Source organism: Phragmites australis, chromosome 2 (assembly GCF_958298935.1).
Source record: "Phragmites australis chromosome 2, lpPhrAust1.1, whole genome shotgun sequence".
NCBI classification, from domain to species: Eukaryota; Viridiplantae; Streptophyta; class Magnoliopsida; order Poales; family Poaceae; genus Phragmites; species Phragmites australis.
In genome coordinates this window covers 17887364-17952695 of record NC_084922.1, presented here as the reverse complement: position 1 = coordinate 17952695, position 65332 = coordinate 17887364, and the positions used below count along the sequence as shown (strand labels likewise).

General features: G+C 43.3%; 3 protein-coding genes across 3 annotated transcripts; 2 read left to right on the top strand and 1 right to left on the bottom strand.

Annotated features, from left to right (window-relative positions):
- The first annotated feature begins 15418 nt into the window (after positions 1-15418).
- LOC133901590 (peroxidase 27-like) lies at positions 15419-20085 on the top strand. The gene is made up of 5 exons (XM_062343005.1): positions 15419-15930; positions 16071-16259; positions 16348-16513; positions 19317-19441; positions 19543-20085. Exons 1-5 carry the CDS (start codon positions 15697-15699, stop codon positions 19843-19845), a joined length of 1017 nt encoding a protein of 338 aa, XP_062198989.1. The 5' UTR covers positions 15419-15696; the 3' UTR covers positions 19846-20085.
- A 240-nt stretch (positions 20086-20325) lies between these two features.
- LOC133901589 (NPL4-like protein) lies at positions 20326-24857 on the bottom strand. The gene is made up of 2 exons (XM_062342991.1): positions 23618-24857; positions 20326-21002 (listed from the first exon to the last, which is right to left on the bottom strand). Exons 1-2 carry the CDS (start codon positions 24614-24616, stop codon positions 20748-20750), a joined length of 1254 nt encoding a protein of 417 aa, XP_062198975.1. The 5' UTR covers positions 24617-24857; the 3' UTR covers positions 20326-20747.
- A 33600-nt stretch (positions 24858-58457) lies between these two features.
- Positions 58458-63163, top strand: LOC133901586 (cyclin-L1-1). The gene is made up of 8 exons (XM_062342973.1): positions 58458-58927; positions 60194-60275; positions 60365-60505; positions 60715-60881; positions 61915-62176; positions 62265-62610; positions 62701-62742; positions 62830-63163. The coding sequence occupies exons 1-8, from the start codon at positions 58776-58778 to the stop codon at positions 62889-62891; spliced, it is 1254 nt and encodes a 417-aa protein (XP_062198957.1). The 5' UTR covers positions 58458-58775; the 3' UTR covers positions 62892-63163.
- Positions 63164-65332: the final 2169 nt, after the last annotated feature.

The window sequence follows — 65332 nt, the reverse complement described above, 5'->3', positions numbered from 1 at the left end:
CCTATGGTGACCGATTTGTAGTTATCATTGGATCCTCCTTGTCATCCAGCCAAATATTAGCAAGATTGTTGTCTTCAACTCACAAAACAATCCAAAAGAAACTACCAACCCGTCATTGACTTGCTACAAAGGTAAAACCCGACCATTTTGTTATTGCTCTTGTAATATGGTAATAATCACACAAATACAGAGTGTACCTACAATACATCAAAAAGAGTGTTAGATATCGTGTCACGTCCCAAATTCTATAATCACATAATTAAGCATAATTATGCTTCTTAAGCATTATGTTTAATTTTGTGTAATTCGTTTGGTGACACTAATGCAATTCGTTTGAAATCATTTGGATGAGAGAAAGAAATCCGGTTGAGAAAGGAATTGAATTCGCAGTCAAACGAACTTCTCTCTCTTGTACATGGGCCCACCGGCTGGCTCCACCATCTCTCCCTCCACTTGGGCAGCAGCCCCACCTACTCTCTCACTCCCACTCATGTGCCTCTCTCCTCTCCCAACCAACCAAAGCAAGGGAGCAGCCCCCTCTCACCCTCTCTCTCTCAAACTCTCTCTTCCTCCCTCAAATTCGAGCTCAAGAGGAGGAATTAAGGTATGCATGTGGTACTCACACGATCATTAGCTCATGAGCTATCCAACCCTCCAATTTATTTTTGTTTTCCCGGAGGATTTGAGCCGAATTTGGTGTCTTTTGGTGTTTAGGGTTGAAATGTGAAGAACACCGGATTTCTTCACCTCTCGATCTTTTCCCTCCATTTCCTCCTTCAATCAGCGGTCCACAATCTCGGTAAAGGCCATTGGGTGAGTCCCCTAAACTCCCATGGCAAGAATCCGCCTTTTGGATGGTTGGATTTCGAATTTTGAGCTAAGGGTTTGAAGTTCATGAGTTCTTGATGAATTAGAAGAAATAGCCAAGTTTTGATCGATTTCAACGTATACATGTTGTCCTACGTGGTAGAGGAAGTCAATATGATGCTCCAGATCCAAGTCCCCACTCCAAATGTCGCCAAAATCGTTGCCGCTGAGCTCCCAAAGTGCCCCCGGCGACTCCCAGCGGTCTGACCGCCACCCCAAGGTCAGTCAGACCGCCAGGGGCCAAAACCCTCTGCATGCGGACAGTTTAATCGCGTTTCCAGCGGTCTGACCACCAGTATACCTGCGGTCTGACCGCTATATACCCAAACAGCACACTTACTGCTTGATGAAACTTGTAAAATTAATAATAAATTCTCTATAGCTCCAACAATTATGACACAAATTTTGTTGGTTTCACAATAACCTACTGTACCTATTAAAAACTATCCCCAGCCATAAATAATGAATTAAATTTCTGAGATTAATTAATTAGGTTAAAGCTTTATTAATTCACCGTTAATTCATCATAAGTCCATAATTGATAAATCCAATTTTGCTAGTTTCCTTATGACTTGTTCTATCTACGAAAAATGTTTTCATCCATTATATAATATTGTGGCATATTGTTGCATTTCATCCATACTCATGGTATTGCGCGCGTTATTCTTTTTAGAGAACGTCGAGCCGGTGATCCAGGAGAGCGAGGGAAATTTTGGGCAGCCACCTGAACAGCAAGGCGAGCATCTATCATATTGAACCCCATCAGTTGAATTGAATAAAGTCTAAATATTGATAAATTATGCTTATGTATAGGTTTGCATGTATAGGAAGTCAATGTCGGGTTTTTATGGGTAGAACCTATGTTGATCGCATTGTCTCTACCTTGAATTATTATTGATCTATATCCTTGTAGCCTGGGTTTATTAATGATAAGGTCTAACTTAAAAGTGATTCGAGGTGCTTAGCAATGCATAGGTCCTCAGTAGAAGTCGAGCGATGGAACGTCCCATTGTTCGTGAGCTATAGGTTAAATTACTTTCACAATGGTTATCATGTTGGGTTGTTGGTGTTTGTTGGTCGAGTAGTGAGTATGAGACGAGATGTGGGCGGTGTTAGGGGTGTCATCTGCCCTCAAGGAAAGTTCGGGGGTTATTCGGGAAGGGAACCCGGACACCGTAGGCCGCTTGCATCATTTAAGGCCGATCGTCGGGGTAGTTGGCTTTAGCACTTACCTTACTCACCACATGCCGATCTAGTGGTAAGGCGAGGTGAATACCTTCACAGCTGTGGCTTTGTGAGCGTAGACATCGACGGTGTGAGCGGACGGGCTTGTAAGCGGTACTCATTTGCTCCGGGAGTAGTTCTAGTATCGCCGTGCTGAGCAATGCATGCCCCACACGGTTGGGTCTGGTTGGGAAAGGTTGTCACGAGTACCCCCTTGTGTGCACTTTGGCCAATGGCACAAGCCGTATGGTCCTCGTGTCGTGTGGGTCCAGGAGTATCCCTCTGCAGGGTGTATAAACAATTTGAACTGCCGCACTCTTGATTGTGGGCATGCTATTGTTTCATTTGCACCCAGTCGTAGAGTTCTCGTGGTTGGTTCGGTTTTATGGTTTGGATATGTGGTTTGTGGTTCGAATATGTGGGATGTGGTCGAGATGGCACTTGTTATACATTGATACTAATGTGGCTTCAGTTTCATATGATCAGTTGGTAGTTGCAGGGTAATTTCATATATATTGGTTAAGTTAGTTGCTCACACATATGTCTAGGTTACTTACCGCATATGTTTTACTTAATCTTGTGGCCTACTCTTGCTAACAGCTCAATGCATAATCCTTGGAGTCGGGATATTAGATACCCATATTGTGTAAGACTTGCGAGTACCTTCGTACTCAGGGTGCTACCCTTAGGTTGATGCAGGTTCACAGGTCGGCGAGCAGGGGCGGTGTTTGGCTACTTTGTGCCTGCAGATCAGGGTGGCGGGCAGGAGTAGCACACTCTACTCCGAACTCAGTGTTCTGGTATGGAGCCTAAGGGTATGTGGCTCTATATCCTTTTGTTGTATAGCTTTTAGTCTTCTGCTGCTTAGTTTTTTTGCTGGTTAGGAGTTGAGCAAGTTTTAGTCTCCTCCTAGCTCTCTTTTACTATAAATTATGATAACTTGTTGCATGCTTAAGAACTTGTAATATAATGTTAATTACTCACTCTTTCTTAAGCTTTGTTGTGATGTACATGTTGGAAAGGCATGTGTTCCGATCTTGGGCACAAAACACGTGCCGAGACTACCGGGATGATATTCTGGTTATTCATCGAGGTTATGATTATGAATAATGATCCTCCTGGTGACTAATTAGAATATTATCTGGACGGTTCCTCACACACTGGCCATTCGCGAAAGAATGGATTATCTAACATGACTTTCCTTGTAGGAAGCAAGGCCCGGGCAATTTATGTAGTTTTTATGTAATGGAATTCATGCACGAATTCAACGGATACGCATCATAACATGTGGTTGATGTTGAGGTATGCGACATACATCTTGATGACTAATTTTTAGGTCTTACACGTGTTCATAAGGATTGATTTCTTCAATTCTTGAAATTGCAGCTCCTCGTGCTATCCAGAGATCGATCATGATCCTTGAAATCAATGCACTTCAAGAACAACTTGTCGGGTTCATCAATGACCAAGTCATCAGTCCAACCGGTGAGTTCCATGAATTTGGCTCCTCTCTCTTGTTACCTTCATCCAACAAGAAAAAGCAGAGTTCAGAACCTTCGATTAGCAAGAAACCTTAAACTCTTTTTCATTGTTGTAATGAAATCTCACATGTATGCGGTGTATATATACTGTGATGAAACTTGATGTTTTAGAAATAAAATTTATATGTGCTTGTGTATATATGCTATGTATAAAACTTGACGTCTCGTAAATTAAATTTATATGTGCGTGTCTATAAATATATCATATAATTTTGCTGGCAACGGCTAAAATTTGAAAATACCACGGTATTGGCGACAACCGCCACATTTTGAAAAGGGCGGGAAATATCTATCAATGCCGGTTGGTAAAATCAAATCAGCGCTGATAATGATTTTCAATGCTGGTTCCACACCCGGCACTGATGACAATTTTGAACTGACACTGATGAAGGTATCTGTAGTAGTGATTGATAAGAATTTGATGGACCTCTTCAATAGCTTTATTTGAAAATTTCACTTAAGAGAAGTGAAAGATCTATAGCCAAAATATACCTGAACTAATAAACAACTCTCTCCAATAATTGTGCATCTTGATAGGTTTATTATGTCTAGTGACTGTGAGCAACATTTCTCCTTATGTCATGCATGGAGCCTGACTAGGGTTGGCTCAGAACACAATCCTATTGGTTGGCTCAGAACACAATCCTGTTATATAGAGGAGCAAATATTTCACCTTTGAGAGACAGTGGCTCTTAGATGACAATTTCAAGGATCTTGTTCAGCAAAGGTGGCTGAAGAACAAAGCAAGAAGGCTTGATAATGGCTACTCTATGAACAAATGGCATGGTAGCCTATGTGATATCAGGCAATTTATGAGAGGTTGGTATAGACAACATATGGGGGGGGGGGGAGATAAAAAAACAAAAATGAGATGCTGGGATAGCTTGATAGGCTTGATGGTAAGGCAAACTCAGAGGGACTAGCTATGGAGGAATGGGAGCTTAGATACAATTCAGAAAAATGCATTGAGACAATTCTTTCCATGGAGGAAATTCAGTGGAAGCATAAAGGTGAAAAGACCTTGATCAAAGAGGGTGACAATGACACAAGATTCTTTCATCTGCTAGCTAATGGGAGAAAGAGAAAGAATCTTATCCTATCTATGGAAAGTGAGCAAGGTCATATTTGCTCTTAGGATGAAATTAGGGTTCACATCTATGACTTCTACAAGAAACTCTTTGGTTTTGATACTAGAGAGGGGCTAAGGTTGCATGAATCTTTCTGGGACAACCATAACAGACTGACAACTGAGGCCACAGACATCTTAGTTTAGCCCTTCTCTACTCAAGAAATTGAGGAGGCCTTCAAGAGCATGAAAGAGGACTCTGTCCCTAGCCCAAATGGTTTTGCTGCTACCTTCTTTAAGGTCTTCTGGGACTAGATCAAGGATGGCATCTTTGACTTGTTCAATGACCTTCATGCAGGAAGGTTGGATCTGAAAAGAATCAATTATGGTGTTATAACTCTAATCCATAAGGTCAAGGTGGCCAACACCAACAAGCGATAGACCTATATATCTAATCAATATAGACTACAAGGGTTTCACCAAGGTCCTCAATAATAGATTGACACTAGTAGCCAAGTAGGTTACTAGCCCAAGCCAAACTACCTTCATTAAGGGGAGGAACATTTTGGAGGGAGTGGTGATCCTACATGAAGTTATACATGAATTAAGGAGAACAAGGCAGCAAGGGATGTTGCTGAAAATTGACTTCAAAAAGGCCTATGACAAGGTAAAGTGAGATTTTCTGGATGAAGTCATGAAAAGAAAAGGGTTTCCTCCCAGGTGGATGGATTAGGTCATGCAATCTATCAAGGGGGGGGGGGGGCAGAATCTGCATTAATATCAGGGGCAAGAGGGGAGCATACTTTAGAACTTACAAGGGTTTGAGACAGGGGGACCCCCTGTCACCTTTGCTTTTCAACATTGCAGGTGATGTCTTGGATGCTCTAATAAACAAAGCTTCAGCCAAGGGCCTGGTCAAAAGGGTTGTTGACCATCTGATTCCAGGTGGGTTCACCCACATCCAATATGCTGATGACATAATCTTGATGATTGATAGTTCTGACAGCTCTATTCTGAATCTTAAAATCATCTTTTACTGCTTTGAATGGATCTTTGGGTTTAAGATTAATTTCCACAAAAGCAAGGTTTTTGCTTTTGGAATGAATCAGGATGAGTAGGAAAGAGTGTCAAACATGCTCAATTGCAAGCAAGGTCAGCTCCCTTTGAAATACTTAGGTATTCCCATCTCAGACCACCATTTAGGAGCTACTGCCTCAAATGAGATTCTAACAAAGATGATCAAAAGACTAGTCCCATGGAAGGGCAAAAAACTGACCTATGGAGGCAGGTTAACCTTGACAAACTCTTTCCTAACTAGTTTACCTATGTACACCATGGGATTTTATCTCCTTCCTAAGGGGGTACACAGGAAAATGGACACAGTTAGGCCAAAAATTTTCTAGAGAGGGGCAGAAGATGTGAACAGATATCATATGGCAAAAAGGGTAGCCATATCTAGACCTGAAAAGTATGGGGGGTTTGGTATCCTAAAATAATCAAATAATGAATGAATGTCTGCTAGTCAAATGGATCTGGAAGTTTGTTTTTACTTTGAGGACATCTAGTACAAGCTACTCAAGGCCAAATATATGCCAAATAGCAACTATTTCATATTGAGACAGAGAGGTGTTTCTCAATTTTGGAAAAGCCTGCATAAGGTCAAACACCTATTTCAATAGGGTGATGCTTATATACACTACGTGAAAAAACCTCAAGGGTGACGAGTCATAACGGACATGGGTGATGGGTCTCACACCTATCACCCCAAACGTGTTACTGATGACTAGTCATTGGTGATGAGTAAGGACCCGTCACCAATAAGATCATCGGTGATGGGTCATAACCATGACCCATCATCTATAAGCATCTCCCATGTGTTGGGTTGACAGACACAAGTGACGTGTAACCTCTTCTCCTATCACTTATATCCTAACATAAATGACAGGTGACTAGGTTACCCGTCACTTATATCTATCACCCATGTGCTGGGAGGAATATATAAGTGATGGGTATCCTAGTTACCTATCACTTATTTGTAGGTTATCTTGCTGGATTGACCTGCTTCCTGGCTGCATCCTAGAGCATAGCCAGGATTTGGCAACCATCTTCTCCCTGCAAACAACATCAACGCATCCAAATCCATATCGACAAACACTAGCTAGAATAGTATTGATCATAGAATAGCAAAGGTTACAAAATTCCAATCAAGTCATTACAAAAAAAAGTTACAAAGTTCTGATCAACTCGTATTACATAAGACCTCATAACCTAGGGGTTCTATAGTGGAACTCACCGTGTGGGCTGATGACTTCAGACACCAAGAACTCGGTGATCCGTCATCGAATCTCTGGGAGTACACCGTCTTCGGAAAAAAAAGCGTTAAATTTTTGCATAATTTTACGTGTAACACATGTCATGTTATCATGAAATTAAACTAATTACTAAAATTAGTTATGAAAAATCTCATATTGACCTTACATCGGAGGATTTGATATCCTTCATGCGGAGCGTGAGGAGTATATTCCATGCAACATAGAATTCGCAGGCATTGCCCGGTGGTTGTTGGTGGCACTGCTAGAAAGAAAATTTAGTGTTAGATCAAAAGGAAAAAACAAAAACATAGAGCATTTAGTAATATGTTTGATAGCACTTACCGCGAAGCTGGTCTTGTGTGTCAGTCTGCGGTCGTCTTTCTCATTGTAGTCAAGTTGAGCTCGAAGGTACTTGTCAAAAGCCCTACATAAAGATGGATTGATTAGGGAGCATTTGAATGTTAGAAAGGTTAAATATGTAAACTAAGTTAGGTAGAACTTACACGTTGAGGATTCCTTTTACAGCGCTATAATCACACTGTCTAAGTTTGCCTTTTGGTCCTACTGGTCTTGATGAGTCGAGGTAGAACACCAAGTCCCACTTGAGGCAAATGACCAGTAAGATCCAATGGCCACCAGTGTTGTGGCTGCCCATCAGGTACTACATTTTGGATTATTGTTGCACTGCCCTAGCTACATGGTCCACAGTGTAGTCGGGGTGAAGTTGGATGACCGATATTGTAATGACCTAAGGGTCAAGACATGCGATGGAATCTTTATTCTTCCTTGTGTCTTTCATCAAGTGTCTATAGATAAGAACATAGTTAGATTCAAGACTTAGCGGTATTAATTCGTGAATATTTAGTTTTAAGGGACTTACAATGTGAAGATCCATAATAACGAAACGTCTAGGCCATGAAGGTTGAAGATGGCGTATAAGTCATTAAACCCATAATGAAGTAGCTTTCTTCATTACTTAAGAGGTGTCGTCGTTTGTACTATACGACTATGGATGTGGCATTGTTGTCTCTAGAAACTTACATGTAGTAATTTTATAGGTCGACACATGCTTTTCCCGCCCTTGCTAGGCCATCTACTGTTATCATGGGTTTCCCATATTAGAATTTTAGGTTGGCACTAGTCCACACTGCTCCAATGTCCATGGACTTCTTTGCCGGTACAATGACCTTCGACATCTTCAGTAGGTGCTTCTTAGAGCCTTTCTTCTCGGTCTCCTTTTTTTTCTTCTTTGGACTCTCTGGGGGAGACGGAATTAGATCTGGAAGCGAGGCTGCCGAATGCAGAGGAGAAGGCAGTGAACCTGCCTTCTCTGGAAGTGGGGGCGTGACGGCGGTGCACTTAGAGCTTGTCTTGACTGGGATGCACTGGAGACCATGATGTCATCCCTCTTCCATTGGATCCTTTGATGAAGAGCTTCACCCAAACTTGTGACTTCATCATTGGGGGGAGCTCCAACATGTGATCGGTGGCATTGCTATGTACTATGTCCACCGTAACCATGGTATAGCCTGCACGTATCGAGATAGTATATAAGATATGAATGCCTGGAAGCACCTGGCCCATTGCAACCTCGATGTGATACCCACCAAGCCTAATTACAAGGTTGCAAGGCATGATCCCTTCTAGCAAGTCAATCATATTTGGCTCAGTCACGGCAGTAGCTTCTTGTTGGTTGACCCCCTTAGAGGCACAACTACTCTTCCCTGTAGCTCCGGGGCTAGCTTCTGTTGGCATGAATATTTGTATTCCCTTTGATGCAAGTTTCTCCATGACGTTTGCGTAAACTTTTCGGGTGATGTCCTATGTCAATGCTTGTGTCAATGCATCCACGTCCACTGTAGACCTCTTTCTCTTCTTGTATATCTCGAGGTCTTCAGGAAAGCCGTATTTCGAGCCCTAGGAACTTGATACACTTTGCACTCGACCTAGGTGCTCCGGGTTTCCCAGCGCTGCTGAGAAAACATTATGTTCCCTGACCTTGGTGAAAGAACCTTGGCTAGCTTCGACTACCTTTTCTTTTACTTTTTCTATGACTGACTAGGTTTCGCTATTTCTGAATGTGATTTCCTTGCTTTCGGACAGCTCACCCCTTTCACACAAATATGACCGTGATAGTCCCGAGAATTACAACTAAGGATTCTCGTGGCCTTCTCTGGCTAACTTTTCATCCTCTACCTACCATTTTAGCCTTTTCCCAGTGTACCCGGTTACGCCGGTCCTATGGTTGTGCTTGTTTCTAGCCTGAAGCTGCTTCTTCTCCTCACTCTCCTTTTTGAATTGCTCTGAGTTCTTAATCTGCAGAAAAGCATCCCAATCTTCCTCTTTCAAGTGTCTGTAGCTCTCGAAGGGTGCCACCACTTTAGCCAAGTATCGATTCACAAGCTTGCTCTTAAAACTTCGGTGAAGTTTTTCATTGCTACATTGACCGCGGTTATCGTTTGACTCTCACTCATACTTCCAGGGTACTCCATATACTCCTTGATGACATTTATTGAACAAGTCTCTCTTAGCTTCATCACTGAGTCCTTTAAACTTAGTCATTATCGGCATCGTCTCCCGAGCAATAAGCCATGCGACCCTCCAGAATCTATACAGGGCCTTTTCATCCATAGGTAGCCCATCAGCATTGATTCCCGTGACGGTAACCTTGTCCGTCGATCACTGTATTTGTGACCTTGCATTTCAAACTCGTGCGCCACTACTAGCTGTCTGTCTTGGAGAATGTGCTACCGCCATCTAGAGATGAAACCAAGGGGAGTTGACATAAACAAAAAATATTTCTCCATTCAACAACGATAAAATGCATTGACTTATATCAACCTCTTCAGCGGGATTGTATTCTTCGTCACTTGCCCGATGTCGGCTCTCCCGTATCAGTGACGGGTCAGGGCTCAGGCTGTGATACTGGCTTTTATTGCTGCTAGAGGAGAACGACGTGTGCAGGCTTAGGCTCCTATCTGCCCCCATCTTGTCCTGGGGCGGCCTCTAGTGCTAGCACCCTTTGTGCTTTTGGTTTCTTAAGGGTGACAGTCCCCTTCTGCCCCATGAAAATCAAGTGTAGTATATTCTGTTCTCAATAGAGTAAAGAAAAGGAATCAAGGTTACTACAAACTGCTCATATTACTACAAACTTACACCTTAGGATGTCATCGCTCAAAAGAGGTGGTGGAAAAACACAAACAGATAAACCAAATTCTCACACTTCTATTAACATCGTATTAGCAAGAACTAAGATTACGAACTACACGCATTCACTATCTCACGCTTCTACTAACAACGTACTAGCAAGAACCAACTGACTGCAACAACATCATCACAAGAATGCTAACATATTGAAGAACTCTAAGCATACCCATTAAGATATTAACATACATAGTACCCCTCTTCTACCCCATGGTTTCTTAGAGGAAAGAAAAATAATCAAGGTTAAGAACATGGTAAAAGACAAATATTAGTAGCCAAATCATAGGGATGGATGTATTGAATTGGAAAATACCGAATCATATTATGGAGATAATTATATGCAAGGGCAAGCTTGATTGGGAAAGTGAAAAGATGTGCAAGGTGCATGTGTAATAACCATCTCAATCGAGCTTTGCACTCATATGTATGGTAAATAGTTATCTCCTTTCATCATTTGTAGGATGGTTTCAAAAGAATAGGTATTTGTCATCATGTTTAAAGCATCCAAGGAACTACACATGGCTACTGTAAGTATAACTGCTTTCGAAAAATGACAAACAATAAGAACATGGATCTCATCTTACATAAACATAGATAAAGAAATAATATAATGAACAAAATATAGATGACCTTTGAAAGATATGACATCAAAGCACAAAAATCAGAATTCAAAATCATGTATACAGAGTGTTCCAGATAGCAGATATATATTATGCATAATAGTGCTCCCAAAAAATAAATAACAATTGGCCTCAGGACTAACAAGGTCCTGCCCCCTAATTGTCCTATTGAAAACATCATTCACTGGACAATTTAGCAAGTTCTCAACTAGTTTTTTAGACCCTAGACCGAGTTCTGAATAATTAAATAATATCATCAGAAGCTGTGCTGCTATGTTAGAATAGAAATAGCTCATATACTAAACAGAACTATATGATAGCTGTTGAGTTAGCAATTAAAAGGACAGTAAGATTCAAATCAAGTACTGACAATAGCAAAACAAGATGAACTAGCTTCATTATCTAGAATCAAAATTGGTAAGCTATCTCTGGACTAACAGCAGCAGCACACAAACTATTCATCAGAACTACAATAGATAGCCCACTGGAATATCAACACATGAAATGTGTCTCAGTACTCAAAATCAGAAGGCAGAGCCACTAAAGTAAATCACCAAGGGCTATCACACAAATCACAAAACTAGTGTATCACAGGTCTAACTAATGTACTTAATAAATTGCCTAGTCTCAAATTGTCAACTCATCATCAAGCAACTAGAGTATGTAACAGTGCTGTCCAGAACAGAAAGAGGGGAAAGCTCATAAAGTAAGAGCTTATTCAGATAACACATGCTATGAAATTATGAATGGTCATATTTCAAAGTACCTAAAATTATGAATGGTCATATTTCAGATAACACATGCTATGAAATTATGAATGGCCATATTTCAAAGTACCCAAATTTATGAATGGCCATATTTCAAATAACACATGCGATGAAATTATGAATGGCCATATTTCAGATAACACATGCTATGAACTTATGAATGGTCATATTTCAAAGTACCCAAATTATGAATGGCCATATTTCAAATATAACATGCTATGAAATTATGAATGGCCATATTTCAAAGTACCCAAAATTATGAATGGTCATATTTCAGATAACACATGCTTTGAAATTATAAATGGCTATATTTCAGATAACACATGCTATGAAATTATGAATGGCCATATTTCAATGTACCCAAAATTATGAATGGTCATATTTCAAATAACATATGCTATGAAATTATGAATGACCATATTTCAATGTACCCAAAATTATGAATGGCCATATTTCCGATAACACATGCTTGTGGCAAATGCTCCACAACAAGCTCCCAGTAACCACGGCCCTTAAGAGGTTGGAAAGGAGCCACAAATTGATGCCTGTGTAATATGCCAGAAGATATCACCCACATCTTCTTTCATTGTGTGTTGACACAATTTTCTTGGAGTGCCTTGAGAGACATCTTTGGTTGGGATGGGTTTCCTACTTCGGTAGCTAACTTATGCGCAAGCTGGCTTCCGAAGAATTTTAAAATCTCTCAAAAACTAGGCTCTTTCTTTTTACATAGATTGCTTGGGCTTTGTGGCGGACAAAAAACACAATGACGATCGAGAAGAACTCCCCCAATAGGCCTGCAGATGTGCTAACCCTCACTGTATCATTCGTACAAAAATGGAGTATCCTACTCAACGAAGATGACAGGGTTAAGATGTGCAATGCCTCATATTAGGTCCAAGATTGGCTGCGGAGGTTCACTCCGACTGAGGGCCTAGCTTTTGATGTCTGCGAGTTCTGACTTAGAGCATTCGTTTTCAATCTGTAATAAGTCGGCATGTATATTTGCTACTAGGGTTCCTTTAGAACGTGGCTATCTGGTCTGCTGGCGCCCCCAGCTATAATCTGGTTCGTGTTTGTTTTTTTCCTTTTGTTGTTGTTGTGAACCCGTTATTTGGCTTTTAATATAAGCCAAGTTAGTCATGGCTAAAAAAAGCGCACATGGTCTGGAAAATGACACACATTCTCACGGAAAAAGATAATGAAAGTGACTCCATCGAAGTTGATCAAGGGTATGTATCAGTGCATGACAAAATAAATTACACAAACTATGAAGACATTTATTTTCAGATATTATATACTTCGAGAGCAAAAAAGATGTTAAAGTAAATAATTGATTAGATTTTGTTAGAAATTGTTTATTTAGAATTCCAAAATATAAATTAGTTGTCATTGCTGTCTATGCACAATCTGAAGTTAAAAAACAAATTATGAAGACCAAAACTAGTTAGTATTTGTATTTTTTAGCATGAGTGCTTAGTAATAAATACATGTAAGGCTTAGTGATAAAGCGTTTGTTACTTTCCTGATGTTTCCAAACACTTTCAATAAAATCTGTCCGTACTAAAAACATATAGCACGTGCATTCAGGTACACCGGTTTACCGGTCGGCACACCTATATAATAGGGTATAATTAGTTGTCCGTGTAGGGTTTTATCTGTATGGATCATATATGTATGTTGAGTGAAATTATATTTGTTGAAAAAAAATTATTTTATTGATTGTATCTGTCTGGACAGACTAAACTAAGTTTCTGTTTAGTTGATCGAATTTGAGGTCGTATGATTGATTATGATTGATTGCTGAAAAGCACTACTACAGAAACTATTTTTCGAGACACTCAATGTGCCTTTCTACAGGTGAGACATATAGCAAACCACCTAAGTGATTTTCAGAGGAGAGCAACACAAGAAATCGCCTGTGTAAAGGTCATTTCCACATGCAGTTCCTTATGTGAACTGCCTGTGGAAATCATACCATTTTCACAAGCAGTTCATATAAGAAACCACCTATGAAAATGGTACGCTTTCCACAGGTGATTCATATAAGAAACCGCTTGTGAAAATATTTTCACAAGCGATTCCTTATGTAAACTGCCTGTGGAAATGGACTGATTAATACACGGTTCACATAAGGAACTGCATGTGTTAATGATCATTTTCACAGGTGGTTCCTTATATGAATCGTCAGTGAAAATAGAATGTCATTTTCAAAGACGGTTCACATAAGGAATAGCCTATAAAAATAGATAGCAGCTTATCTTAAAAAATTCATAACTTTTTATATGAACACGGATGGAGACAAATTTTATATGAAAATTGTAGCCCTCGATGAGATCTACAAGTTTGTAGTTGAAAACTTTTTTATTTAAGATAATTTATGTATCAAAATAATCCGTTGGTTTTACACATAAGTTTCGATCACACATATGCTATTGTTACCATAAATCCTATTAATACAAGTAAACTCAGAGAAGAAAAAAGAATACTACCAACTTTAACATCTCTAGCAAGAATGCAAGATCAACTAGAAGAAAATCAAAGATCCTCACTATCAATAACAAGACTCTGCTTACAAAAGTACTAGTACTAACAATTGCATCAAGTATCATCAAACGTCGGCACGGCTATAAATATTATTTATTTTTATTTTATTTTTCTCTCATTTTTTTCTCACGTAAATAGTACTATAATAGGAACCATAGTATATTTCCGGCTATGTACACAAACGCGTATTCTGAAAATAGTGCAGAAACTTCTGAAGATGAGAACTCAATCTTCCAAGCCATTTTTGGCCTGTAAAAAATCGTTGAACCCAACAAGATCGGGGAGAAACGGATGTAACTTTTCCTGTAGATATTCGTAGAGTCAAAAAAGTCTAAATCAGAATTCACATGTAAAAGTTATGATCATTTTACTGAAGGCGGTTCACAGCAATTATCATAGGCAGTTCACTTAAGGAACTACCTATAAAAATCGGTTTCCACAGGCAGTTCCTAAAAAGAACCTCTTGTGAAAACCTTCGGTGTAAAAGGTTAAAAGGATAAAATATCATGTTCCAATCCCAACTACTTGATAGGTAAGGTGGTAAGACGGTTTGCGCACAAGTGTAGAGGGGAGAGAAGTCGCGGGTTCGATTCCCATGAAACGCAAAAAACTGAAAACAGTGCGAAAATATAATGTGGCCGTAGACTTGCAATAGCGTGCCGCGGGGATTCCTCGGGTAAAAAAAGTTTCTTTTCCATTTCCAATGGCAGTTTCTTAAGAGAACCGCATGTGAAAACCATTTCTATAGGCGGTTCAATTAAGGAACCGTATGTGGAAACTGATTTTCATATGCGGTTTCTTAAGTGAACCACCTGTTGAAATGAATTTTCACAGACGGTCTATTTTGTACCTGTAGAAATCGTCTATTTTTACAGGCCTTCGATCATAGACGAGTGCACTAAACGTCTGTGAAAACAGGTTACGAACCGCCTCTAAAAATAGTTTCTATAGTAATGAAATTAACTCATCTACATGAACGGATACAGAAGCATGCATCTACTGAACCAGATTGCGAACATATATTTACATTCATCGAACCAAACTGAAACAGTGTACGCAGACAATAAAACATTTTCCTCTCTACGACTATATACATCCACCGAAACAAGTTCCTCCCGTGCCAACAACCAACCACCCCCTAGTCGAGCTAAAAAGCTGATCTGATGCATCATGCATGTATAGGAGACGTTGAGATGTTCACGTCAAATCACGATCCCCCAATTATAGCCCCGACGGTTGCGAACCCATTCAAGATCGTAGCATATTTTGAGCATACATGATTGCACGTGAGGTCTAACTGAGCATGGGAGCGTTTCACGCCATTGTCATGGGATTAATATCAGCATACAGCTAGCTCGATCACATCGGGCAACAAACACATTTATGATCCTCACCAGCACACTGGCTAGCTTCACATCTCGATCTCTTCATATATAGTGCTAGATAGTTATATATATCTATGTATACATGTACTACGAATCATAGAGCTATGAGCTCATCTTGATAGTAATTGGTGCTTGTGCGGGCTTGTAAGAGTGTGTGGTCAAGATGGCGAAGGGGTTCATGGCGGTGAGCAGCATGGTGGTGGTGGCACTGCTGGTGTTCTCCATCGGCGTCGGCATTGCGGCGGCTCAGGCGGCGGGGTTGAAGAAGGGGTTCTACAAGAAGAGCTGCCCGCAGGCGGAGGCGATTGCGCAGAAGGTGGTGTGGGGGCGCGTCGCTGGCAACCGTGAGTTGGCCGCAAAGTTCCTCCGCATGTTCTTCCACGACTGCTTCGTCAGGGTACGTGCGTGCGTGCGCTTATTGAGATCAACTATTATTATCGTTAAATCTTGGACCGTGCTCAAATGTGGTCAAATGAATGAGTTTGGTTTTATCTGGAATAGAGGTGCATCGATGCAATTCATGTTTAATCTTTGCAGGGCTGTGATGGGTCGGTGCTGCTGGACTCTCCGACCAACACGGCGGAGAAGAACGCGGTGCCAAACCTGTCGCTGGCCGGGTTCGAGGTGATCGACGAGGTGAAGGCGGCGCTGGAGCAGGCGTGCCCTGGGATCGTCTCCTGCGCCGACATCGTCGCGCTCGCCGCAAGGGACTCGGTCTCGTTCCAGGTGAGTAGGATACTCTCTACTACTGTCTTCCTCCTCGCGTTGACGAATGACATGTGGACGGGCTCATGCGTGCGATATATATATGCAGTACAAGAAGAATCTGTGGGAGGTGGAGACGGGTCGTCGCGACGGCACGGTGTCCAGCGACCAGGAGGCGCTGGACAACATCCCGGCGCCGAGCTCTGCCTTCGACATCCTCCTCTCCAACTTCTCCAGCAAGGGCCTCGGCCTCCAGGACCTCGTTGTACTCTCAGGTATCTATCTATCCACCCTGCTACACCGCATGCATGCATGCATGGCATGATGTCCTAGCATCATGCACCTCCTTGTCTGAATACTACTACTCTGCAGTAGCCATGCGTACGTACGTACTGGCTCACGTAGCGTACAAGACTTATCACTTAGCTGGCCGGTCTTCACTACCAAACGAATTATATATGCCGCATCATATATACATGAACGTATACACACGCAAAGACGGAGCCTTATATATCCCGGAGAGGTATATACACACGTACGTCGTTCGTACGCGCGTACGTACTGCAGGACATAATCAGTTGACGTCGTTGGTTAGGTTCGGATCATCCGCCTAATGAATTGAGGTCCCATTGGTACAGAACTGCGGATGCTGTTTGCTCGTTGGTAGCCAGCTCCAGCTCGAGTACACATATCTGCTTTAACAGTACAATATGCAACACATGTTGTGTTCCCATCTCTACTTTGCGAATAGTGTATGTAGGAGGAGAGGACAACTATGCATCATAAGTTCTCACCCATTCAAATATCTGCCATGAATGGCCGGGCCTGCAGGCACCGACAGAACCAAACTAGAGTGTTCTCACTCTCAATGTCCTGTTTCTTAGATGATATTTTAGAGAAGAGAGAGTAAAATATTACTCTTAAGAAATAAGCTTGCAATGTATATATATGTATTAGTTTTTTAAGTATTCATAAGATAATTTAGTGTCTCACAGTCATCTAAGATTACTCAAATAGCTAGTTTTTTTTATAAAAAACAAGTTCATTCTTTCATATTTTTAAATTACTTTTATTGTCTCATAGTCGTCTAGGATTACTCAAATAACTAGTTTCTTTAAAAAATTAAGTACATTCTTTTACTTCTTTGAATTATTTATCACATTATCTTTTTACTTAGTGGACATTTAATTAATATAAAAACTAGCATTAGGAGTGGCCTTAGGAAACAATATATATATACCTTTCTAGAGGTATATATATATGTGCCTTTCTAGAGGTCTTATCTCAAGTTGTCGCATTCCACTTTATATGCACACCCCACTTATTTATACATGTTGATGTAGCAAACGAAACTTTTTATTTATACTTCCTGATTTTTGTTGATGACGTGTGCACAACTTACAACTAGTAACACGTAAGACCATAATATCAAGGTCATTGGTATAGTAATATATTATTATAGAAATATCTGTTCAGTTCTAGATAGACGACTTGCAACTTTTTTTAATTACCACATGGTTTTTTTTATTTTACTCTAGATTTATAGTCTAGCACATTGGAAAATTAATCGACAAAATAATAGTGCCTTTCTATTTGGACCAAATTTGTAACAACTTAGCGTCAGTTTGTGGTTGTTGTGTGTGTTGAATCTAGTGATACACTAGAATGCTTGCTGGTTCCACTGATGTTTTGCTACTTTGACTCCTAAAAATATACACTACCTAAATTTAATAAGAAATAAGCATTTTTAAAAAGCCACCGCAACGTAAAGCACGTTAATAGCACATCGTCCTTCAATGGGTTCTCCATTCCATGTGATGAAATAAATACACAGTACATCCTGTTTCCTGATTGAAGCCAACATTGGTTATTTCATGAAGCGCAGACTTGTATATGCATGTATCCCCTTTTGGGATGTGTGCTATAATAATCTGAAGCAGCATGTGGAAATCCAGGACTACAGCCACATCTAAATCACCATGGTAGACAGTGTACCATGTGTATTACTCCCTTCGTATCTTCAGTTACACTAGTGCAGAACAGGAAATGCATATTATACAGCGGATCTACAGCTAAGGCTGCAGAATAGATGGAGAAAAACTAGATAGCGAAATAGACACGACATCAACATGAATAGTAGCATCAAACATGTGTAGTGTGTAGGATAAGGCTTTTGGCCCTGCTTTTTTTTATAGAAACGTAGATGTTTGCTGGGGACCAACTTTACAATACCAAGCATATTGAAGATAGCATCACTATCCCCAATCAACCCTTCACAACTGAATCTGAGCTAAAAAGGATGAAACTGTCGGTGATGGGTAAACAACCCTTTTTCCGTGCATGAACCAGGCAGCAAGCATCACAGATGAATGCATGGTTTCTCCAACTTCATGTAGCTTTTCTTTTATCGTGTGCACGTTTGCCATGGCGTCTTTGTTAGTTGGTGGTTGAAGGAACTCACGCCGGCTCACGTGGCGGGAGGCAACGGTGTACATACCTACCACCCAGTTTCATTCATATTCGGCTCGGATTTTGGTATCTCTGTATCTATCTTCCTCTAATCTTTTTGGTGGTCTATTTTTTGTTAATTGGTAGTTGATGCCAAAATGAAATGTGTTTAATGTTGATTGGACCAATTAGTCTCTTCCAGAAGCTTTGTTTAATACCTAGTGATGCCGAACCCATGCAGGTCTCAAGTCAGAAGCTCTTCTGAACCATGAAGACTATTTCCATTTAATAAGCGCAGAGGACATCATATAATTTTGTGAATATCTATTCTATTTTTTTAATTGTTAGTTGATGCCAAAATGAAATGTGTAATGTTGATTAGACCAATTAGTCTCTTCCAAAAGATTTGTTTAATTACCTAGTGCCGAACCCATGCAAGACTCAAGTCAGAAAGTCTTCTGAACCATGAAGACTATTTCCGTTTAATAAGCGCAGAGGACATGTATAATTTTGTGAATATCTATCCGCTTTTGCATAGTAATGGGCGATTCAGTTTGCTGCAAGTTTTGTGTTTTCATCCAATTTTGCACTAGCATTAGAACACTCAATTAGCATCCCCTGCAACTATAGGCGGGCACACGATCGGCGTAGGGCATTGCAACCTGTTCAGCTCGAGGCTCTTCAACTTCACCGGCAAGGACAACCCCAGCGACGTCGACCCCTCCCTCAACCCATCCTACGCAAAATTCCTCCAGGTACTCCTCTTACTGCTGCTAATCAATATTCACATCTTGTGCCTGCAAAATGCGACACATGTAGTGACATCACATTTGTGTATATGCATAAATGTGTGCAGGGTCAGTGCCGGCGTAACCTGCAGGACCTGAACGACAACACGACGGTGGTGCCCATGGACCCCGGCAGCAGCCTCTCCTTCGACAACCACTATTTCTTCAACCTCAAGGCGCGCCAGGGCATGTTCACCTCCGACGCCACGCTGCTCACCAACGCCCGCGCCGCCAACATCGTCGACAAGCTGCAGGACCCCGGCGTCTTCTTCGACACCTTCAAGAACTCCATCAAGCGCATGGGACAGATCGGCGTCCTCACCGGCGCCAACGGACAGATCAGGAACAAATGCAACGCCGTCAACTCCTAGACCTGGCACATGTACCCTCACATATATATAGTCCCGTTTATACATATATACATACATAGCCAGTTCTATTCTGATAATTCATATACGTACGCCGTTGCATTGATATCTCGTGCAAATGCAGTATGTACAGTAAGAGTTATCTGAATTCCCTTTCAAGATGATCAGGGGAGAAATATCAAGTGTACTAATATCGTATGATATACACAATGGCAAAATATCAAATGCAGGAAATGACATGAACATTACGTATTTGTAGAAATATCTCCAGTTTTGTTGTCCAGCTCGTCTGAAAGGACAATCTTGGTGAACTGTCGTACAAACAGGCCTCTAAAACTGTTATAAAAAAAAGAGAGAGAAACGTTTGCTATTTTTTTCCTCTTAACCTGCTAGTATAAACTAATTACAACACTGAGCTCAACAATTGACCATTCCCCAGCAATCCAAACTCCAATGCGCGTAACACAAACGAATAAACTCAAGTAAAAATAGAACCCTCAATCCATGGTCACATAACTGATGCAAGGCATAAGATACAATCAGTAACAATATATTGACCACAACAAAGAGATTATTGCCCGCAACTGTACTTGAACCAAGCATTGCATGCAGACCAGGTACAAGGTTTTATCGGGTTCCACCATGTTATTCAGTATCACCGTTCTTCCGCACCTCCGAACTCCAGATAATGGAACCTCCACGACGCTCCAAAAGACTTGGCTTTTACTCAGCGCAGGACTAGATTCAAGCATCGCCCACAAGACCCACATAATGAAAGATGTTGCGCTTGCAGAAAGGTAAGCGCATACCAATTGAACAAGACTTACACAACTGAGACATCCATAAGTTACAAATGATATGATAAGTAAATTAAGCATCATCATGTCTTGCTTCCAGAAGCAAGATTATCCCTGACCGGCCAAGGACTCGATCAGAAGCTGGTAACCCTCAGGCACTCTGCTCTGAGTTTTTACACATGCGGCTAGGGCAGGCACGTCTGCTTTTACATCTAGGAAAATAGCGACCTGGAGAAGCAAATGGAAGTCAGAGATCCGCTTCACAAATGGCAGATGCTTCACACGGTCCAGGTGGCTTCTCAGTGCGCTCATTCCTACAGGACTGCCACGGTTCTCTATAGGAAAGCCTACTGACAGTGGACCCTGTATACACAAAGCAGAGTAAGGTTTGTACATCTAATAAGTAAAAAAGGTAAATCTGTAATCAACTAACACGAAAAGAGTACGGTGAACCACCTTTCTTCCCTGAGTGAAAATATGAAATGCGAGTACATCTCAACACAGAAATTGAAAAAAAAGATCTCCAACAGAATCTTGAAGATCTCTACGATGTAATCTAGTGCGCAGTCAATAACCTTTTGGACATATCAGGAGGTATGGGAGAACTGCAATAACTATTATTAAGAACCACTACAATATTAAAACCTGAGTCAACCCGCAATCAAGTGTACTGAAATAAAAGGGTGATGTCCATGTTCAGGTAAGAAACAAAAGATCTGTGAAGAAACAAATGAATAATCCATAGCAAGCTGTTCACAAAGCAACACAAATAGAGATCATACAGGTCACACTAAATCAACAGAATTCACTAAAGAACCAATACTCTACCATGCAACTGTGGCACACTTGAAGTTATTCAGTTCTATGCATTAGATTCTAATATTGATTTCGAAAAAATGGAACAATTATTAATCGGAAGTAAGCTTTGCTTGATTTTAAACTAAGCATCCCATAAAAAGATGCCTGCTTATTATGAAAACAAAGCATGTTTCCTGCTTGACTGTAAATGAAAAGGAAGAAAATCATCTCGATTACCCATGTTACCTAGTTTACTATAATTTTTTAGAACAGAAAGTTTAATATAAATTGATATGGTATATAACATAGGTCGACGACTATGCTAAGTAAAATTCATTTTCTAAGGTCTAGGGATAATCTCATAAAACAAAACAAAAAAACTACACAGGGGAAAGCAAACTTCACAACTAGGTCATATTGCAACCTTTAGCTGGCCTTTTTGGTTTCTTTGCACCGAAAGTGGGGAATCATGCATTGGATAAAAAGTTGGGATTTTAGAGCCTTATATCCTGTAAGATGAAGATTCTGATAATTTCTTTTAAAGGTAGACCCATAAAATATTTGAGGAAAAGCAAAGATATAGTGGATTCTACGTCCCCTTAAGATGAAGATACCGAAAATTCCTTTTACAGGAAGATCCATAAAATATTTGAGGAAAAGCAAAGATATAGTGGATTCTAGGTCATCGGTGTCAATTTTATTTTCATCTACAGCTTCGCTTAGAATATTTTCACAAACCCAGTAATCTCTACAAACAGTAATAAATCGGTACATGCCAGAACAGCTATATTTTGACTGTGAGATGATATACTCCCATCCTTTCCTACCTTCCCCTCAGCACACTGCCATCTTTTTTTCCCTATAAGCACAATGACATCAAGGAAATCATCTATTCTTATGATCGAAAAATTCCAAACTTAGATGTCTCATAACATTTTTATGATGTATGGCAGTCCACTCTCCATAGTCTCTTCCTTACAGGAGAAATTCGTCCGAGTCCTAGGACCAGGACATGTGCTCTTCTCCATTTTAAAGCAAATGCCAGAAGTCCCTTTTTTGTTGAAAAGAAGAATATGATATACTGAAACTACAAATCTTTATAACCTCACCACCCCAATTTGTGGATTTTACCTAGACAGGTTGGATATTAAACACACATACAGTCAATAATGCGTTTAAGTCATAACATCCCATACGGCCATACAACTGGATGTCATTCACAGATTTATCGACAATAAACACTTTCTTTATCTTCTTTGTGGATTAGGTTGTGTCAATTCAAGTAACAGTGTATCACATGGAAAGAAGACATTCTTTCTTCCACCAATATAGTGTCTCAAGTTACTCTTCCAAGAAAAGATGTATGTGATCAACTTCTAATTATAAATTCCAACTGAAAAGCATGGATTATTGTGAATTTAACAGGACACATAGAATTCGAAGGGAAAAAATAACTCATGAATTAACCAACTGCGAGTAAAGCAACAATCTTTCTTGTTAACATAGAAATTATAATTTTGCCCTTAAATCGGCCAAATTATTATTTGTATGTAACCCACGCTGCAGATCTACTATGTTCACTAACTGGTAAGTTCCATGGCCAGATTAAAATCATGTATCCAATTCAAGCGCATATCAACTTGATTCATTTCAAAGGTTAAGTTTTGCCACTAAATTGAACAAAATTGCATCGCATTAAAGCTACACACATACTCAGATCACCTATCGTTCCAACTGAAAAGCATGGATTATTGTGAATTTAACAGGACACATAAAATTTGAAGGTAAAAAATAACTCATGAATTAATCAATCCCAAGTAAACAACAATATTTCTTGTTAACATAGAAGTTATAATTTTGCCCTTGAATCAGCAAATTTATTATTTGTATGTAACCCACGCTGCAGATCTACTATGTTCACTAACTAGTAAGTTCCATGGCCAGATAAAAATATTGTATCCAATTCAAGCGCATATCGACTTGGTTCACTTCAGAGGTTAAGTTTTGCCACTAAATTGAACAACATTGCATCACATTAAAGCTACACACATACTTGGATCACCTAACGGTTCAAACATGCTGTGCAGCTCAACCTAAGTATTTTCACCTAAAGATTGTCCCTCATTTTTCCCATCAGATCAACTAATTCACCAAGCTACAGACACAATTGAGGGATATACCTGGTGATCGGAGATCTTGACAGGCACGAGGAAGAAGTCATTGTCCACCTCCATGGTATCCTTGCCCCCTGCCATCACCTCCTTCCGCATCTTTGAGAGGCGAGGATCGTCAGCATCCCCAACCTCAGTTTCCAGTACCCCGTCCTTGAAGAGCTTGACACAAATCTCACTCATCTGGAAGGCTTCAAAGTGCACATCTCCGGTACCGTCATCCCCTACTTCCAGCTTCACTATGGCTGTGACCCACTCTGGGATCCCACCATCCGCCTGCAGCTGGGCAGCCTGCACGACCTCCCGGTTGGACATGGTGTACTCGCCTGTCTCGCTGGCCTTCCTCCCCACGGCCTGCGTGAAAACGAGGCCGACCCGCCGCATCCCGAGCCCCTCGGCGATGGCGTCGACGCGCGCCTCCTCGTCGGGACTCCGCATGAGCTGGACCACGTCCTCTGAGCCCTGCTGCGGCGGCTCGTAGATGAAGTCGACAAAGACCTCCTTGGTCTCGGCGTCGACGCGGCCGTAGAGGAATCCGGCTCGCTTGACGGCGAAGGCAAGCGACTCGGCGACGTGGAGCTGGAACGCGTTGGCGGCGTCGCGGTCGAAGGAGGCTGCGGCGCAGAGCGGGGCCTCCTGGCGGGTGACGCGGATCTGGCGCGCGATGAGGTCGTCCATGGTCATCTTCCTGCCGAAGGAGCCCGCAGTGGAGAGCGCCTTGGGCGGCGGCGGGCGGGCAGAGCGCGCGTCGGGCGGGTAGGAGAGGTAGACGAAGGCGCCGTTGGCGAGGCGGAGCGAGGCGAGCAGGGCGGCCTGGTCGGAGAGCAGGGGGACGGCGGCGGAGGGGTTGGGGAGGAGGAGGGCGGGGTCGAGGGAGAGGCGCTGGAGCGGGACGGGGACGGTGAGGCTGGACTCGATGAGGCGCTGCAGGTCGGCGACGGTGGCGGAGGCCGGGTCCGGCACTGTGATGCGGTCCGTGCCGTCGCGGCTGCGGATGCGGAGGATCATCGCGGCGGCGGGGTCGCTGCTTCGCGCTTTGCTTGGGCGGTGGGTTTTGGGGGGATGCGGGAGTTGTTCTGGTGCGATTTATTGGGCGGTGCGGCGCCGAATCTGTGCACGAGGAGGAAACGGAGCGCAGCGAGGAGGCGAGACGGCGGGGGAAGACGGGAGGGAGGGGCTCCTCGATTCCGGAAGGGCTGGCCCGTGGTTGCGCGTTGCCGAGGGTACTCTGCCCTGTTTCTAATTTGCTTCAATATCCTTGTTAACTAAATTTCAGGCTCATCTAGATATACTAGTAGAATCCACGTAGGAAAAAAAATTAGACAACATGATCATTAGGTGATATGATGCTGGTGATCTATAATGTTTGAAGCAGATAAATTAAATATATTGAATCCTTTCAGCGTAGTGACAAACCTTGATTCTCCTTATGAAAAAGAAACTACTTGGCCGTGTCATCCATAGCTCCTTCCATGCAATAAACTCATCGCGGTAACCTCAATGTGTAAGGCGAGAATCTATTGAACCCAAATCCAATTCAAGTTCTACTCCATCACAAACGGTGTCATTCACACTTTCAAAGCTGTAGAGCATTAGAGATTGGGCCACGCCACGAATAGAGATTGGGCCTGCATCACCCGTTAGAGGTCACAAGATTAGATCATTTGAATTATGAACATTCAGATGTATTTGTCATGTGTGAAAAAAAAAAATCGGATACAAGCAGTCGTTGTCCCACGGAATTAGTTTGAAATCAGTTTGATCTTCTTCGCCTGTAAGTGTATATGGTAGAGAATATGATTCTATAGTTCCTCAAAGTAGAAATTATTAGTAAGTAAAAGATAGAGTTCTAAAACTGCTACGAAGAACAATAGTTCAGTGCAATGAGCTATGGAAAGGGATCTCTTTTACTGGCCCAAGCTATGGCTTCAAACATGAATAGAAAAATAGGAAATTAGCAAGCAAACAAAAATTTCCAAGGCAATGCTTCATAAATAGAAAAACAAGAAAATTATACAACAGGCTCAGTGCACTTGAAGGAGAGACAACAGCCTTACTGAAACTGTCACATTTTCGAAACTCCTCATGTTGGGTTTGTGTTGAACTTCATGCAGAATTATGACACGCAAATTGGCTCTTCCACTTTTCTTCAGGATCACTTCGCGTAAGTGGGGACCTCTGGGTAGCAGGTATGTTGCAAATTCCAGAAGTGTAGTTACTTTTTTTTTTCTTTTGGCTCAAGGATTGTTGAATTTGGGTATGACACAATTCCAATGAGTGTAGTTATCTTGCTGTTACTTATCACTATTGTTGCTCCTACATATTACATGAGTCAGCGGCGAACAACGCCTGGTGTAATTAGGCCGTTGTGCATTTGGGATCAAATCAATATGCATCCGCATGAGATTAGAGGTGTTTCAAACTATGGGAAGGGTGTTTGTGATTGGTTCTTGGGAGGCTGATAGATATATATGATCGAACAATATCTGCACGGAACGAAGGCTCAATTTGTGATCTGCCATGATCTTGATTTTGAGCTAAAAAATTTATAAACCTCCCTTTTAAAACAAGCCCGGAGTTTAAAAACATTCATGATTAGTGATCAGATCAAAACAAGGAACTCGCGAAATTGGTGTTCTTTTGCTCATAGACCGAATTAAGTCACTTTGAGCTTCAAATTACCTAATTGCTATTTTGAATAGCATGAAAATGCACCCCCACATTCCAGTTCTTTGACAACGCTGGAAAGCGACAAGAGCTCAGATGAAACCACTGGAATGCTTTCACCTTGCCAGTCATGATAAAAAAAAAAATTCCGTCCCTCTGTATCTTCATATATTCTCCCTTCATTGGATTTGCACAGATTATAGAGTTGGACTTTGGCAGGAAAAGTATATTATAAGCAAACTTGATCTGATCATCAACGGCGAGCCGCGGACGCATTCCTTCTCTGTTTTTTGATCAACAAGGTATGCGATTCCTTCAAATACTACACAAAGTTCTGCTTCGTTTTTCGTTACTCGATGTTACTGCCAACCAGAAACATGTTATTCTATTGCACTTTTGAAATTATGATCCTTTTTACATTAACTTGTGTAAAATACAGTAGCGGGAAGAGCTTATAATGCATAACATGTCTATGCAGTGCACTTCGATGTTATCTAGGTTTATGATATTGTATACCTTTGCCAGTTTGCTAATCATGATTTTGCTGCTTGTACATTTGGAGCCATATGATTGTGTAAGAAAACAAATTCACATGGCATCTTCATCGCAGATGGCGTCTTTGAAACGAACCCGTGACCTAACCATAAAGTTCCCTTTTGATAATAAAGAACTAAATAAATATTGTATTTTTTTTATATGGTGTCAACATCATCGTAGTTGGTGGATCCACACAATCCGTTGTGCAGCCACCAATCCTACGTCTCAAAGAATGTAGGAGGCAAAGGGATAGTAAAAACGTTATGCCCAGAACAAAGATAAATTACTAAACGTGAAGCCCGTCAACAACAGAAGGCATCGACAGCCCTTGCCAACGTCGTGCTCCATCAACCAGATAAGTCTCAGATATGCCAAATGGGATATGTGCAATATGTGTTGACCGAAATACAGAATACACCATATATAAAAGGTGTCGCTTCTACACAATCACCATATTACATGCATAAATTTTATTGGTTCTAATTCAGTGTATATTTTTGGTTGATCATTATGTCTGTAGGCAACCCCAGCATTCTATATCAATCCTACTCTCCTACTTATTTTCCAGCAAAGTCATCTTTGGAGGGAGTTCCTGAATGCAACAAGGAAAACAGTTGCCCTGAAGAAAGTGTGGATTGACTTAGTAGAAATGATACTTTTAAGAGGGAACATCTTCCTATTTTGAATCAAAATCAAGAGCGAATCATGAACATTACTCAGATGAACAATTCCCCAATTCAATTGCCAGGTACCATGTAAATTATGTCTTTCCTGCTAATACAATTTATTTGTAATTACATATTGTCGGCATTGTAATTTTGTTTCCTTGCCGTACAGTACATGAATGCATGGTGTATATATTTAGTTGCAGTTATCATTTTTTATGGATTAGGAGCATGCCTTCAAACACTAAAATAATTTATTATTTAATTATGGAGAGATATAATATAAATCCATACAACATCTTTTTATTTGAATCCATTGCGGGGTTTGTTATTAATCTTCAAAACACTAAAATAATTTATTATTTAATTATGGAGAGATATATTGTTATAATAACTATTTATGGATTTACGTACAGGCCACAATTGTCTTTCAGTTACAATGCAGCAAATGATCTCCGTATCTCCATATAAGTGGATAAGTTTGGATCCCCTTTGCAGCAAGGTGTTCGTGCTCACTGTATATTCGCTAAAAATTTAATACAACCTTGCCCTTTTATCCCGACAGTAGCTTCCTCTCCCTAGGAAATTATGATTTCATCTCTATCTTCAACCGTCTTTTCAGTGGGATCAAGCCCAATATTGTATAATGAAGAGTAGATAAAAAAAATGTGAAATCACGGGTTTGTACCATATGTATTGTTTATGGATTTACAACATTTTCTGGATATTACCAGTATAACCATGATAAACTTGAAGTTTACACCAGAAACATATCTGCACTCTTACCTATTGGTCACGTGCCATATTCCAGGTTCTTATATGTTTTATAATAAATAATAATAGCATGTGATTACAATACAATCTAGGAAAGAAGCGTGCTTGCAGAAAAGAGATGACAACTGAGCAGCTTGAAGCAAGGTGTGCAACTCATAGAGCATATTATGCAAGTATGACATCCGGGCAGAGGCAAGCAAAATGTGAGAGGGAAAGGATGCATTGCACAAGTTTGACACCCGAGCAGAAACAAGCAAAGAGAGATGAAAAAATGTACGACGGACCTTCTTACGCAACCCTCCGAGCAAAAATTCAATAGCAATGGAGAACCCTATGTATAACCTATCGGACGTGCCCCTTTGAGTTAGCGCCTCTTGTTGAAGATTAATTCCTGATAATATATCCGTAATTGATTGGGGTACCTTCGAAATCAGGGATCGAACATGAATCAAGACACGCGATGTAAACAGGTCCGGGCCTCCAGTTAGAGTAATACCTTATGTCCTGTATGGATAGTAATGTGTATGTATTCTCTCGAGTACAAGCAATGTCTCTAGACCTATTATAGGGAATATATCGGATCTAAGCTAAACTAAGGATGATGTCACCGAGTATCTCCTATGGTCTTGATGTTTGCGTCAAGTTGCACCGAGTTACGGATTCATAAGTTTCCTCCCTTCCCTGGGGGTTTGAGTCCCCGCTTTATATAGGGATGATATACCGGCTCCTATCCAGCCATAGTCGATAGAGAATTTTTCATCTTGTCTACTACGACAAAACAGATGAATTCGACTTGGATACTAGTCGTTCTCGAGTTGGGCAACCAATCGAGACCTTAGTAGTATACGCCTTCTAGATTTCCGGGTGTACGAGGTACCGCGGATTTGGTTCTATAGTATCCATAGTTGTTATACATATGCATGGTATACCCTGTCCATATATAGTGTACTCCTTATACGTATATACCCCATAATTAGATATTCGACAGTAGCTCCCTAACTCTGCTCAGGAGGAAAGGTTTCCACAAGTGCACACTCGAGCACTATCAAGTCTAAGCCTAGTTGAGTAAGGTGGATCAAACTTGCAGTCAAAAGAATCGATCAGAAACAAATCATGTTCTGGGTATCAAGTGGAAACTCAACTGGGTCGAGTGCCCTACTGTTAACCGCACTCGAGATTCGAAAAAAGGACTAAAAACTCAACTGATTGACACCCGACTCCGAGTAGAGTTAAAAAAACTTTCAAAACTTGAACCATTGGGTATAAACGGATTTAATGCATTTAGATGTGTGTGTAGAGATTCGTACAATGCCATCATCCCGCCTTTCACATTGGTCGAGGCACCATAGAGACGGGAGTGGTTACCAAAAAAGCGATAATTTTGGGCTATTTATCTGTACAAACCTAGACTGTAGCAATTTTTCCTCGCTCTCGCCTTCAACCTTCTCGCACAAGCCTCCATCTTTCTCCGCCCAAACAAGTGCCACCGTCGAAAGACTTGGACTCATGGATTCTGGCTCCCTTATGAAGACCTTCGCTCCTTCTTCGCCGGAGAAGCAGCCTGACGTAGTGATCGCCGGTGCCTTCCCCGAGTAGATAGATGAGATGAGGCACCTGACTGAAGTTTGGGTGATTTTGTCAATGCAAAAAATCAAGGCTAAAAGAGCTTGAAGTTGAAGCGGTAGTGCATCATCACGATTTGGTCGATTGGAGGCCTGCATCTGGTGAGGAATTCCCATCTTGCTGATTCTACTATGAGATCGTGGTTTTTGAATCCTTCTTCCAATGTGGATTCAACGTTCCCCTTCTAAGTTTCTTCTCAATGTACTCAACTGGTACCAAATCAAGCTCCACCACTTAAATACAAACTCCATCATTATACTTAGTGTCTTTGTTCATCTTTGTGAAGCCTTCCTCGGCATCGAGCCGAGCTTGAATCTGTTCCAGTATTTTTATCATCTAAAGAGGAACAAGGAGAACAAGTGTGTTGGAGGTTGTGTCTTCCTGCTGTGACCTAGAATTAAAAACTTCTATATCTCAGTTGCTTTAATCTCCTCCTAACAAAAGGATTGGAAAAAACACTAGTTTTACATCTCCAACCCTGACCCAGTCCACTCCCCCTTAGTCTATAGAGGCATTTTTCCCTTACAAAATCCATCCTGGACAAAGAAGCACTGCGAATCCAACCACACTGCCTACTACGTCACGAAGATTGGTGAACTTAGGCAAAGTGGCATAATCGGGTGTCATGTAGCCAAAGACTTCATTAGTCGGAAGTCGAGTCCTTTGAAAGCGCAGGATCGCTTTGCCTGGGAGTATTCTAGAGACAAGGATAGCTCCAAGGATACGGTCGGAGGTAAGATTTTATATAGCAATTTGCTGCTTCTGTTATCGCAGTCAAGCTCTTTTGAGTGAGTTTTTCTTTCTTTTTAGAGCTCTGTCTCCTCCAGATATTGCTGCTCGATTGAGTAAACTCTTCTCTGAAGAAACACAAGAATACTCTGTACAGCCCTACTCCCTCGCGAATCCTCGACCAAAGGTGGGGATTTCTCAAGTAAGAGAGCAGTGCTGATTACTACTTATTCGACCTCATTCGACTTTTTGATTTCAGGTCCCAGTCTTTCATCAAGAGCACATCCTTACAACTGAGGTCCTTGACCCTAATGACACATCCTCTTCTGGAACCAGTGACAAGGGGAAAGCGTCAGTTAATCGAGGGGCCAAAGGGTCTCTTCGATCCAAGAGATCGCCTTCGCTATATGATCTAGTGCCCCTTAAGCGCTCACAAAAAAGAAGGCAACTGGTATTAACATCGAGTTGTTAGGTGATTATTTAGTCATTAATTACTCTGGCTATCGAGCACTTGCATGCTAACGCTTGGTCTTTATGGGTGGAATTTCTCCAGTAGACAGTCAAAGCCACTCCTTGATCAACTCCACGAGTAATCGACACGTCTAATGACTCAGTAAGAAAGGTAACATTTATCGATTCCCTCCCCCTCACATTGGTTATTCTTTTGAGCATTGGCTTAGTGAATCCAAAATAATGATGAATCATTGTGGGTTAGTTTCTTGCAGGCAATGATGGCTTCGGGTTCATCTAACCCCTAGATGTCCCCTCCAACACAACTGATACTACCTGCCAGTATGATGAAGAAGAAAGTTACCATCAAAAGGCAAAAGTTGAGTGTTTTTGCCCATATCCCAGTCGCCACAAGGTTAGATTTTATTATTTGTCTTGGTTTGTGGTCTTCCTGTTAGGTAACGGGCAGGCTACGCTAGCCTAAAACAAAAAAATTCTACCGCATTCACCCAGTAAACCATACTAGTAGGAGATCATAGATCGTTACCACTCGACGCGCAGTGCAACAGAAGAAGAGTTGAAGTAGACCAATCCAATGTCGTTCACATCCAAATCCTCGAGCATCTTCTCGATCAGATCCGCGACCAACCACACGCAGGTGGTCATGCTCCCCAACCAACTCCGAGCAGGTGGTCGTGCTCCTTGACCAGTTTCTCGACCAGCTCCCGATCAGGTCTGTCGCGTCCTCGACCAGTTTTGAGTGGTCGTGTCGTGTTGTCCGACCAGATCCGAGTGGTCACGTTGTGCTCCGCGATCAAACGAGCAGGTACGTTGACCAGTTCGTCATGACCGGCGACCAGTCCCAAACATGTCGTGATCAACTCACCAAGAAGAACAGCGCCGAAATAGCAGCAGCGCCTCTATGGTATCCACATGTACAAGGCAGAAACACCGAGCGCCGATGTGCTAGCACCACAGGCGCGGCTAGGGTTTTGGGAGATCATGTAGAAGGCTGCGGCTAGGGTTTCAAAGTGGCTCAACCTTAGTACGCCCTACCCACGCCTCTCCTTATATAGAGCTCGTCAATAGGCTTCCATATTGGAAGCCCTTTAGGACTCTAACTTCTCATGGATCACAATCCAATCAAACCCATATACGAATCCAATTCGTGTGTTTTGTTACAACCCATTAAGTGTGTGACCCGTTAGGTTCATGTACAAATGGCTATGACACGGAAATCCTTTCCAAACTGAAATCAATAACAGACCCTAGTTGGACATATTGACTCACAAGTATATACAAAAAATCATATCGACTGAACCTTGATATACACATGCACCAATCCCTTCACCTCATGATACCAGTCAAGCTCAAGATGAGATACGTGCCACCCTTGTGATAGCTTGACCATTCACTCGATCAAGCAGTGGATTCATCACGACTAACTCTTTAATCATATTGGCATGGCCATGCACTTTCTCGATCTAACTACCTTAAGGGGCCCAGAGATATCTCTTCCATTGTCAAGAAGAGGTAAATTCCATCTTGATCGCTCACACCTCACGGCATATTTCATGACAAGCCCGAAAACTACCTTTATGACTACCCAGTTACGGAATAGCATTTGGCAGCCTCAAAGTATGCCACTACACATTCTGGGAATCAATGACGATCTCAGATCTAAGGATCTTGCAGGTACACCATTTGAGATAACAACTGATGGCACGTCATAAATAACAATCCCAGCAGTATCTTAAGGTGGGTCTATCCAACATCATATTTTGTAACATAAATGTCCACATTATTGATTTGATATCTCTATACTTATGATCCATAAAACATGATCATCAATCAATACATATGCTGGTTTTATGTATTATCACAATGATATGCGACTAGGGATCGACTAAGAATAACATCATGATATATAAACAAAGTGTTTTATGAACAAGTCACATACTTGCCAATCAATGTAAAAGGTAGTCATTCTTGGAATAACTATTATTCAAAAGTACATTAACATAGACGTGTAATATAATCATCTTTATGATTGCCTCTGGGGCATATCACCTCCACTTCCTTCCTGTTTCTTAGCTAGCCAATGGCAGGTTGTCATGCCTAGAGAAGACCAAGGAGAAGGAAACAAGCGATCCAGCTAGCTAGCTAGTTCTGGCTTCTTCTGACGTGCCACTTCCACCTCCTCAAGTAGAGCAAACTTCAGCAGATGCTCTTGAACCAAGTCTGAGACTTGATGCACCTGAGGCTCCTACAAGCCCACCGGCCATTGATCCATGGGCGGCAATGAAATCTTACCTCGAGGCTATTTGCACCCAAGAAGAAGTTGCCAAGGCACAACTTCTGGCAATCAACCCCGCAAGCTACTAGAAAACTCTCTAGGAGAAGGATGGTGAGCTAACTGCTCAATAAAAGAGGATTAAAGGTCAGTTTTACCCGCAGATCACTAGTATGTGATTCGAACAATGAGCAACTAATGATAATTGCCCTTTCTCACCTTCTCAGATCTTGAATCTTCCTTAGAAAACAAGGTAACCCTGCTTGATGATGCAATGAAAGCCATCGATGGAAAGGATAAATACCTTGCAAGACTCAAAGAAACTTCGAAGAAAGTGAAAGCTGATCAGGAAGCCATGGCTAAGGCTTTGAAGAAAGCAAAAGCTGAGCGGAATGCAAAGGCCAATGCTCTGAAGAAAGCAGCAAGTGATCGGGATGCCATGGCTACTGAGCGGGACACTGAAACTGAGAGAGCATACCCTCGACCACATGAACCAGTCGGCCTCCATAAGCGATGGGACAATGCTTAGTCTCCTCAAGAGCTACAACCCCAATCTTGAAACCTCAGTAGTGACAAAGGGGTTCATGTGCTCAGCAGAAGAAGTAGCAGACATCATTCAGAGTATCGAGTCTCAGATCCTTACCTTCGTTGAGTCTTTAGCACTTAGCATGCCTGATGACGAGAGCGAGGGTTGCCCTTCTAACTGACTTGACTCAAAACATTTGAAACTTGTTCTGTTACTTGGGGATGTCTATAAACATTACTGATATTTTGCCTGTCTATTATGCTACCGCCTACTATTTCCTTATCAATGAAATAAAGTTAGCACAAGTAGATGCAAATACTAATTAGTAAATGTTGTAGCCATCCTCGCGTTTAGTTGACCAATATCAGTTAACACCTAAAAACTCAACTAGATAGATGATTAGATGTGTTGGCCTTCGAGTAACCACTCGAAGCAACCATAATAATGAGAAAAAGATTAGTATAAAACTAGAAACAGGAATAACATGATAATCTTTTGTAAATTTTCACCGGCTTGCGCTTTGACCAGCGCACGAACATGAACTCAATATAGAACACACATAGAATAGACCAGAACTTCATAACCTTGTTAGCCGTTAGGCGCAAGATATTTGACAATCTCTTGTGTCATATGCCTTATTAGGTATAGTTGTCCGTCATCAACCCAACACATGCCTCTGCTAGTTCTATACAAAACAGTCGACGCAAAGCCAGATAAATTTTTGCAAAAAGTACATCCTTACTAAATAAATATGGTATTACTATGTAGCCTCCGACTCTCTGGTCGGGGAGGAAAATATACTTGATCGAAGAGAAAGAAAGAACATACCTATACCATAGAAAGTATATGATGTAGCCCTCGACTCTCTGCTCGATGATTGGATCAAGTGGAGAGTGAAGCCGTAGCATTGAAAGTATGCGATGTAGCCTCCGACTCTCTGTTTGATTTGATAATCAAGACAGAGAGTAGAGCTATAGCATCATAAGATACTCGACGTGGCCCCTGACTCTTTGCTCAATAACTAAGTTCAAGTAGAAAGTGGAGCATAAGCACTGTTATCAAACAATGTAACTTGTGGCTCTCTGGTTAACGTGATAGTTAAATAGAGAGTGAAGTGTAAGCATACAAAATACATGATGTAACCCCCGACTCTCTGCTTGATGACTGGATCGAGTAGAGGGTAGAGCATAAACATCGACTCGTTCTTCTCAACCACATGCTCGAGGGTATAAGCCCCCAGGCATACAACAACAATTATGTTATGGTCATCGAGTGAAAATTAAACTGTCGGGTAGGTGAGTATTAAAAATCCACTCCCCCTCGTGCTCATTTTCACCATAACCTTTGATTTTAACATGTCATAATGACACCACACCTCTCTTTGCAGAGATTAGACAAGTCATAATGCCTCAGTAGCGCCTCGACTTCCGCTCAATGTGTCATGCGACCGAGGTGGCCTTGTCATCATGCTTAACAATATTAGATCTTGACAGTGCCATTTCTGCAGTATGACCCATTCCCACAGCTATAAATAGGTACATCCAGGGCAGCCTATTTTCACCCGCCCACTTTATTTCTCCCTGCCCATTGCCCAGTAGAAACTCGTAGAGCTTGAAACCATGTTTTTCACTCCATTGTCAGAAATAGGAGGAGTAGGACCTCTAGCTCAAAGGCCTCTCACCATGGTTCCACCCGGTGTCATCATCGTCTCCTCCAACAACAAGGAATCGATCAAAAGGCCTAAGAGGAGAAAGAATAGAATGTCTATCGGAGGTCATCGACCCTTCACCCACCACCTTCGGTGTTTCCTCAATGCTAATGACATAGAACTAGCGGCACAAGAGTCAGCAATGTGAACCACGTAGGAGGGAGATGAAGATGGTGGTGCTCTTGATGAGATCATCGACCTAGTTGCCAACGAGGTCTTCGGCGAAGGAGCCCCCCAGCCTCCAGTGGTGAAGAAAGTGTGGTCATCTTCTCCGTCGATAACCGCCAGATCACCTTTGCATCCTGCAGAGGACCGCTCGGCATCATTAGCACTAGTCAGTAGCTCCAGCGAGGACAAGGTCTTCTCCTCGGCCACCTTTCTTGGCCCTTACACTGGTCGATGGTCAATCTCCGAGATGATCAGCTGCCGCTCCATGGAGGAACGGAAGAGATTCCTCGACTCGTTTGAGGGCAACCCCCTCAGCGGGTAGTCGCAATGAGGTTTGACAGAGTCAAGGCCGTTCAGAGCAACGTAGCTAGGACTGGTGGTGAAGTCGACAACGAGGCTGAGGGAGGTAGTCTATGACCCCCTCAGTGGGTAGCTGCAGTGAGGCTCGACGAAAGCGGGACTTTTCAGAGCATCATGGCAAGAGCTGGAGGAGAAATCGACAGTGAGGTCAAGGGAGGCAGTCCACAACCCCCTCAGCAAGTAGCCAGAGGCGAAGTCGATGGCGAGGCCGAGGGAGACGGTCCACAACCCCCTCAGGACGGTAGAGCTCTAGCGCTCTAGTAGCAAAGGGTCTCCAGGCGTGGAGCGTGGAGGGGCTCCAACAGCAAAGGGCCTCTAGGCGAGCAGCCTCTAGCACGGAGGTGGGCTAGAGATCAGCCTCCGGTGCGGAGCGCTGAGGTGGGTCGGAGCTCGACCTTCAGTGTGGAGGCGGTCGGAGCGTGGAGGGGGCTTCGACGCAGAGTGCGAAGGGCCTCCAGCTCTCCGGCAACGGCGGTGGTCGGAGCGTGGAGGGGCTCTTGCATGGAGCGAGAAGGGCCTTCGATGCTCTGGCAGCGGAGGGGGTGTAGGGATCGTTGACGTCCTAAGAGGGGGTGAATTAGGACACTAAAAACTAATTAGCTCCAAAAACTTCACAAGATAAACCTATATCAATTTATATCTAAATGTGCTTTAGGTTTATCTAGTGTGTCTACTCTACCGTTTAAAAGAGATTGCAAATTATCTAGAAAGGTAAATTTAAAGTATGTAAATGCGGAAACATAAATAAGGTAGAGAGAGAAAACTTGGCACAAGGGATTTTTATTCCGTGGTATCGATGACATACACGTCACCCCTAGTCCACGTTAGAGCTCTACCAAGGATATGCTCCCGGTGGCACCCGGTCATGACCCTTAAGCCACCAAAAATGCCTAAAGTGGGTAGAGCCACCAAGCCACCAAGGAAAAGCCTCACCACAAGTCTCTCTTCTGGTCACTTGCTGTCGTCTTCAATTCAAAGCTTGAGCCACCAAGGCAAGGGTCTCCGTGTCCCCGTACAAGATTCTTGTCGCCACTTCACACCAAGTCAGAGGGTCAACAAGCTTGAGCCACCAAGACCAAAGGTGTTGGCGAGTCACCAAGACTCCAAGGTGCTAGCATGCCACTTGGTACACTCTAGGATCACTCTCTGATCCCCTCTCTAGGCAGCAACACCTAGACCACTCTCTTTATGTCTATTAGTACTAATCACTCTCTAATCATATGCTTAATTACCTTGGATGATCACTTTAAGCACTTTGGTGGCTTAGATATCTTCTCAAGTATATGTAAGTTTCTCTGGACTCCAACACCTTCAAATGACCGAGTGGAGGGGTATTTACAGCCTCAACCCCACAAACTAGCCATAGCCTCAACGGCTCAATCTTACTGTATACGCCAAATAATCTGGTGTAAACAGCATTGTACTCACCGGACCATCCAGCGTGTACATCTTCCAAAAACTAACCATTGGGTCTCCACTCAAACCTTCTGTGAACACCGGATGTTCCGGTATGTTCACCAGCTCCATCGCCGGACCATCCAGCGTGTACATTGCTTCTGCCAACCGAGCCACTTTCTTCTTTGCACAAAATAGTCCGGTGTGTATATCATCGGTGCATCAGACCATCCGATGTGTTGATCTTCAATCTTCAACACTTGCAACCTTCTCTGCAAGACATACTCCGGTGTATTCAACTCTATATTGCTGGACCATCCAGCGTGTACAGTTGCCATGAGCTGAAATGCTCTGGCATGTACAATCTCCTCTACGCCGGACCTTCCGATGTGTACACTTTCTCTGGGACTTCTCCAATTGGATCAATCTTCGTCTCGGTTTCGGTGGCTTTTTCATGTATTGCATCCATGATACATACTAAAGCATATATTGCCAAATATGTTAGTCTTATTGACTATGCTCTTATTAATCACCAAAATCACATGCCCTAAATATGGTCGCTACAATCTCCGCAAGGGCATGTTGCTACAATCTCCCCTTTTTTGTTGATTGATGACAACACAACCAAAGCAAGTGGCAAATAGATAGTACCAAAAGTAAATGGCACAAAATAATGAACAATCCCCTACCACTTTGCTTGGATGTATAGTAAGAACAACAAATGATATCAATTGTGAGGAAACTAACCTTTGTTCTTACCTTTACTTTGTATTCACTTTGTCTTTCTTTTGTTGCGGCTCCCCCTTTCTCCATCACCACCTTCTCTTTTGACCTATGCAAGAGCTTCTCCCCTTTGTCAACCTTGGCATCCTTCAGCATTTTGCTTCCTTTCTTGTTCTCCACTAAGCATGCCATCTTGCACTTCCTTTGGTTAATAAAATTCTTTCTCTTTGTCAACAATATTCAAAAAAGACTACAAACATATGTTGAACTCAAGGTAAGAATGTTAGAGCATATGGAAGAGAGCTTCGTGAACCATGATCTAATAAAATGATATCAATTAAAGAGGTTTAATTCAAGGATATGGTACCAATTAAAATAAAAACACATGGATCACAATTCATAAAACTCACATAATATGATATAAACTCTCTCTCTCTATGTGTGCATACATATGATAACATAGAAACATATGCATAACTAGACAATTTGTTAAGATAGAAAGCTTAAGTCATATTATGTATGGAGGTAGCTTAAATAAACAAATGAATTGACAAGGATATCAATTGACAAATAAGCATTGCGTACCTTCGGGGACGTGTAGATTACTTCATGAGACTACAAAAGATACAACTCAAAATATATGTTAGTCTCAAAATCACAACCCATAGAATATATTTTCCCTAAATGCGTGCATACAAGTGTTGAATACTTGTGAAAGACATGCACATGTTATTAATAATAATGAGGAATCTGTCATATAGATTAGACCCATGGCACAAAGAATACCAATCGTAGATGATGGAGACTATCAAATTGTATTTTGGAAGAAGAGCTTGAAGTATCCTTCTCACTACTTGATCGTCTCCAATTTATGTTAAACCTAGCCTATTGATCTCATTGACAAGAATATCAATCGTGAGTACATGTTATTAGCACTTTCATGAGCAAGTTGTTTAATGTTATTGAGCTTGGAGACTAGCACATGATATTTCTCATTATGCATATCCTTTGTGCATTCATGTACTTCAATAAGACTAGCCTAAATATCATATACATTGGTGAGAAAATAAACACTATTAAACTATCAATGCATAAAGATGATAAAAGGATACTCTTCGCTAATACATCGCATTGTCTCTCTTTGTTTGTGAGGCGTTGCCTCATCCCTTCCTCAGTGACTTTTCAAACATCTAACCCATTGGCTTGAAGAAAAAAAGTCATTAGAATTTTCCATTAGGGGAATTAGTGCCATCGAAATATGGAGCGCTATGGGTATCTATCCCAACCCTGAACATCACAATTTTAGGTGGTTAAACCTTATCAAGAGCACAAGGCTCTGATACCAATTATAGGGCTCACTGACGTTCTAAGAGGGGGATGAATTAGGATACTTAAAACTAATTGGCTCCAAAAACTTCACAAGATAAACCTATATTAATTTATATCTAAATATGCTCTATATTTATCTAGTGTGTCTACTCTACTGTTCAAAAAATATTGCAACCTATCTAGAAAGGTAAATTGCAAGTATTTAATGTTAAAATGTAAACAAAGTAGAGAGAGCAAAATAAGTACAAGGGATTTTATCCTATAGTATCGATGACATAAACACCACCCTTAGTCTATGTTGAAGCTCCACTAAAGATATGCTTCTGGACGGCACCCGGTCACGACCTTTGAGCCAACAAGGCCTTAAGTGGATAGAGCCACCAAGACACTAAGACAAGGCCTCACCACAAGCCTTTATTCTGGTCACTTGTCGCCATCTTCAATTCGAAGCTTGAGCCACCAAGGTAAAAGTCTCCACGTCCCCATACAAGAGTCTTGCCACCGCTCCACACCAAGTTGGAGGGTCAACAAGCATGTGCTACCAAGACCTAAGGTGCCGGTGAGTCACCAAGACTCCAAGGTATCGCGTGCAACTTGGTACACTCTAGGATAAACCAACTAGCGCCGTCGATCAGAGACCCAGTGACCCAGGAACACATCCACCCAAACCAGGGGCATCAAAATCCACCAGCCCCAACCAAGGGCTGCGGAAAACAAACCTCACAACTGAGATGTCGGAGATCTCGTCGTGGAAGAGTCCTTCACCATCGTAAGGCTGGAGGAAGGGCAAATCCCCGTGGGAGCGCCGCACCGACGCCACCGTTGCTGTGACACCATTCGCCGCCGCGAAGAAGGAGGCCTCCTACAAGCAGGAGGTGGATGCCCCCGCTGACACGTCAGTAGCAGATGTGGCCGTGGGCACGCCTGCAGAGGGACCCGGTGGGCCGGCTAGTGCCCCACGCCCTATGGCGTCATTCACTGAGGTGAAGAAGAAGGCCTCCTCCTAGGAGGCGGCGGACGCACCCGCCAACGCACTGACTGTAGAAGCACCTACAGGCATTCCTGCAGAGGTACCCGGTGAGCTAGCCAGCGCCCATAGCCCCATGGCGCCTTTTGCCGAGACAAAGAAGAATGGCATCGCTAGCCTCTCTGACACCGACGAAGAAACGGTAGCCAGCAAAAGCTTCTATTATTCAACAACCACTAGCCTAAGTACTAGTACTGTACAAGGAAATGGGTCCCTCACCCACACTGACGCCGGCAGCAGCCAGAGAAGAGGGGAGGGGTCGGAACTGACTGTATATGATGAGCTCTGTTTTTTCGCCTCTCCGGTACTGTAGCCGGTAGAGATCGTGTTGATGCAATGGTAGTGCAAAAGAGGGCCTGGCCAGCCTCGGGTGACCTCCCCTGAGTTGATCCTAGCATGGCCACTGGCTAGCCTAAAGATGGTGTCATGCGGCATAAAGGCCGAATTGTTGTTGGACCACAAATTTTCTCAGCGGCCAAAATCCACTTCCAAAGTCATTCAGCCATTCAGTCGCGGATTCCTCCAACCGAATGGCTGATTCTGCCTTCCAAGGTCGTCCAGTCGTTCGGCCATGAATTCTCTGACCGAACGACTGTATCTACCAGCCAAAGTCGTCCAGCCATTCGATCCTGATTTTCTTCGGCCGAACACCTGAATCTACCTATCGAAGTCGTCGAGTCATTTGGTTGAGTATTTCTTCGACCAAACAGATGAAAACTTTTGACAAACTCGTTGGTTGTTTGGTCACGGATTTCTCGGCCAAATAGCGACTAGACTTCATGAGGCTCGTCTAGCAAACGAAACCTTCTATGAGAGGTCCGTTTTTGTCCGTTTCTTCCATGATGCCTATTTATTCATCTTTTTAGCTTTTTCTGCAAAATAAGTTGAAGCTCCAAAACTAAGGGAAAAGTGTGCATCAGTGTTTAAAAATGCATAGAACAGAGTATTTACCCAATTTATTTACCGAACTAGGGGAAAAGTGAGCGTCAATGCTATAAAAATGCATAACAAAGTATTTATCCAATTTATTTACTGGTGACCAGGGATGAAAAATGGTGTTTAACGTGTGTCAACAATAACATCCCTTTTCAAGCAGAAATGCTTGTGCTGACTAGTCAACCAGAGTTGGTCGCCAGGTGGACCTAAAGTTCGAAGTGGCCTAGATGTGATGGGAGAATTTCTCCATCTTCTAAAAGATAATGTGATAAGTTGATTTATTGGAGTCTTGATGTTTATGATCCTAAGGCTCCAACCAGAACATATTGAGAACCCTTACAACCACTACACCACTACTCTGTGGTTATCAACCGTACCTAACATAGTTGAACTCGTCAAGAAGGCTTTTTCTGTAAACGAATTGAGAACACAAGAAAAAACATGGTATATGCAATCTAAATATTTCTAATTATCAATGAAAAACTCAAAGTTAGAGTTTCACAAACTGAACCAGCAGCAAAACTATCTAAAATAGAATAATATAAGTAAAACATAAGTCTAAACTATGATGGCTACTGAATATATATATATATATATATATATATATATATATATATATATATATATATATATATATATATATATATATATATATATATAGGGTAAGTGAGGAAATCGACATAGGGTTGTGTGGGGGCGTGTGGAGAGGTGTACACAACTTGAACTCGGATCTCGACAGGCTTACAAGACCCGACAGGACCTAAAATGGTGAGGTAACACTTTATTCCAATAGCTCTAATTAATTTCTAAGGAATCTAAGGATAAGATCAGATCCGTTTGAAATGTCTCATCATAAGTTTTCAGCAAGTCCAAGAACATCTCAATTAGACTCCGTATACAAAAGTTATGTCTGTTTTATTGATGTATTATCCACAAACTATGGACCGAATTTGGAATCTGACTTGATGATGACTTTGAGTCCGAGTAGATTGAACCTTTGAGGGGTGACATCCAGATAATATTATGATGTTTCTACCATATTCCTAAGCAACAATATCACAATAAGTTAGTAGCATCTCATCCTTTACCAAGAAAACATAAATAGTGAGAAAACGAGTTCATCTTATGTGTATCTAAAGAAGTGGTGTCCTTATCAAGATATGTTTAGTCTTATGTGAAAATAATTTAATATGTTATTTAATTAAGGAATATTCTGGTTTATGGATTGATTTATGTTGGCCGGTTATCAATCATCGTTACGATGTTACCTTCAACGTGGAAGGCAATATCTACATACTACAGGTTAAGAAACAAACCTAGCAATCTAGCATCCATGGTGTTGGGACTGGGTTCCCAGACAAGGAGAGCCTTCGGATACGGAGATAACGAAGGTCACTCCGAGCGACACGTGTTAAAGGCGGAACAATTTTTGATACCACTTCCGGTTGCACTGTGGCTCTATTTATAGCCCGTACCCGGCAACCGCAGGTGCTGTTTACAAATCCTACCCCCTTACCTACTACATTCCCGGAATATCCGGGGCATTATGGTACAAATAAGCATAATCGCATAATTACAGAAGTACCCTGGGCGACCGAAATCGGGCCCACTGTGTCGAGGTGATTCATCTCTCTGAAGGGCGTCGAAGCCTCCTTCGCTCGGATGCCTGTCGGATAGCCTTTGTCCCCCGACGAGGGTTAGCTTGCATCTTCGCCCGCTGCGAACGATGCAAACTGCGGACCCGAGCTTCGCTCTTCAGTCGAAGGAATCCTTTGTCTTCGCCGGTCCGGGAAGTCGAAGATGCGAGTGCGCCTGCACCCTTCGACCAACGTAGCTCCACGATCTTCACCGCTAACAGATGAACTCCCTGTAACAAAACCACAAAGGCTATCATGCGGCATCTCCAGTAGACTTCGTGGTTCCCTTCGAAGGGGTGGGGGAGATCATCCTCAACAGTAGCCCCCTACTGGCAAGGTTTATCTTCGATAGGCCGAGCCTGTAGCCTGCGAGATATCTCAACGCCGTCCCCTTCGGCCTGTCGAAGTGTACTGGGGTCAATGCATGCCATTGAGTTTTGTTGTTGTGTATAAGGTTTTTTTTTATTGACAAACGGCTCCTTGGCAACTGCCAAAAGTTCTCAGTAACTGCCTGCATTTAATGTTCTTGATGTATACCTAAGCATGGTTTTCGGTGTTGGTTCAATTTTTGATGTGGGCAATTGTAACCGCCACCGCCTCGCACTATAAATATCGGGCCGCTGTCAATATTTTTTACCACGCCTTTGCCAAAGCTGTCGCTCGCGTACGAAGTCGACTAAAGTTTCTCGAGCGTTTTGGAGGAAGACCCTAGTTTTCAACTCTTCGCCGATCTGCTGTTGAAGGCACTCCTTGGACCAGATGGTGACAAAGCTTCGATCTTCTCGCCCGAAGACTTACTGGATTGGGCAGTCCAAAGTGGACGGCGAAGTGTTGGCCAGCCTTGTGAGGGAAGATTTAATCAGCGATGTTTTGAAAGTCCGGCTTCCCGGCCAACAGGAGATACTGGAGCCGGCTGATGACGAGGCTATTGTGTTTGTCCACTATTTCAGAGCCGGTCTTCGCCTTCCTTGAGATGAGATGGTCATTAAAGTACTAAAATTGTTCGAAGTCTATCTGCATCAACTGACCCCCAACGCCATAGTGAGAATGGGTCTCTTCGCCTGGGCAGCTCGTTCGGAGGGTGTGAAGGCGTCTACCAGGGCCTTTGCTGCCGCACACCGACTGCACCACCAACCCAAGCCAGTCTTTGCTCGCGGAGTGCAGAGCGAGGCTCAAAGGTGGACACCGAGGAATATCTCGTATCAAGATGCGAAGAGGTAAAGGGAAATCACGCACCAGATGTGCAACTGAAGTTGTCGCAACAAACAGCTCTCGAGGCCTTCACCAGGTGCGCGAAATATCTTTCATTTTGCGACCTGGTGGAGGAGTTCATAGCAACCGGAGTTTGGCCCCTGAGCCATGGTTGGGCTATTCCAGAGTTTGGGGAAAAAGGACCCGAGGGGCTCTGCCGGCCCCACCTTACTATACATGGCTTCGCAGGTACTCTCTTATCCGTAGTTGCTCATAAAATTTGCATGTCCTTGCTTAATGGTTTTGATATTTTCCAGATTTGTCAGTGGCTGAAGTAGAGGCCAAGGCTGTAATGCTGGTCGACAAGTTCACACCAGGCGAAGCACAGCTCTGTGTCGACCAGGGCCTTATCCGAAGACTAAATAGAGTCTTCAAATATCGAGGCCTATCCTACCCTGAACGGTCGAAGATCGCCGCTGTGCTGCAGAGTGGCATGGAAGGTTCCCCAGCAGCAGACGCGGGTGAAGAGGCCGCCGCTGGCCCTTCGACGAAGAGAAAGCACCCTGAGTAATCGCCGAAGGGAGGCCGGACTAAGAAATCTCTCGCCCTCTGGAAGAAGCCACACGAAGTTGCACCTAAAGTTTTTCATGCAGAAACATCTCCGGAGGGTTCCGCTGCCTCGCGCGATATGCCCCGGCGGGAAAGTTCCGAAGGCGCACAGGAGGGCCGAGCCTTGAAGTCATTGTTTTGCTCCCGCGTCGATCTTCCAACACTGATATTGAGCGATGACGAGGAGTTGACAAAGGCGGGGACGATACCGGAGGCCACCACTTAGGAGCCCGAAGCCGAGGGTACCGACAACGTTGAAGTGGTGGCGTACTCCTCGCCCTCTTCGCCTTCGAGCTCATCCTCTGAGACCGAAGCATCGACGCTGAGTGCGCCCCACAGCGGCGGGAAGGGATTGATGGGCCTCGGCGGGCTGCTTGATGCGAAGGCCATTGCACCTGAGGCGTTGAGGCCAGCCGCTTTTGAGCCAAGCGTCGGAGAGGTTGGTGACGCGAAGAAGATTTTTGGTACCTTCGTCCTCCCCGAACTCAAAATTCCTCTCGCCCAGAAGTCCACCAATGAGCTGCTCGATGCCTCTGACGTGGTTATTGTGAAGGTATATTGTTTATTTTCTTGCATTATTATACTTCGTATTTTGCTGACTTGTGTTCGACGTTGCAGGCTTTGCTTCTATCATGGGCTCAGCGCAAGCAGGCTGAGAAATCTGAAGCCCAGGCACGGAGCGCACACGCGCAGATTGACATGCTGCAAAAAACAGGCAGAGAAAGCCGAAGGCCAAAAGCGCGAGTTGTCGCGCTGAGCGAAGGATGCTGAATCACGCCTGGAACAGCTTGAAAAAGAGCTCATCACCCTTCGCTCGGAGAAGCAGATTACCAAAAGCGAAGTAAGCTGCCTTCGCCAAAACCTACAGTCCTCTGAGGCGCAAGTGTGCGACCTGCAGGCACTTTGTGCGTCAGAGAAGGCAAAAACGTAGCGGCTGCAATCCGAATTGAGCGAGGCGAAGGCTTTTTCCGATGATGCCCTTAATGTTATTGGGGAGTTCGAGCCGAAGGTAGTTGTCGCCTACGAAGCCATCAGCCATACCTTCGAAGGTATTGGTGCCTCGGCGACTCCCCCATCAATAGAACTTGTCGGGCTAGGGGACTTATAAGTTGGATCAACAAAACCAGCGGAAGCCTTCTGCCTACTGCACAACTTTATGGCGACTTCTGCGTGAAGGTTGCCACCCGAAGTCTCATGCAGTCTATCAAGATGACGGGTTGTGACCATCATACCACTCTCCAGAGGCCCTCCTTCCAATACCCGGTGGACCTGTTGATCTCGGCCGTTACGAAAGCGTCGAAGAGCACCGCTCGATCATTTACCACCAACTATTGGTGCAAGCATGGCCGCGAGCTCGCTCTTCGAGAAGCGGAGATGAACCGACAACGGGTACACTGAGTTACCTATTCTGTTATCTGGTCGAAGGTCATAAATAAATTATTTGTAATCAAACATTTTTTTCAGGCCAAGGCGAGGGATGATCCCTCGTCGAAAGTGACGACCGCGACGGCCGAAGATACTGGAAAGGTGGGCTGACTCAGCGCGAAGGGTTGTTTTTTTTCGGTTTCGCTTTTGTGATTGATGATGTAACACATTGGTTGTGTAATATACCTTATATTTACATCAAAGTGTTTTGACTTTTTGCGCTCCCTGCGTAGGTCCTTCCTTCGGACACTGCGCAGGTAGCCGAAGAAGATGTCCCCTTGACCATGATGAGGGACAATTTTTATGTGTCTTGGTCTTGTTGGGAATCCTTTCACCGTCGTCATGCCGATATCGAGCTGGAGCAGTATTGGCATGCGAAGTGTAGGTCATATGATGATATGAATGCTAGGACAAAAGCTTTTTGGAAATCCCTTAGTTCTTCGATGCTAGTTAGTCGCCGAGCTGAATGCGATCTGCGCCGTATAGTGAGGGGAGACGTCGAAGGCTCGTCTGTGCTCCTTGAGCCAAAGGTTGAGCCTCAAGACGAAGAGCCAGTTTTGCGCCGGCCGCAACTTTGCTATCGCCGTGGCCCCTCTTCGCAAGTAGTAAAGCACAACGGTGGCAAAGATAATGTCCGGGTATCCCCATCATATTTGACTCATGTTGGGGCCCCACCGGCCCCAACGACGCATTTTCACGCCAGCGAAGGCGTTGCTTTTCAATTTGCTTTCAGCCATTGGTATAAGGATTTTGTTGATCCAGATGTTGATCACCATGCGGAATAAATTGGGTTTGCATTGCGACTTGTTCTCTCTTGTTACACTTTAGCGACATGGCACCCGAAGAGTTGTTTGCGATTTGAGACATTCCAAATCTTATGGTAGGGAGGGGCTTCGGACTCGTCGTACCGAGCGATGCCGTTCCCCCGATTTTTGCCGCAGTTTCCTGCGATTGCACAGTACTTGTGTTATTATTATTATTATTATTATTATTGTAAAACGCCACCCCCCCCCCCAAATTTTTAGTCGCAGGTAACTTCGGCCTGTAGAGATTTATGACGTTGGCCGAATGATTTTGTCTTAATCGTTTAGTTCGCCTTTTGTTAGGTTGGACGACCCTTCGACATATCCTTTGAAGGTTTGATTTTTCTTCGATGCGATGGCGAGCGTTTTTAGTCCCCGATTTCCTCCCGAAGTGCGCCGCTGCTTTGCAGGTCAAGCGACACTTTATTTTTTCTTCCGAAGGTTTATTTTTCCTTCGGTGCGGGGGCATGCACTCTTAGCCCCCGGCTTTTACTCGAAGTGCGCCGCCTTTTTGTAGGTCAAGCGACACTTCGTTTTTTCTTCCGAAGGTTTGGTTTTCCTTCGGTGAGGGGGCAGGCACAGCCCCCGACTTTTACTCGAAGTGCGCCGCCTTTTCGTAGGTCAAGCGGTACTTTGGTTTTTTCTTCTGAAGGTTTGTTTTTCCTTCGGTGCGGGGGCAGGCACTCTTAGCCCCCAACTTTTACTCGAAGTGCATCGCCCTTTTGTAGGTCAAGCGACACTTCGGTTTTTTCTTCCAAAGGTTTGTTTTTCCTTCAGTGCGGGGGCAGGCACTCTTAGCCCCCGACTTTTACTCGAAGGGCACCACCTTTTCGTAGGTCAAGCGACACTTCGGTTTTTTCTTCTGAAGGTTTGTTTTTCCTTCAGTGTGGGGGCAGGCACTCTTAGCCCCCGGATGGTTTTTGTACTCCCGTTCTCTCTTTTTTTATATTATTTTTTTAAAGGTCAAAAGTGTACGTCTTTTTGCTTACACTTCGCACCGCCCTCGCGTCGTCGATTGGTGCGTCAATCCACCCTAGGTTGGCGCACTTCGACGATAAACTACTAGTACTCGAGACAAGCAATATTTTCTAGGGGTACTACTATATCAATGTTTACATGGGTTCCTGCCTCGTTAAAAACCTCACCCCCTAACGAAGGGGTCCCCCTATGAGGAAAAGAGTGCAGTACCCTTACAATGTGATTACAAGAAATATTGCGAAAGAAGAATTGCATTGGGGTCTCGGACTTAGTCGCCGGCTTTCAGGCGTAGAACTTGCGAAGATTGTCTGCATTCCAAGTGTGCGGAAGCTCCTCACCTTCCATATTAGCTAGATGATATGAGGCAGGTCTTAACGATCTTTTTACTAAGAAAGGGCCATCCCATTTACTCTGAAGTTTTCCAACCGATGTTGTTGTACCGAATCTTCGCAGCACCAGATCTCCAGGGGCGAAGGTTTTTTTGGATATATTCCTATCTCTCCATTTTCTTGTCTCCTGTTGATAATTGGCCAGATTTTCTACGGCTTGCAATCTTACTTCTTCAAGGGCATCCTTCGATGATAATTCTTCGCATTGCTCTGGTTCATTCCCGACCCTGAATGATTTGGTTTTGCATTCCTCTGGGGTCATGGCCTCTTCGTCGAAGAGGAGGCGAAATGGAGTGTACCCGGTTGGTCTTGCAACCGTTGTTCTTAATGACCATATTACCTTGGGCAATTCTTCGACCCACTTCCCTTTTGGCAATCCTTGAAGACGCTTCGCAACACTAGCGAAGATGATGCCATTCGCTCTCTCAACTGCCCCATTAGATTATGGGTGGTATACGGATGCAAAAATTACTTTTATCCCCAGACTATTGCAGAAATCCCTAAAATCCGCACTATCGAATTGAGTGCCATTATCCATGGTTACTTTGCTTGGGACTCCGAAGCGGCATACGATATTCTGCCATAGGAATTTCTGTATGTTTCTTGATGTTATGCTCACGAGTGGCATTGCCTCCACCCATTTTGAGAAGTACTCTACTGCAACCACCGCATATCGCAAATTTCCTGGAGCTGGCGGCAGCTAACCAACAATGTCGATTCCCCACCGCCTTAGTGGCCAAATCGACGGAATAAGTTGTGTCTTCGTCGTCGGTCTGTTTGACCCCTTCGCCCAAAACTGACACTGCTGACAACTTCGGACCAATTGATCCGCATCGTTTACAGCCGTCGGCCAATAGAAACCTTGCTTGTATGCTTTTCCGACCAGAGCCCTTGTGCCGATATGGGAACCACACAACCCGCTGTGAATTTCTTTTAACAGGTTCTATCCTTCTTTCTTGGATATGCATCGCAAGAACGGTGCACAGACCCCAGCTTTGTACAAATTATTTTCCATAACTTTGTAATTTCTGGCCCTCTGGGCCATGCGCTTTGACCCGACCTGATCTTCGATGTCTCTCTGACCGTGAAGATAAGCCAGTATTGGAGAACGCCAGTCTTCGCTTTCGACTATTGCAACGAGATGAGTTTGGTTCAAAGTGTCTTCAAGGGCTGGTTCGCTCAGCTTCTGATAGAAAACGTTTGAAGGCATAGGCAGGTTCTGCGAAGCTGCTTTTGCTAGTTCATCTGCTTCGGAGTTATCATTTCTTGATATACTCTTGATTGTGAATCCGAGGAAGTATTTTTCCATTCTTCGTAGCGCTGCTCTGTACTTAATCAACTCTGGTTCTTTCACCTGGAATGTCTTGTCAATTTGACTTGCTATGACCTTTGAGTTTGTCTTAACAAGCACTCTCCGAGTGCCCAAAGCATTTGCCTTGCGAAGTACCAGGAGGACTGCTTCGTACTCCGCCGTATTGTTTGCAGAGCGGAACTCTAACCTGGCGGCGTATCTTAGCTTCGTCCCTGAAGGTGAAAACAATACTGCCGAAACTCCTGCTCCCGTAGCTCCCCAAGCTCCGTCGCAATATGCGGTCCAGACAGGTTCTGGTGGTTCATCATCCGAGGCTTCGGTTAAGGGTGTCCATTCCGCCATGAAGTCTGCTAGTGCTTGCGATTTTAATGATGTTCTTGCCACAAAAACGATCATGAATGAAGTGATCTCCATTGCCCACTTCGCTATTCTTCCAATGGCTTCGGGCTGGTTAGTGCTGTAAGCTTCATCAAGTAGCTTTTTAACTCATCGAAGGCTGCTTGCTGCTCCGCATCCCATTTGAAAGGGTCGGAGCTTTTTAACACTTTGAAGAATGGTAAACTTCGCTCTGCAGATTTTGCAACGAACCTGTTCAGTGCCGCTAACCTTCCTGCCAAGCATTGAGCTTGCTTTCTATTCTGTGGGGGTTTCATATCTAAAATTGCTTGTATCTACTGAGGATCCACTTCGATGCCTCTATTCGACACCAAAAACCCTAGTAGTTTTCCGAATTGTACTCCGAAGATGCATTTTTCTGGGTTTAACTTTAAGCCTGCTCTTCGCAGATTGTCGAAGGTTTCGCGTAGGTCTTCGAGGTGTTGGCTCCTTATGGTACTTTTGACCACTATGTCATCAACATAGGCCAAGACATTTTGTCCTAGCTGTGGTTTTAATACTGTCTGCACCAATCTGGTGAAGGTGGTGCCAGCGTTTCGGAGTCCGAAGGGCATCCTCATGAAGCAGTATGTGCCAAAGGAGGTCCTAAAACTCGTTTTGTCCTCGTCTTCCTTCGCAATCCATATCTGATGGTACCCTGCATAAGCATCTAGGAAGCTTAGCATCTCGCAGCCAGCCACAGAGTCTACCAGCTGATCAATTCTAAGCAAAGGGAAGTCATCCTTAGGGCAAGCTTTGTTTAAGTATGTGAAGTCAATGCACATTCTCTATTTTCCATTGCTTTTCCTTACTAACACTGGGTTGGCCAGCCACTCTGAGTCCATTACTTCGCGTATGACTCCGGCATGGAGCAGTTTTTCCACTTCAGCCTTCGCTGCTTCTTCTCTTTCGCCCGAAGCTTTCCTAAGCTTTTGCTTTCTTGGCTTCGCTTTGGGGTCCACATTTAGGTTGTGCTGAATGATTTTTTGACTTACTCCTTGCAGGTCTCTGGGAGACCAAGCGAAGACATCGTCGTTGTCGCGGAGGAACATTACAAGTTGTTGCTGATCCTCTGCCTGAGCCTCCGCTCCTATAGTGACCTTTTTATCTTCTTTTTCCTGATTTAGCTGTACTATTATAGTCGCTCCTTCTGGTGCAGCCTTCACTGACTTTCCTATCTTCAGCTGGTTGCAACTTTCTTCCCGACCCATCGAAGGGTCTGTTATCGTGTGGACATTTCTTCTTCCTGGAGCTATTCCCACTTCGATTCGTCTAGCCACTCGCTGATCTCCCAACACCTTTATGACTCCTTCTGGGCCAGACATCTTCATGCACAAGTATGCATGGTGCGGTATTGCTCTGAATGTATTGAGGACTCCCCTTCCAAATATCGCATTGTACGGGTAACCAATGTCCACCACATCGAAGGTAATGTCTTCTGTGCGGAAATTCATCTCTTCGCCAAACGACACTGGGATTGTTATTTTTCCCAGAGTGTTGATTGTGTTTCCGCTGAAGCCTAGCAATGGCGATCCAGCTTGCTTTAAGTCACTTCGTCACAGCCCCATTTTGTTGAAGGCGTCAGCGAAGATAATGTCCGCCGAGCTTCCTCCATCGATCAAGATCCTGTGTACTTCATTTCCCGAGATGTTTGCAGTAATGATGAAGGCATATGTGTGTGGATAGTCTAAGACCCCCATATCCTCTCGCGAGAATGTAATGGGAATGTTTGACCATCTTGAATTGATGTACGTTGGAAACACTCCGACGTGGTTGACCCTTCGCACATATTATTTTCGTTGTCTCTTAGATTCTGTCTGCTGGTTTGATCCCCCTGAGATGGCCAACACCACGTTGTACCCACAATTTATCGTGTTGACTGATTTGCTACTTTCTAGTGGTGCTTCGATTGCGGGTCTCGGTGGTGGCGGAGGTAGCTCCCCCTGGATGTTCATTTGACTTGTTTGATCAAACTGAGCTGAAGTTGCAGGTGCATACTGTGGTGCGGGAATTTGTTGCCATTGGTTCGGAAACGCCATGTTCTGATTGTGGTTCTGCCACCCTTCGCTTCTTCCGAAGCTTGTTGCATGGTGCACTGTCCTTGCGTGATCAACAGACTGCTTTGCCAAGCTTTCTTTCATAGCCACGACCTGTGGGCATTGTTTGGTCCGGTGGCCGGCTCCTTCGCCATGCAACTCGCAGTAAAAGGTTGCTGAGTCCTGCGGAACCCGTCCTCCTCGGCCTCCACAGCCTCTTCCTCTGCACGCTTGGCCTCCCCTATTGGCCACGCTGTAAGCTTCGCATGATCCTTGAACGGCTTCGAGTGGGCTAAGATTGATCTGATTAACTTCTTTCTGCCTTGGATAGTCAGAGGCTTCGGGCTTTCTTGGATGGTGCAGTCTGTCTCTAGGATTGCTGTTGCCTGCCTCTCTAGCCGGTGCATGTTGTTTTACTTTGGAAGCTACCATTTCGTTTTTCCTTCGGAAATGATCGAGCTCAGATCTTGAGTACTCTTCCATCTTGTTGAGTAGCTCTTGGACGCTTCCGGGTCTTTTTCTCGTGAGCTTTCCTGCTAATAGCCCGCCTCTGATGCCCTGTATTGCGACATCGATGATTGTATCTTCGCTCAACCCCTTCGTCTGACAACGTATGTGTACGAAGCGGCGCATGTAGTTCTGCAAGGTTTCTGTTGGTTGCTGTTTCAGCGTGAAGAGGTCGGTTGCGGTGATTTTGTCTGCCCGATTCCCCTGGAAGTTGCTGTATAGTGCACTGCGCAGCTGCTCCCATGAGTATATGGATCCCGGGGGCAACGCGGAGTACCAGGACCTTGCTATCCCCTTTCTGGCCAATACGAAGGCCTTCACCAAGGTTGTATCATCCCCTCCGGCAAACTCCACAGCTGCTTCGAAACTCATGACAAATTCTCTTGGGTCTGACTCTCCATCAAACATAACCACTCTGGGCATCTTGAATCCTGGCGGCCATGGCTGATTTTGCAGATCTATGGCCAGAGGGGACTCCGGGTCTCCCGTGGACGACCTTCGCCGAATCTCCTATGAAGCTCGTATCAAGTCTCCCGGCGGCGTTGGCCGGCGAGACATGCCCTCCACTTGGTGGAGCATATCGATTTCTTCCTGGATTTTTTCCAATGTTTTTCTAGCTTCATCCGCCCGCATGCGGCACTCTGCGGCTTTTCGACTCGCTGCTAGGCCATCCAACATGCGCTTCTTCTGCGCTAGCTGCCTTTCCAACTCTTCAGCTTCTAGCCTTGCTGTTCATTCTTCATTTGTTTCTTCCTCGTGCTCAAACACTGCGAAGTTGTCGAGTTCCTCCCATTCTTCATTTCTCACCCTTTCGCCTTCTTTTTCTGGAGGATCGAAGTGCGTGCGATCTATTGGTTCCATGACCGGCATTTGCTCCGTGCTAACTCGGACTGCTTCGCCCTGGCGGCCATCACTGGGTTCTTGTGGTCCTATTTCAACTTTGCAGTGTCGTTCTCGTCCGGCCGAAGCTCCCCTGGCAGAAGCATTACTTGATCCTGGTATGGCCGAAGTGGGTCTATCAGCCGAAGGCCCAGCCACGGCTGGAGGTTCCGGCAACGCCTCCGCTATTCCAGCTGGCTTCGCTTTCTTCTTGGGTGGCATGTCTTCGTGGGTTCGATCCCGCGGACAGCGCCAACTGTTGGGACTGGGTTCCCGGACAAGGAGAGCCTTCGGATATGGAGATAACAAAGGGCACTCAGAGCGACATGTGTTAAAGGCGGAACAGTTTTTTATACCCCTTCCGGTTGCACTGTGGCTCTATTTATAGCCCGTACCTGGCAATCGCAGGTGCTGTTTACAAATCCTACCCCCTTACCTGCTACATTCCCGGAATATCTAGGGGCATTATGGTACAAATAATCATAATCGCATAATTACAGAAGTACCCTGGGCGACCGAAATCGGGCCCACTGTGTCGAGGTGATTCATCTCTCCGAAGGGCGTCGAAGCCTCCTTCGCTCGGATGTCCGTCGGATAGCCTTCATTCCCCAGCAAGGGTCAGCTTGCATCTTCGCCTGCTGTGAACGATGCAGACTACGGACCCGGGCTGCGCTCCACGATCTTCGCCACTAACAGATGAACTCCCTGTAACAAAATCACAAAGGCTATCACGCGGTATCTCCAGTAGACTTTGCGGTTCCCTTCGAAGTGGGGGGGGGGGAGATCATCCCCAACACATGGTGATGTGGCATTTCTATCTTCGTTGGTGAAGCTAAACATTGTGAATGCTTTTAAATACTTGGGAGGGGAGCTTGTATCACATTGTGAAGTGGATGTGGAACTCTTTTTCTGGTAATCGGATTGCCAAACGAATTATCTGGTTGCTTAAGTATTGAGACGAGTCCAACTATAAACTACCACAAGCGCAATGTTCGTTGTAGGTTCCACCTAGAGTGCTGGAGTCTAGTCATACCTGCAAGGAATGATGGCTCCACACCGATAAATATTCATGTGCCTAAGCATAAAAAATGCATACAAAAAGATAAGAAATCTATAGAAGGTAGAATGAAGTGTAATCATGAAAAATTAGCTAAGTTCCTATGCGTTATAACGAAAATATAAATATTAGACGTAGTAATATTAATTATAAACGCAAGGTATACAAATGTGGATGCGGCATGTGAGTGCCATCGAACGAATACGTCGGGAGGGATGTCATAGATTGATTTCAGATGAGATCCGAAAAAGGAAGAGAAGATTATTCGCTAATTTTTCTCCTAATTTATTTATTTATTTTTATTAGTAAAATAAGTCTTATATCCGTAGCCGGTAACGAGGTGGGGAGGCTAGAGGACGAGGGTGGATATCAAAAGTGGATAAATTATTCGAATTTTATAGATTTTTATTAGATGAGAAGAGGGTAGTGAAGATATATGTGAGGAAACGTCCAAACAGTATTCTAATTAATCACTAAGTCGATCACTGACACGATCATGACTTCATCGATTAAACAGAATACCGCTCCGGTAGTCCCGGCACGTGTTTTGTGCTCAAGAATCGGAACACATGCCTTCCAACATATACATTACGACATAGCTTAATAAAGAGCGAGTAATAAACATTTATATTACAAGTATTAAGCATGCAACTGATTTCAACAATTTATAACAAAAGCGAGCTAGGAGGAGACAAAACCCCTCAACTTCTAACCACAAAAGAATTACGCAGCGAAAAGTTAAACTTATAAACAACAAAAGAGAACAGCGCCGCATGCCCTTAGGCACCATCTCAAAAATGTCACTTTTAGAGTAGGACACACTACTCTTGCCCGCCACCAAGATCGGCAAGTACGAAGTAGTTAAAAATAGCCTCTTCCTCAGCAGCAGGAGTACCTGAAAGTGCAGGCATGAGTACGAAGGTACTCGCAAGACTTAAACCATATAGAGCACATATACATAGCTCGACTCCAAGGATTATGCATTGATCATTAGCAAAGATGAGCCACATGTTAGGTAAAACATATGCACTAAGCATCCTAGACATATGTGTGAGCGACTGAAACTTAACCAAAATATATGAAAACTATCCTGCAACTAACAACTGAACAAGTGTAACTGTAATCAACATGCGTATCAATAAGTAACAAGAACCAACATCACAATCTCTCACATACCGAACCACAAACTATACTCGAAACTTTAAGACCGATGCAAATGGGCAGAAGCATGCTCATGACCAAGAGCGTGGCATTTCGAACTGTTTATACACCCTGTAGGGGATACTTCTGGACCCACACGACACATGACCATTCGGCTTGTGCCACCGGCCAAAGTGCACACAAGGGGTACTTGTGACAACCTTTCCCAACTAGCCTCAACCGTTTGGATCATGCATCGCTCGGCGCGGCGGTACTAGAACTACTCCCGGAGCAAACTAGTACCACTACAAGCTTGCCCGCTCACACCGTCGATGTCCACGCCTAAAAGGCCACAGCTGCGAAGGTATTCGGCTCGCCTTACCATTAGATTGGCATGTGGTGAGTAAGGTAAGTGTTAAAGCCAACAACACCGATGATCAGTGCTTAACCGACGCAAAATGGTCTATGGTGTCCGGTTTCCTCTACCGACTTACCCAGGGGAACTCCACATCCGGACAGGATAAAACACCTCCTAGCACCGCCACACCTCGTGTCATACTCACCACTCATACAACCATCTCAACCTCAACAAGTGTATGTAATCATAAGAAGGTCATATACTCACGAACAACGGGATGCGCTATCGTTCGACTTCTACCGAATGACCTAAGCATGGCTAAGCATATAAGTTGAACTCATACCTAGACATTGACAACATCTCAAGGATACAAGGAATGTAAATACACAAGTATTCAAAGTAGAAGAATGCAATCAGTATAGGTTCTACCCATTGATACCCGACACTGACTCACTAAACATGTATACATACATAAGCATATTTCATCAATTTTAGACTTATCTAATTACACAAGATAGATTAATGTGCTTAGTTTCTTGCCTTGATGCACTAGCTCAAATAGGTGGGGCGTGTCAGGATCGTCTTGGGCCTCCGGGATCGACGGATCGGCGTGCTCTATGAAACATAACGTGTGCAATGATAAGCACGAATGAAATGCAATAATGTATGCCACAATGCGCATATGAAGAAATGCCAAAAAATGCCACATAATGCAGGGAAACAATTTTCCTAGATAGAACAAGTCATAAGGAGACTAGCAAAATTGGTTTCATAAGTTTTGGAGCTACGGAGAATTTATTATGAATTTTACAACTTTCGGACCGCCTGATGAATAGTAACTGCGGAAGTTCCACAGATTTCTGTGGAAGTTCTGGACTTTTGTGGAAGATCCGCGAATTTCTGTGGAAATTCCGGACTGCAGAACCTCCGGAAAATTGTCCGGAACTTCCGGACTGTCTAGAAAAGCTCCATTTTGAGGAAAAACTTTGCCAAATCGATTTGCAATCATCTCCAATCCAAAGAAGAACATGTTTGAGATGGTTTATGGAGTCTAGAATTCACTTATCAACCTAGCAACTCGATTCCTAACTCAAATCTCATCTAAATCCTATTTTTGATCCAAAACTTCAAAACTCATGAACTTTGCTCCAATTCAAAATAGACCACCCAAATCACGAATTCATACCATAGGAAGCCTAAGGGACTTATCCAAGATACTTGTCGAGTTGGGTGACCATCGTAGAATGGAGGAAATGCTCGGGAGATGAAGAATTCCGGTGTCTTCATGTTTCAACCCTAATCACAAAAAATTATCAAAATTGGCTCGAATCTTTCGGGAAAACGAAAATGAATTGGATGGATGAGTAGCTTATGAGCTCGTGATCGTGTAGGTACCATATTTTCACCTTGAATCCTTCTCTTTAGGTCGAATTTTGAGAGAGAAGGAGAGAGTGAGCTTGAGGGAGAGGGAGGGGAGCTGCTGCTGCTCTTGCAACTCGGGTGGGGACGTGGGGAGTGAGAGGAGGAGAGAGAGGGCAGGTGGGGTGCTGCCCACTTGAGAGAGAGAGTGGGTGAAGTGTGGGGCCCATGTGTTAGAGAAAAGAGTCTATTTTGACTGCGAATTCAACTCTTTTCTATCCCGAATTTCCTTCTCTCATCCAATTGATTTTTAACGAAGTGTATTAGTGTTCCGAATTACAATTACATAAAATTAAATATAATACTTAAGAAGCATGATTATACTTAATTACGTGATTAAAAATTTAGGACATGACAATATATGAGAACAATTCATATTTTATACCGTAGTGATTAGTAAAAAAAAATAGACAACACAAGTCCAGATTCAGTCTTCCATGAAAAAAAAAATCAACCCTAACCTCGAGAGTTGCTGAAAAAGAACAAATTCAGCTGAAAATAAAAAGAAAAGGAAAGATACCACATCACTAAAATTTGTCTTTTTTTATCTAAAAATATTTTATCTCAAGTTGAACTTTTGGATGATACTGGCTAACATATAATTTTCTCAAACTCAAACTAGTCGGATCACCCGTACTAACCAGGCATACCACTACGGAAGCAAATTTTATATAATACTGTTTAATTTTTTTTATGAGATCTCATCTATACTATCTATTAAGCTGAAAAGAAGAAAAAAGTAAATAGATATATATCATCACATAAAAGGATCTTTGATCCTAGCACCGCGGCCGTGCTCAAGCTCGAATTCTGGACGTTGCTATCAAACGAACGGATCAGATCGCCCATAGATGCACCACGCGCCACCCCCGAAAACAAGACGGCCACCAGCAACGCAAGCTGCAGGTCCCTTTCTTCCGACCATCTACAACCGCCGCCGCCGCCGCCGTCGTGTGCTCGCCGTGCCGCTCCCCGCTCCCCATCGTACCAGGCTCCTCCACACAGCTGCTGAGCATCGCATCGCTGCGAAGACCCCCGCCCTGGCGGAGCTCGGGGGCGGCTCCGGCCCTGGCAGACGCGGGCGGTGAGGCGCCCGGAAACCAAGGGTGGCGAGGTGGAAGGGGAAGCGGACCGAGTAGAGGATGATCTACACGGCGATCGACACGTTCTACCTGACGGACGAGCAGCTGCGGGACTCGCCGTCGCGGAAGGATGGGATCGACGAGGCCACCGAGACCGCACTCCGCGTCTACGGCTGCGACCTCATCCAGGAGAGCGGCATCCTCCTCAGGCTGTATCCTGTTCTCTGCTGTCTCTCTCGCTCCCCACCCACTTCCGGCCTCCTCTCCGTGTCGAAATCCAGTCGTTAGGGCCTTAGGGGGTTTCTCAAGTTTCCTAGGGTTTGGTAATTAGCTTCCGCTGGATGACCTGTTACTAATTGAGTTCGTTCAAATTTAATTTTTTGGGTTATTTGCTCTCAGTCGTAGTTCCATTGATTTCGCTTGGGATTAGGGTTTTTTGTTCGTTAGATTTGTGGGTTGGTCAATGAGGTGATTCCGTTTTCGAATTCTCCAGCTAACCTAACTATCTTCGAGTTCAGTTGCTGGATGCCTTTCGGTCCTCCACCTTATGTGGGAATGTGCACACCTATTTAGTTTTCAATGTTGTTATTTTAGGTCTCAAATTGGACCTTTACGTGGCAGAAAATTCTTGCAGACGATTTTTACAAAGTTGCTTATGAGTTTCGAGGTTCCACTGTAGATTAAAGCTTTATTTGCAACACTGCATCTTGTTAATTTTGGGGGATTTGGAGAAAAATGCAACTAGATCTGTGTATTAGTTGGATTGTTAAGGTGTAGCAGGAAGGTAGCAGAAAAGGATTACCTTTCTGCTTGATTAAATTGAATAGCTGATAATTGATGAGTCGTCAGAGGATGAGTGTTTTCTGCCTCTGTGTATTTCTTTCTGCTGATAATTGGCTTCTTCTCAAGTTCCTAAGATGTTGTTAGAGACCAACTGTGTAATGTGCAGTTTTTGTTGGGCTAGGATGATGTGGATCTGGATCAGTATCCATTATCCACATCTGTTAGCTATTGTTTGTCTGTTGTTGCACAATTTATCCTGGTCAATGAACTACAATGGTAGGCTGAATAAAGTGGTACTTTTGATGAACAGTATGTTGCTACTCTGCTTTGTCGTTACACCATCTTAGATTCTGCCAGTCAGGATAACAATTAAAATAAACAAATAAAAAAGATGGAAGAATATAGATAGTTGATGCCCATCTTCTATTTAATTTAGAACTACAGAGCAACGTAGATGAGGCTCTGTTATAAATGATATGCTGAAGTAAAAACTTTGCTTTCATATTCACTGTTTCAGTGTTACTGACATTTTTTTAACAACAGAATTGAGAATTATATTGGGAGGTTTCAAAATTTTCACCATTTTCTATGTAGCTTGAACGTAGCCGAGCCCTTTCTATCTAAATTTAGTATTTCTGTGCATTTATTAAAATTTATATCTTTCATGGATTCCTTGAGACCTTGACTCAACAAAGACCACAAGCAGTGATGGCCACAGCGCAAGTATTATTCCATCGCTTTTACTGCAAGAAATCATTTGTTCGATTTAGTGTTAAGGTAAATATCTTTGTCTGCAGTTACTCTGATTGAACTATTCTTAGACTTTTCTGAGTTGAACTAACGGGTCTGTTTGTTTGTGCTTGCAGAGAGTTGCTGCTAGCTGCGTTTGGCTGGCAGGGAAGTTGGAGGAGAGTCCAAGGAAATCAAAGCATATTATCTTTGTCTTCCACAGAATGGAATGTAGGAGAGAAAATTTGCCAATTGAACACTTAGATGTTTTTTCAAAGGTATATTTTCCTTTTTCTTGAAACCTTCCCACACTTCTGTGCTTGATATTTATAGCAGGAAAAAAGTTAGAATCATCACTACTTTTGCTTTCTCATTCGTAATGATGTACCCTATTATGCTGTTGATTTACTCTTTTTGAAGAAAATCGATGTTAACTTCTCAGATGATTTTATACTAACTGAAGCTGTAACTCTGATCTTTGTTACAGAAATATTCAGAACTGAGGCATGACCTAATAAGGACAGAACGACATCTGTTGAAGGAGATGGGGTTTATTTGCCATGTCGAACACCCCCATAAGTTCATATCGAACTACCTTGCAACACTTGAAGCCCCTGAGCTGACACAAGAGGCATGGAACCTTGCCAACGATAGGTACCTCGTCTGATCCCAGATTGTCTTATGGGTTATAATTCAATCCGCTTATTCTTTTGTTTTTGTTTTTGTTTTTGTTTTTGTTTTTGTTTTTGTTTTTTGTTTTTTTTTTTTTGCATGGAAGAGGTGATATTTTTACATGTTTCACTTTGGGTGTTTGTGGCTTTCTCACACTACCTCAGCATGAGTTTTGAGTAATGCCAATATGCCATACTGTCTTTTGGTTTACTTACTGATTTTTTTTTTCACTGATTACCTTTCCCATTAGACACAGGTGTCATATGTTACGACAGGTACATCCTTGAAATGCTATGTTTTCTCCCAAGGCTTTTTCCATCTATGTGCATGTTTGGCAAAAACAACTATTGGTTATTTTATTCTTTGCAGCCCTCTTAATTTTGTGAGCATCAATTTCAGTCATGTAACTTGTGAAAGTGCAATTTCTATCCTATTATGAACTGCATTGTTGCCATCAAGTTGTGGTAATCCATGTTGGCATAGATTTTCTATCCAAGACATGTAGATGATAGCTGTATCGAGTATTGATAACCCCTTTACTTTTTTTCTTTCTTTGGGGTGATGGGAAACAGTAGAAAGAGGAGAGCACTACAAATATATTAAAAAAAAACAACTATACAAAAGATAAATGGGTAAATACAAAAATAAACTGAATAAAATCAGCTCAAACCAGTGAGCAATGTTTGCCTTTTCAGGATGATATACCCAACAACTAGACATCTCAGACAAATGAGCTCTGAGTGTCACAAGCCAAAACGATTTGAAAGACTACAAGAGCTTTTTCTCAACACATCCGCACCGCACCGTAGACACGTTTAGGGATCTACAATTTATTTTGCTCATGGCACATTTTTCTTCAACAGAGATTCACAGTCCCTTTGGGCTTTGAATATAAATAGTCTCAGTCATTAAAGCTTGTTGCATCTTCCATGCCATCAAATGTGCTTGTTCTTGTGCTTGTAGAATTTAGATTTGCACTTCTACTAACATCTTCTATCTATATTTTGCATATCAGCTTGCGGACAACTCTCTGTGTACGCTTCAAGAGTGAAGTAGTAGCATGCGGAGTTGTATATGCTGCAGCTAGAAGACACCTTGTTCCCCTCCCTGAAGATCCTCCTTGGTGGACTGTCTTTGATGCTGATGAAGCAGGAATTCAGGAAGTTTGCAGAGTTCTTGCTCACCTATACAGCCTCCCCAAGGCACAATACATACCAGTGTATAAAGACAATGATTCCTTTACTGTTAGAAGGACCTCTGATTCACAGGCTTCAAAGGTTACTAAAGAATACGACTCAAAATGATCAGACTCATGGACTTTATTTTTAAGAATGTTTACTGAATTTTATTTGCACTGATCTGCAGGGAAGTCCAGCAATTGCTGTTGCTAGCGATAAGGGTACCCCTATACCCTCAAGTTCTAGCCAGGTGAAGGATTCTGTGACTAAGGCTGGATCAAACAAGGTGAAGGAAAAAAGTGACGATGAAGGTAAGCCATTGCCTGCTGAACCCAATGGAAAAGAAGACCCTGCTGTGAACTCGAAGAGTGAGAAGTCAGAGTCCACTGTTGACCAGAGTCGTGAAAGAGAAAGGGCTAGATCAAGAGGGCGGGATCATGATGGCAGGGGTAGGGATTCTGATCGTGATAGCAGGGGCCGTGATTCTGATCGCGAGAGGGATCGGAGACACCATTCTAGGGACAAAAGTTCAGGTACTACCGTTAACCTACCTGATTTTGGGTTAGCTTATTTGAAGCATGCTATGTTATTCTTATATATAACATGATGTTCCTCAAATGAAGGATACTCGGACAAGGAGAAGTCAAGGCGCCACTCATCACGAGGTATATATGCACAGCAGCCTCCCTTCATGGCCCCTTTTTTTGACCCAGAATTTTGTTTCTCATCTTGCTTTTGTGTCACGTTTTCAGACCGGGGTGACTACTACAGTTCACACTCATCTCGTGAAAAAGATCGGCATAGGCACCATTGATCAAGCTGACTTCCCAGCTTTGATAGGTCAGGTGCATGGAGACCGCTAGGCTGCGCCCTATGACGCATGGGAGGAATCTGTAGTGCGGGTATCATCTCTTAAGTTGTTTTGCACTGTACATGCGAATTGCAATTCAAGCCTTGTTTCCCTTCGCTTCATTATTTTTGCCACTGTATTTTGCAATGCGCCAGATAATGTAGCTTTACGGAGCATGTGACCACCTTGAGTTCCTAGAAAGTGAATTAGAAGTCACGAAACTAGTGGCTGACGTACACTCGCGCAGTACCGTGTTAAACTGCCACTGCAACGGAGGGTGTGGAATATTTGTACCATAGGTGACACAGCTGAAACTTATAGTTTTTTTACTGAAAAACTATTTTTTTAAAAGCTGTTTATGACTTTTGAAAAGAGTTGTTAGTTTATGGATTTAATTTTAGACTTTCAGTATACAATTTTTCAGAAAAGTAACTCCCAACTAATTTATCAGTTTTTAGTTTATTTTATCAGGAGCTAGTTTCTCAATTTTTCAAAAGCTAGTATAAACTTATCAATTTTTCTAAGTTTAGTTTGTTTGGCATAGCTTATCAACAGCTTTTAAGTAGGGTCATAATAGTAAACTTTCTTGCTCCTTCGTGTGACGTGCTTCTGCTCGTATAATTTCTTATGACTTGTGATTGCATGAAGCTTAATGATTCTATGAGATCTCATGTGCGAAGTTGCAACGTTACAAACGTCATAATCCATATGCATGATAGGTCTAGTCAGATGATTTCTAAAGGCCTCGCTTGTTGAGCTAGCAGCCTGTAACCTGACCTGAACTTACAACTGGAAACAGTCTCCTGTGTAAATTAACAGAGCTGGATAACGCATAAAATCGTTCTGGTCTAGTAGTAGCCGAGCACCGGACCCTCGCTATCTCCCTCCTCGATCAGAAACAGGAGCAGACGTTTTGATTCATTTCCAACCCACCAAATCGTTCTCCGTTCCCACCAGCCGCGCCACTCGCTCGCCGCCCGCACATCGCCATGGTCCGCTACCATCTCACCGTCGTCCGATGCACCGGCGCGACGCGCTGGTCCGACACCACCACGTCGACGTCTTGCTCCGCCCACGTGCCCCCGCCTCAAGAGACTAACTCTGCTGCCCTGGTCAGCCAGCACTGCGCTACCAGCCGGTGCGCCTCGCCTCATCTTACTAGGCGCTGCAGTGAGGACGGCGTGCCTGCCCCTTCTCCGCATGCCTCCTGACGCGGCCCTTCTATGCAGCACTCGAGCATTGGCCAGCGTCGCTTGCCACCCGCCTGCCGCAGAGAAGCGACAACGATACGACGGGTTCGATGCGGCGGCGTTCTCCCTCATGCTCGCCTCGAGGCCCTATAATACGTCATCATCTTTAGCTGAACAGGTATTCGTGTTCTCTTGCCTAAAACGTGTTCTCGGCCGGTCGCAGCCGCCTGTCTCGGCCCGCGCCTCCATGCCGCCCGTCGCGGGCCATGCCTCTTCGCTGCCTGTTGCGGCCCTGTCCTGTGCATCTCGTCTTCGTGCGGCGTCCAGCGCTCCTGTCTGTTGTGCTTTCCGCGGAGAACAGAAGAGGGAGACATTCACCTGCTGATGGTACAATGCACTACTGTTCATCTACTGTTGAGGGAGGTATCTGTCTGCTGCGCTGTTGTTCATCTGTTGCTGCTGCTATGGCTGTTACTGAACTGGTGCTGCTCATATGCTGTCGCTGTTTACTGCTACTGTTCATATCATGCGGTTTGCTTGCAGTTATCGCAACCCAGTGTAATTGCTATTTCTATCGAACTTATGGTTACAATTATCGAGAGTGGGTTTAAGTCTAAGGATAGTTTTGGTGTAATTAAAGTAAGAATCGGTAGAATGATGACGGAAGGGGAAGGTTCACAAAACCGTTTAGACCCTGAAAACCGCTAGCCGGTGGTTACTGGAAAATCTCGGTTATCGCGATAACGGGTAAAATTCAGCGAGAATTTACTAAAAATTTACTCGATCAAATTTGAAATTCGGCGAGAGTTTGGACCGAATCAACCAAATGGTAATCAATCGGTTTTCCATGGTTACCGACCGTATTTAGCAATTTATCAAATAGTTTTTCCGCATTTTTCGAATTATCAGTAACAATTCGAATTCATGGGTGCCTGTTGGGTTTTAGTGATTTATCGAACAATTTTCTCAAATTTTAGTGAAGTTAAAAAAAAACTAAAAAATAGCTCAACCTTGTAAAATAATAAATAATTCATCTGAGCTGCAAATCAAGTGAATCCAATTTTTGTTGGTTCTTGTAACGTGATCTACATGATAAAAGTATTTATACTCATAAAAAAGTTGAATATTTTCTGTGAGAAAATGTATTTGCTAAACCTAGTAACATGCATAGTTTACTCTTTGCTAATCCAAAAATCATGAAACTAATTTTGTTAG

Excerpts from the sequence above, each read along its gene's own strand:
- LOC133901590 (XM_062343005.1), top strand. The coding sequence starts at position 15,697 with ATGGCGAAGGGGTTCATGGCGGTGAGCAGCATGGTGGTGGTGGCACTG. Across the intron at positions 16,514-19,316 it reads GGACCTCGTTGTACTCTCAG|GCGGGCACACGATCGGCGTA; the intron begins GTATCTATCTAT and ends CTGCAACTATAG. Across the intron at positions 19,442-19,542 it reads CCTACGCAAAATTCCTCCAG|GGTCAGTGCCGGCGTAACCT; the intron begins GTACTCCTCTTA and ends AAATGTGTGCAG.
- LOC133901589 (XM_062342991.1), bottom strand. The coding sequence starts at position 24,616 with ATGATCCTCCGCATCCGCAGCCGCGACGGCACGGACCGCATCACAGTG. Across the intron at positions 21,003-23,617 it reads TCAAGATCTCCGATCACCAG|GGTCCACTGTCAGTAGGCTT; the intron begins GTATATCCCTCA and ends TTGTGTATACAG.
- LOC133901586 (XM_062342973.1), top strand. The coding sequence starts at position 58,776 with ATGATCTACACGGCGATCGACACGTTCTACCTGACGGACGAGCAGCTG. Across the intron at positions 58,928-60,193 it reads AGCGGCATCCTCCTCAGGCT|ACCACAAGCAGTGATGGCCA; the intron begins GTATCCTGTTCT and ends GACTCAACAAAG. Across the intron at positions 62,177-62,264 it reads CTGATTCACAGGCTTCAAAG|GGAAGTCCAGCAATTGCTGT; the intron begins GTTACTAAAGAA and ends ACTGATCTGCAG.